The sequence below is a fragment of the Anolis sagrei genome, chromosome 5 (genome assembly GCF_037176765.1).
Source record: "Anolis sagrei isolate rAnoSag1 chromosome 5, rAnoSag1.mat, whole genome shotgun sequence".
NCBI lineage: Eukaryota > Metazoa > Chordata > Lepidosauria > Squamata > Dactyloidae > Anolis > Anolis sagrei.
The window spans coordinates 155425985-155481965 of record NC_090025.1 but is presented as its reverse complement, the minus strand read 5'-3'; the positions used below and the strand labels follow the sequence as shown (position 1 = coordinate 155481965).

Below are 55981 nucleotides of genomic sequence, written 5' to 3'. Positions count from 1 at the left end.
AGAGAAAGAAGGAAGGAAGGGATGAAGGAAGGCAAGGATAAAGGAAAGAGAAGGAAGGAAAGACAAAAGGGAAGGAAGGAAGGATGAAAGGATGGGAGAAGGGAAGGGAAGGAGGAAGAAAAAAGAAGGAAGGAAGGGAGAAAGAGAAGGAAGGATGGGAAGGATGAAGGGAGGGGAGGATGAAGGAAGGAAGACAAGGATAAAGGAAGGAGAGAAGGAAGGAAAGACAAAAGGGAAGGAAGGGAGGGTGGAAGGGAAGGATGGGAAGAGGGAAGAAAAAAGAGAAGGAAGGGAGAAGGAGAAGGATTTTTTAAAATCATGTCAGGAGTGACTTGAGAAACTGCAAGTCGCAAGGATGAAGGAAGGGGACGATGAAGGAAGGAAGACAAGGATAAAGGAAAGAGAAGGAAGGAAATACAAAATGGAAGGAAGGAAGGGAGAAAGAGAAGTATGGAAGGAAGGCAAGGATAAAGGAAAGAGAGAAGGAATAAAATACAAAAGGGAAGGAAGGAGTGGAAAGAGGGAGGAATGAAGAAAAGATGAAAGGGTGGAAGGGAAAGATAGAAAAGGTAAAGAGGAAGGAAAGAGAGAAGAAAAGACAAAAGGGATGGAAGGAAGGAGGAAAGGGTGAAAGGGGAGGAAGGAGAAAGAAGGAGGGAGGGAAGGAAGGAAGAAAGAAAGTGAGAAAGAAGGGATGTGTGAGAGAGGAGGACCTGAGAAAAGAGCCCAAGGGGCCACATCCGCCCCTCGGACCTGGGTTTACCCATAACTGTCCTAAGACATGTGTAGCCATTGACCAATTTTGAAAAAGAAGCCTGTGTGTTGGTGCTCACTTTCCTCTGTAAACTACACCAGTGACTCCCAAACATCCACCCTCTAGTTATTTTGAACTTCAATTCCACAACGCCCCAGTCACTTTGTCCAATGGTGAGGCCCAAAACACCTGGAGGACCAGCACAGATCTACACTATAGAATGAATGCCGTTTGGCACCACTTATAAACTTCCAGGACTGTGCTATGGAATTCCTGGAGTTGTTTGGGAGGCACTTTGGTAGAGAAGGCTCAAGACCTTGTTAAACTACAATTCCTCTGCATCCATGCCATTGAGCCAAGTTAGTTCAAGTGATGTCAAACTACATGAAGATGCACTCCCAGATAAGTGGAAATCTGTGGCTTGCTCTTATCCTGGGCATAGCAACCACTCCTGTGGCATTAATGGTTCTCTAGAAGGGGGATTTTCAGTATTTTCTGCATGTCATGGAAGCTACATGTATCAAAATGCCTTCTTCTATACAAGCATTAATACTCTCCAGCTCAGGCCTGGGCAAACTTGGGCCTGCCAGGTGTTTTGGATTTCAACTCCTACTATTCCTCAGGCCCCTTTATTTTCCCTCTCAGCCATGGCTTTCCTCTGTGAAATATGTAGGCAGAAGCCCAGCCCCGGGAGATACGTACTTTGCATATAAAGTGAACTTTCTGTATTTGTATTTTATGTATTCTAGGTACTGCTTCTTTATGCAGAAATATTGAAGTCCTTCTCCAGCTGCTCTGAATGTGGATTGTTTTGCTACTCATTCCCATAAACAAATCTTGTAAGTGATGAACTGCATTATTCTGAGATCCAAAACAAATTATCTTTGATACTGTAAAACCATTCCAGTATAAAATAATGGCAATTGCTCAGTTGTGGGTTTTGCTTTGCTCCCCTAAGACCATAAATAAACTTTTAAAAATTCACAAGTATGAGTACAAAACAGCAGCCAAATTGGAAAATACGTTCTGAGTTTAAAACCAAAGATGATTACTGATTTAAAGCCAGGATAACAACATTCCTGTTTTGTTTACCCTATGGAATTAAGATGTCTGCAAAGAATAATACTTCCTTAAACCAGCACTGAAGCAATGCAGGACCTTGGGCAAAGCATACTCTCTCAGACTCAAAGGAGGGCAATGACAAGCTCCCTCTAAGACAAGAAAACCAATTACCATATATACTCAAGTATCAGCTGACTCAAATATAAGCCGAGGCACCTAATCTTACCACAAAAAAACGGGAAAACATATTGACTCGAGTATAAGCCGAGGGTGGGAAATGCAGCAGCTACTTATAAATTTCAAAACAAAAATAGATATCAATAAAATTACACTCATTGAAGCATCAGACTGCAAAGACTCTGGCACAAGCCAGTAAAGGTGGTCCCAGTGGTGACTGGCACACTGGGTGCAGTGCCTAAAGACCTTGGCCTGCACTTAAACACAATCAGCGCTGACAAAATTACCACCTGCCAGCTGCAGAAGGCCACCTTACTGGGATCTGCACGCATTATTCGCTGATACATCACACAGTCCTAAGCACTTGGGAAGTGTCCGACCTGTGATCCAATACAACAGCCAACAGAGTGATCTTGTCTGCTGTGCACTCATCTTGTTGTGTTTCAAATAATAACAATAATAATAATAATAATAATAATAATAATAATAATAGAGATAATAATACATCACACAGTCCTAGACGTTTGGGAAGTGTTCGACTTGTGATTTTTTGATACGAAATCCAGAGTAAAATAATAAATAATCTTGACTTGAGTATAAGCCGAGGGGGACTTTTCTTCATCCTAAAAAAGGAGTGAAAAACTCGATTTATATTCAAGTATATACAGTAAGTCAGAGTCATCTTGAAAGCACATAACAACAAAACCTGGTGCAGATGTCACCAAATGTTATTTTCTGTTGACATTCAGCCAATCAGTGACAACTATAGTACAGAGAGAAAGAAACCTGGAAATCTTTTTTCCTGGTCCAAAATGTCTTTTTGCAAATATTAAAGCGTTAAATGCTGTAGGGTCTTGTGCTGCTCATTAATGTCACAGTGTTATTATGTAACACTACGATACCAAAACACACCTTGGATCATGCTGCATGTTGATTGCTGAAATTGTTAAAAATGAAACATGATTTTAATTTCTTTTGTTGTCTTGTTTCTTTTCCTGTTTGACTTAGATCCAAGGAGCTTTTTCGCAGATTGCAATGGCAGCAACAATTATATCACTTACACCATGTCTAGGAACTGGCTCTAGTCTCGGTAACAAAAATTAAAATTAATCACATGGCATTAGCAACGGGACCATGAAATGCTATGGTCCTGCCAAATATGGATGTGGGGGTGGGGTGCTGCTTTGGAAGAGTGTTTAGAAGCTAGTTCAAAGAACTGCAGCCAGCGCGTTAATAGGTTACTAAGCCCTGTTGAAACAGCTGCATTGGCTGCCAGCTTCTTTTCCGGGCATAGTTCAAAGTGCTGGCTGTGACCTGCGCAGCCCTACATGGCTTGGGTCCAGACTATACGGCACACTATATCTCCCTGTATGAATCTGCTAGGGCTTTTGAGATATCAGGCAAAGTCCTTTTCTCAGTCCTACCAACATCACAAGCACTGGGTTTCTGTAAGTTTCAACAACACATCACAAACATTGTTAGTGTGGACACGAAAGAGGGCTTTCTTGGTGGCTTCCCCTCAAATCTTGAATGTCTTTCCAAGGCCAGAATGGCCTCTCCTTGTTGTCCTTTCATCATCTGGCAAACAAATCCCTTTTAAACAGAAAGTTTTTTTTAAATGGGTGCAGTGTTGTTTTAAATTGAACTGCTTTCATTAGCTTTTAATCTTTTTATAACATTTTATTATTTTAAGTCTGAATTTTTTTTATAACATGATTAATTTTATTCTATTTTAATGCCGACTTTTTGTATATTTTTAGCTGTATTGAATTTTTAAATTGTGAACTGTTTTGAGTCCCAATTTTGAGAGAAAGGCAGGTTGTAAACAATAACAATATTAGAGTCAGGTTTGGAATAGTGGATTTTGTGTTTTTCTGAATATGGATTGAATCCAACACTGGTGAAATGTGCAAGTATGAAAAGAGTCTAATTTATCATGGGGCCAGAGACTTTTCTACCTCTCCCGGCATCTGGAGCAGGAATGACCAGATGTTTTGGACTGTATCTTTCTAATCCATGGACGTTGTTCATGTTGGCTGGGTTTCACAGGAACCCAAAACACCAATGTGAAGAGTAATACAATCTGTAGTTTTCATAAGTAGCTTGACTTTAGGTGAGATGTTTTTGTGGAGTAGATAGGAGTAAAAGGTTATCATGAACATTTTCTTGAGCTTTATTATACCTTCAAGACAATACTCTTTGTTTGCCTTATGTCACTTTGAGATCTGGAGTACAGTGGGTTAAACCCTTGTGCCAGCAGGACTGCTGAACAAAAGATTGACGGTTTGAATCCGGGGAGCAGGGTGAGCTCCCATCTGTCCGCTCCAGCTTCTCATGCGGGGACATGCTAGAAGCCTCCCACAGGATAGTAAAATATCTAGGTGTCTCCTGAGAAAAATCCTTGCAGAAAGCCAATTCTCTCACACAAGAAGTAACTTGCAATTTCTCAAGTTGCTCCTGACAGACACACACACACACACACACACAAACCCAAAACTTTGAGATTTGCATTGTTATTATGGATAGTAACTATTGTAGAAAAAACAAAACTGCTTTTGTTTTAGTTGACTATTCTTACATGGTTTGGGAAAATAACATTATTTATCTTTCCTAATCTGTAGAGGCAACTGGCAAACCAAGAAGCCCCTTCAGATGCGCAGACAATGAAATCTATCTTTATAGAAATATAGAATGTGTCGAGAAAGAGAAGGTATGTCTTTCCAGAGTTCAGAGATAACACATTGTGCAGTAATGTGTCCTTTGGTAATAAGATACCATGACTTATGGGATGGGAACAACACTCATCTTGGCAACAAGAAGAGGGAAATCTCTATTTATTCATTAAGAGGATGGCTATCTCCTTTGAGATTCTTTATAGTTCTTCTTAAATAAAACCAAGTCTGGCTATCCTATCTTTTATTTAAGCAAAAGTGGTGTGACTAAGGCCCCTTCCCTTCTATATTATCCTAAATCCCAGGATTTGGTCCCAGATTCTGCTTTAAACTGGATTACATAAATCTCCACTGCCAGATAATCTGGGGTAAGATGATAATCTAGGATCAGATCCTGGGATATAGGGGCAGTGTGGAAGGGGCCTAAGACTGGATCTACACTGCCATATAATCCAGATTATTTGTTTTGAACTGGATTATATGAGTCTACACTGCCATATAATCCAGTTCAAAGATGATAATCTGGATTTTATATGGCACTGTAGCCAGGATTTCGATTCGGGGGGGGGGGGGGGCTGAGTTTGTTTCAGGGGGGGCTGAGTCTGAGTGAAAGAGGGAGAGGGTCTACCCTAGCAAACCTTTTGTATCGTTACCCCAGTACCCCCATGCAGATGGGATATATTGAGCATGGTGATCAGATCATGATATGAATAAACATAACAGTTTAAATAATGCACCAGTAAGGCCTTTTTGCGAACCACCATGAGAATTTCGGGGGGGGGGCTGAAGCCCCTCAAGCCCCCCCCCCCCCCCCCCCCCCGCCGGCTACATGCCTGACAGGGCCTAACAGCGTGGAAAGTAATGAATGGGAGTGACTACAGCAGAGTCTCAATTAAGCAACAGAAGTGAGAATTAGTAGATGCTCTGGCTTCTTGTTGCATGGGAACTACTGTTATTAGCTTCTTGTTGCATGGGAACTACTATTAAAAATAAGTCTAACCAATGCTATACCCTGTACTATACCATACTGCAAACTCTGTATTGATTTGATGCTAATATTTAAGTGCAGTAGTTAAAAGCAAATCAATACAATTAAAGACAAATTTTACATAAGACCACCCTATTGGGATCTGCATGCATTATTTGCCGATACACTTGGGAAGTGTCTGGCATGTGATCCAATACAACAACCAACATAGTGATCTTGTTTGCTGTGTACTAATCTTGTTGTGTTTCAAATAATAATAACAACAACTTAATTTATAACCCGTCCTCTCTTCCCAAAGGTAGAACATAGTTTTACCGTATTATAAAATTTATTTTAATTCAATTTTTATTGCAAATATTATTTCTTCAGTGTTTTTTGACACTCGCTTGAGAATTAAATTTGCTTGAGTTCATTCCAGTTACTGTATCTGCTAGGATGGACATAGGATTATCATGGCAGTGTAGAAGGGACCATAGAGGAGCTTTGCAAATAGAGGTTTTTAGCAATGAAGAATGACTGAAGTCGGGTGGCCCATGGAACGCATATGGGCTGCCAAACCCTAAAATGTCTCTGTGGCCAACAAAATTATGCAAATCTCCCATCCCTCTCCTTCCATCTCCCTCATTTCAGTCCAATCTTAAACTCTCACCCCCTTTTTGCAAATGCTGACATCCACTCCTTCCATTTCCTTGACTCCAGTCCACGCTTTAACAAAACTATTCCATAGATGACCAAATTGTTTTTGAAGATTTTTTTAAATGTAAAAGACATTCCTCTGTGCAAGAAGTTCCAGATATCTGGATGTGGCCACCTGGTTCTGCCATAGTTGCCCACCACTACCTCAAAGGTAATATATTTTACTCAAGAATAGTACATAGCAGTAATTGTTGTCATGGCAAGAAATATTTATTTTTCTATTTATTTCCTAAATTTTGTACCCCACTCTTCTCACCCCCAAGGGGGGTCTCAGGGCAGACTCACAAAAGCATCATAGGATGCTGACATCATAAAAACAATCAACAATCAGCAATACATTAAAATATTAAAAACAGTAATCAAACAATTGATTGAAAACACACCTGTTAAAATCAGAATCCAAAATCCAGAGTCCAAGCTCCAATCCTGGGTCAATTCGTTGTCTTAAAAATTCTTTTACTTGCTGTTATTACTGGTCGAACGCTTGGTCCCATAGCCAGGTCTTAAGTTTCCTTCTGAAAGACAGGAAGGAGGTGGCCAATCTGATGTCCCTGGGGAGGGAGTTCTCCAGATGGGGGGGCACTGCAGAGAAGGTCCTGTCCCTCGTCCCCACCAGTCACGTTTGCAATGGTGGTGGGATTGAGAGCAGGGCCTCTCCAGATGATCTTAAATTTCGTGATGGTTTCTAATAACATTCCAGGTTCTGTGAGTTTCTCATTGCAGAGAAGCTACGATTCATATCTACTATATAAATGTTCTATCATGGGCAACTGCTGTATGTTTGTTTCTTGTGTATCTTCTCCAAATCTAGATTGTGAAAATGAGTTTTGATTTCAGTTTAGGCAACTTCAACAGGACCTGAAGGTGTTTCAAAAGACCACTGTTGCATCAAGAGCTCGGACGCTAAAGTCTTTTAAAAAGTTAGAACAAGCCATTGAAAGAGAGTCAGAAGATGATATAGAAGAGGACTCTCCTGCTGTGAGCTGGGCTCTTGCTTTTGCGAAATGTGAGCAAAAAGGGTTACAAAAACATAACTTTGGATGACTTAGTGCTCACCAGTCATTTATTTTGATGTCTATAATTCCCAATCATCTATTCATAAGTTTGGTATATATATGCTGGCTGTGTTAAATTTAAAAGAAGGCATGTGACTTGTGATAATACATTATCTTTTTCTATTTATTTATTTAATGTGTCAGAAGCGAATTGAGGGTACTTTTATAATGTATTTAAAAACACAAACAAATTTATACTAAATGTCCTTTGACCAGAAGCTGGCCACTTCAAGTGCTTCTGGTGTCGCTGTAAGGAGATCCTCATTCTACATGTGGCAAGGCATAGACTGCCTTGTAGTAAGTGGTCTGTGGTTTCCTCTTCTCCATACTCGCATGTCTTGAATTCCACTTTGTAGCCCCATTTCTTAAGGTTAACTCTGCACCTCCTGGTGCCAGAGCGCAGTCTGTTCAGCGTCTTACAAGTCGCAAAGTCTTCTGTGTGTCCAGGAGGGAGATTCTCATCTGGTATCAGCCATGGATTGAGGTTCTGGGTTTTAACCTGCCACTTTTGGACTCTTGCTTGCTGAGGTGTTCCTGCGAATATCTCTGAGGAACTTAGAAAGTTATTTCTTGATTTAAGATGTTGGCATACTGGCTGATATCCAAACAGAGGATGGATCAGAGATGTCACTGCCTTGGTTCTCTCATTCAGATTCTCTTTCTGATTCTAGCTGTAATGAGAAGCATTTAATTATTAAACATTTCAAGATTCAAAAGTCATGAAGAAGTTACTTTTTTCAGTGGACACATAGAATTTCCCATTTGATTTGCTGTGGCCATACTGGTTGGGGGACTCTGGGATTTTTTAAAAAAGCAATTCATCTGAGTGCAGATGAACCATGATTTTCACCAACCCTAATCATGATCTGATATCTGACAAACCATGTTTGAGCACAGCTTATTTATTACTGTTCACTGGGCATTTAGTGGCTCTTTTTATAAAAACGTTTCTGAGATAGGATAACATGGTTTAACATGTCTAATAAACAATAAATTGTTAATAGAACAAAATATAGTTTGTAAACCTGCTTCACACTTGGTTTCTGAATCTGATTATGGTTGATTTCCAAGTGTTGGTTGACAATCAACTAGGCGTCACCATTTATAGTTTGTTATTATTGTATTAAAACTCACAAATAAAGAAAATGTACAGTCAAGTAATTTCTAGAAAAGAATAATTTGAAAGACTTGTCCATATTTGGCTATTTGCACAACTCCTTGAATACACAAAGTGCAGTGCATGTTCTATAAATAACCATTTACAATATGCCAGTGGTTCCCAACCTGTGGTCTGTGGACCACCAGTGGTCTGCAAGAACTAAAACATGGTCCACGGCTTTACCATTACTACATCATTGCAATGAGAGCAACTGGTCTTGCGAAACCCTCTTATAATGCCAAGGCTTATTAAATATGGTTTTCTGTGGGTGAGCAGATGGTGATTATCGGGTGGTATATGTTCTGTATCAGAAACTAGAGCTGATGTGATCTATCCAATGCAATTTTCTGAATCGGTACTCCAAATAACCAAACCAAATCTAAAGTTGACCAAAAACTGATTTGTAGCCCTTTTGGTACTAATGTTGGAGAGTGGTCCCTGGTCAATTGGTCCCTGGTCAAAAAAAGTTGAGAACCACGGCAATATGTAAAGATATAAGGGGGAGAAATCTAATAACAGTGTTTTTCTTCTCCAAGCCTGTCAAAGTGATACGCAGTCCATAACAGATTACATCAATGAGCAGAAGGAACTGTTTTTGCTGGAGGTAAATGCTTTCATTTTTGTAGTTAAAGAGTGAGTGTAAATCAAAACAAAAGACATCTAAGCCTCATGAAGCAACATAGACTAGATCAGTGGTTCTCAACCTGGGGTCCCCAGATGTTTTTGGCCTTCAATTCCCAGAAACCCTAACAGCTAATAAACTGGCTGGGATTTCTGGGAGTTGTAGGCCAAAAACATCTGGGGACCCCAGGTTGAGAACCACTGGACTAGATTATTCAACACTTATCCAATCTTTACAGAGAAATTTCATTTTGAGAGGTGGGCTGGGAGGCCTAAATTGCTCTTCAATAAAAATGCTCATTTTTTGTATATTGTGTGACATGCATAGATTATATGGCATAGCTTCATCTTTATAAGATGAATCAATTTAATGTATCCCATATGCTGCACATGTGCTTTTTGACAACCAGTAGAAAAACTGGTTCTAGTTATGATGTGTGCATGAGACCTACAATATGATATAAATAGTGGGTACTGGAGAAGAATCAAAGAGGCATTTCTTTAAGTCTGAGCTTTCCCTCCTTCCCTCCAAATGATGGGGTGGCAAGCTACATATTTAGAACTTTAAATTTGATCTGGAAACTTATGGCCAGCCAGAGCAACTGATGGTAGAATTTAATTTTATAGTTGCCATCAGTAGCTGAGTGGCTACATTTTCTATCAGCTTCAACTTCTGGATAATCATCCCTGGCATCCCCACAGCTCTTACCATGAGAAAGTTCTTCCTAACATTTAGGTAGAATCTTTTTTCCTGCAATTTGAATCCATTGCTCTGTATCTGACGACTTCATCATATGGGTGCCTGAAAGTGTCTTAGGATGCTTTTGCAACACAGCGAATCTATGGAGCCCCATGCTGGACATTACATAATGCAGGCTCACTTCTGATGGGGCTCCATCAACCAACTGTGTTGCAAGCATCCTACAATGCTTCACTCAGAATACAGGAGGCTTCCTATGTTCTGTTGGTATCAACGCAGGGGGAAGTTGTAGGCTGTGACACTTCCCCTTGCGCATTCTAGTAGTCCAGTTTGATAGTAAGCTAACTGAGACTTGCTTTTACTGCTCCTAAGTGGGGTTACAGCTGGCATACAAACTGAACACTATGAAAAGCAGTTTTGGGACACATCACCAGGCCACAGGGAGCCGAAGAGCACCCCAGACATTGACCTTATTCCTTCACAGAGATTGCAACCCAACTCAGAACCAGATTACTGTTTAGCTCTGCCACCTTCCCAGTCTACAGAACTCTTTGCCTTGACTAGATCAAGCTTCAGATTGCTCTCCCTCATCAATGGATGGTAAAACTGTAGCATTTAAGAAAATAGGATTTTAGCTGACTGCATTTAGGTTACAATGGTGTTTATTGAAAAGTAACTGTAACCTCAAAAATTGTTATAGCCCAATTATGGTTCTCAAGGTGCTATATAAAAAGAGAAGGAAAACAAGAAAACAAGTCAGGAGAGCAGGCCATATTAACCATTTATGTTTCATTAAAAGCTCATAGAACTGAATCATCTACATGTTAAAAATCATTTAGCCAAAAAGAATACAAATAAGCTTGATTTGCCACATAGGTCCCATCTACACTGCCATATAATACAGTCAGTGTAGACCAGGCATTGGCAAAGTTCGGCCCTCCAGGTGTTTTGGACTGCAACTCCCACAATTCCTAATATCTTCAGGCCCCTTCCTTTTCCCCCTCAGCTGCTTAAACTAAAGGGGAAAGGACCTGAGGCTGTTAGAAATTGTGGGAGTTGAAGTCCAAAACACTTGGAGGGCCGAACTTTGCCCATGCCTGGTGTAGACTCATATCATGTAATCTAACTGCATTGAACTGCATGATATGAATCTACATTGACTATATAATGGAGTTTCAAACTGTATTACATGGTACTGTAGATGGGGGTCATACTCTCACTTTATATTCAGCTTGTTGAAATAACAGTCAGTTTCACAAAATATTGAATCTTAAATTACTTTTGTAGAATACATTTTGTAATTTTCTCTCTCAATTGCAGTATGCAGTTAAAACAAAGCAACGTGCTATATCAAAGATGGAGGAAATGGCAGCAATGGAGGAGAGAAAGGCCAAAAACGCCGAAACGAAACTAGAAGATGATACACTGGCATTTGAGGAGTTTCTCAAGGAAAACGATAAAAGTTCTGTAGATGCCCTTAAAATGTGAGGGACTTTGTTACAATGTCTATTATTAACAGTGGAACAGATTGGCATTTTGTTGCTCTTCTCACACCCACAAATTTATCCTTTCCATCTTCCCCTCCAAAAATATCTAAAAACGGCGCAAGGAATCATGCCACTGAGAGGACCATGTATATGTGTATCTCTCACTACCCTCTTATTATGCCTTTGACGTGCAGTGAAATATATAGAGGTATAGCCATATAATTGTTGCTTTGACGGTTTAATAAACGAAATGTTGTCACAGAATTCCCATGAGTGAGAAAGCAAAGCTTTCCAGCTCATTGGGGATATATAGTAGTTACAAAACCCTCTTCATAGCTTCGTGCTCAACCCTGAAAGGTGTGCAATATTTCTGGAGGTTGAAACATAGAGTTAGGTCAGGTTCACATGCAGAGATATAGGGTAAATCTTCATATACATATCCCCCTTATAGCAGCCCTTACATCAACAACCCCAAGAGAGACAAAAAATGATGACTTCAGCAGTTTATTAAGAAATGCATGTACAAAGGGGAAAAGGGTATTTTCCAAAAGAGCATCAGAGTAGGAAATACAAAATAACAGTGGTCCGTTTACAAAATAGCAGCAGTCAAAAAATGGGAAAGTCTATGAAGTCAAGAGAATCAAAAATCACAGGCATAAATCCATTGGCATGAAAACAGGAACTTTTTCCAAGGACAACCCTTCCAGGAATATAGGCAAACACAAGAAACTTGAATCATGAACTTGAGAGCTGAGACAGGAACCCAAACCTTATGGCAGCGTTTTCTCCTCTGAGACACCAAGTAAACACCACTTAATTTAAGCCCAAGCCTGACCAAGATGCCATGACATCATAAGGAATGCACCTGGGCTTCAAGGATTTCTCACGGAGTCTCTCAGAACCCTTAATTAATCTATCTTTCACTCCTTCCATCCCAAAGACCTAATTTGACTTTGGGGAAAACTCCCCATTGGCTGAAGGCCGTTTCCCAAGAGAAATGGACCTTTCACCGGTTTCCCTTTCCCCTGTTGCTAAGGAATAAACATTGGAATCCAAAACATCCTCGGCCTCATCTTCATCTGCCTGCAATTCTCTCCCATCTAATACCTGCATTTCTCCCTGATCATATACAGACTCCTCATTTTGAAACCCATTATCCCCCTCATCCTCTGAGAAATTCCCAGTCACTTGCTGAGCCACAACAAAAGTGATGATATATAGATTCTCTATTTTAAAAGTTGTTGGGCTTTAACCCTTCAAGTTCTACAGACTGAACTTTGCACTCAACTGCTTCTTGCTTTTCTGTAAAAATCTGAGAGCAGGAGAGTTTACTTAGTGGTGTGCCAATTATTTAATGAGCAATGTATTTTGATCCTCCAAAGATTAATTGTGTTAACACATTACAGCAGAGCTTTCCAAACTGTGTGTCACAACACCTGAATGTGTCAGCTGTAGTGTGTAGGTGTGTCGCACAAACGTAACAACAACTCTGAGTCTATGTGAAATAAGCTATAAATAATATATATTTGAAAATATAAATGAAAGCTTTTCATTAGGTATGTTGTGTACATTTCATTATCAAAACTTATGTTTGCGTCCGTATGTCTTATAAACCCCTTATAAGACATAGAGACACAAACATATGTTGTAGTAATGAAATTAACCTCTGGTTTGCTAGTAAAACTGAATTACTGTGTCGCGAAATGCCGTATGTCTAAAAAGGTGTCACCAACATGAAATGTTTATACAGCTCTACTTTATGAACATTTCTGGGCTTTTTTCTGACTGTAAATTTCGGAGTTTGTATGTTATAGCAATAGCGTGATCTAAGTAGTTTATCATTGTCAGCATATCAGTTCATTGACATAATTATAATACCCAAATATTATGGTGTTGAACAGAAACTGATCATATATGTCAGTTGAGGATAAAATCCTCATATGCTTTGTTTTCAATTGACTTAAGAGGAAAAAACTTAGTTAGGTTAAGATTTGCCTGTACATACATACTGTACATAGTTGATAAAATCCATATTATTTTTAGGGCAAGCCAGGAAGCAAAAGCGAAAAATGAAGTGATGACAGAAGTCAGGTTAGCAATGAATGAAGTGTTCTCTCTTAAAAGGTGAGCTCTTTGTTTTATTTCTTGGCAAAGCATTGTTTGTTTATAAGAAATGAGGAAATTTCTCTTTTAATGTTGATAGTTTTACTTATGATTTAAAAGAAGTGCTTGAGAAGCAGCATCTACAATTCTTTCAATGGGTATAACTCAGCAATATTTTGAAAAATATTAAACTTTTGCAAAAATATAAATATATGGAAAGTCAGCATAAGATTAAATGTCAAATTCAGTCAAAGTCAGTTAATGAAAAAATGTATTGGTTCATTATTAGTTATTCTGTTGGGGAGGAAGCCATACAGAAACCTGCAGTTACACCAAACCTGTTTGTTTACTAAATCACACCTTGTGTGAGGCAGATGCTTGGGTATCTTTAAATTTAACACCAATTTAAGATATGATAACTAAAAACCCCATTTTAAATTGTTTAGTGCTTTCTATGTTTAGCATTAGAGTTCACATGACAATATAAAACAAACATGACTCTGGAATCATTGGGTTGCTGTGAGTTTTCTGGGTAGTATGGCCATATTCCAGAAGCATTCTCTCCTGACGTTTCACCTACATCTATGGCAGGCATTCTCAGAGGTTGAGGGTTGAGGATGCCTGCCATAGATGTGGTTGGAACATCAGGAGAGAATGCTTCTGGAACATGGCCTTACAGCCCAGAAAACTCACAGTAACCTAAACATTACTCTGTAATTAAACATTTTTGACTCATTAACTTTTCCATTACAGTAACTCCAATTTATTTGCCTTACATCACATAGCGATGCTACTTCAATAACATATTAGTACTTGTATTGTCGAAGGCTTTCATGGCTGGAATCACTAGGTTCTTGTGGGTTTTTTCGGGCTATAGAGCCATGTTCTAGAGGCATTTCTCCTGACGTTTCGCCTGCATCTATGGCAAGCATCCTCAGAGGTGTGAGGTCTGTTGGAATTAGGACAATGGGTTTATATATCTGTGGAATGGCTGGGGTGGGGCAAGGAGCTCTTCCCTGCTGCAGTTAGGTGTGAATGTTTAGCTGATCACCTTCATTAGCATTTGAAGGCCTGCCTGAGCCTGGGAAAATCTGTTGCTGGGAGGTGTTAATCTGTGCCTGGTTTTTTCCTCTCTGTTGTTTAGCCGTTATAATTTTAGAGTTTTTTAATACTGGTAGACAGATTTTGTTCATTTTCATGGTCTATTCCTTTCTGTTGAAATTGTCCACATGCTTGTGGATTTCAATGGCTTCTCTGTGTAGTCTGACATGGTGGTTGTTGGTGTGGTCCAGCATTTCTGTGTTCTCAAATAATATGCTTATCTTTAACCTTCACTACAACATCAGTCGATGAGCTACTGATGACGCGCACTGCTCATTTGCTTCTGCTGGCTTCTTGCTACACGGCAGTGATACCAACTTCCTCCACAAAAATTCCCTGCGAGAGCTATGTGCCTTGTCACCTTATTTTCCAGATAACCCAAGTAGTATGCTTTGTGTCCCTGTATTAGTACTTGTTGGAATCTCAGTTTTCGTCTTTTGATGTCTGCAGTGAAATTACAAATACTGAAGACCTCCTGAGACTTTATTTATCCTATGAAGCTTTTTTACTGAGCATTTCTCCTAAAGAGTGGCAAGACCAGCAGATGGCAAAGAAGAAGAAGAAGAGAGACAGGAAAAGCTTGCTTTCAAAATCTTTTATGTCGGTGCCCAGTCGTGATAAAACCAGACTAGTATCAACCTCATTTTTATTACATCACAGAATACGTAAGCACGAACTTTTCAAAACTATATTCTGGGAATTTAAACCATGTGAACCTATGTGGTTGCGGTATATTCAGTTGCACCCCACCCCACCCCTGATTCTCCCAGAGCAAGAATCTGAAAGAATGGTGAAAATCAAAACTATACTATATAGTAACAGCCATATGACTTCTATGAACTATAATATCTCTTGCCTTACATTGCTGTAAATAATTCTTTTTTCTCCCACTACTCAATCCACTAGGGCTCCCAAAGTGATGCATAATATATAAAAGCATTAATTAGAAACAGATTTTTAAAGCGCATTTTAAAAAGAAGTACTGTAAGTGAACATTCTTTGAAAACAGATCGAAACAATACCAAAAGCCAATACTAAGATGGGTTTAAAAACCCAAAAACCATGCAGAACTGTGCAATTTTGGTTACCTGCTTAAGGGAAGCTCAGAAACTATAGAACCAGCCTATCTTTGACTGGGAAGGAGTGCCACAATTGTGGTGCTGCTACAAACAGAGACAATCTTGACTTCAACAGTTCTGGCCCAGTTTACCTGTCCAAATGGATCTCCCTCTATGAGCCAGTTAGGAGGTTAAGATCTTCTGGGGAGGCCCTGCTCTCAGTCCCACCTTTTTGCAGGCACGGTTGGTGGGGACAAGGGACAGGGCCTTCTCACTGGTGATCCCTCATCTATGGAGCTCCCTCCCTAGTGAAATTAGATCAGCACTCTCCCTCCTGCCCTTCAGGAAGGAGCTAAACATGTGGATGTGGGACCAAGTGTTCACTTAGTAATCTACTATTGCAATAATTGAACATGGAATAGGGCAATGATAATCTGGAATGGCCGCAGACTATGATATTGGATTGTGTAATTTTAAATAAGTGGTTTTTAATGTTTGATATGTTTTTAATGATTGTTTTAATGTATATGTTTATTTTATTGGTGTGTGTTCTTATGGCTTTGAATCGCTGTCTATATATGTGAGCCACTCTGAGTCCCCTACAGGGTGAAAAGGTATTTATTTATGGTAAATAAACAAATAAATAAATTCAAGGGGCTGGCCTTGAAGATGTTTGGAAGATTTAGCTAGTGCAAAATGAAACAACTGGGTTGTTGGAGAGTATATGTCACTGATTTTGAATCAGATGCACTTACGACCAGTTTGTGGTTCTGTCAGCTGTGGGTGCATCTGTACCATTGAATTAGTTTATGTAGTTTGATTCCACCATGGTTCAATGCGGTGGAATCATGGGAATTGTCACTTACCAGCCCTATTTGCCAGAGAAGGCTAATGGCTTTAATAATAATAATAATAATAATAATAATAATAATAATAATAATAATAACTTTTGTAACCTGCCTCCATCTCCCCGAAGGGACTCAAGGCAGCTTACATATAGAACAAAGTGCCTAAAACAACGCATAAAATAAACACACAGAATGATACTGAACTAAAACCAATAGCATATAAAATAATAATTTTAAATCAGAACAGCGCCCAATAACTCATGGTGAGAACTGTCATAAAACAGTTATGTAAACAAGAACAAGAAAATGGGATGGTGCAAGATTGTAGCTAATGAACAAGAGTATGGGACAAAAGTGCAATGCTCTGTCATAAATTGCAGGCCATTGGGGCTAGACATTCTCAAAGGCTTTTCCAAACATCCATGTCTTCAATTCCCTCCTGAAGGAGGACAGTGTGGGGGCCTGCCTAACCTCTCTGTGGAGGGCGTTCCAAAACTGGGGGGCCACTACCAAGAAGGCCCTCTCCCTCTCCCTCATCCCCACCAACCACACTTGTAATGGTGGCGGGACTGTGAGGAGGGCCTCCCCAACATCTTAAGCTCATACAGTTACATAGGTGGATATGGTCATGAAGATAGCCCTTGTAAAACTTCCATTTCCCCCATAGAATTGAACCATGGCAGTTAAAGTGGTGTCAAACTGTATTAATTCTACAATAGAGATGCACCCTATGACCCTGCCTTCTCCTATGAACAGTCTGGCGTAAATTTTAGACTCATAATGGAAGTCCTGTTGGGTGTCCCACCACTTTGTAGGGCTAGGTTGGTGGCTACATACAGCAGGGTTTTCTCTGTGTTTACAAGTATGTGATGCTGTGTTGTTTGAACTCGAGAGCAGTACGTGTGAAAAAGATCTTGGAGTCCTCGTGGACAACAAGTTAAACATGAGCCAACAATGTGATGTGGCAGCAAAAAAAGCCAATGGGATCTTGGCCTGCATCAATAGGAGCATAGTGTCTAGATCTAAGGAAGTGATGCTACCCTTCTATTCTGCTTTGGTTAGACCACATCTGGAATATTGTGTCCAATTCTGGGCACCACAATTCAAGAGAGATATTGACAAGCTGGAATGTGTCCAGAGGAGGGGGACTAAAATGATCAAGGGTCTAGAGAACAAGCCCTATGAGGAGCGGCTTAGGGAACTGGGCATGTTTAGCCTGAAGAAGAGAAGGCTGAGAGGAGATATGATAGCCATGTACAAATATGTGAGAGGAAGCCACAGGGAGGAGGGAGCAGGCTTGTTTTCTGCTTCCTTGGAGACTAGGAACAATGGCTTCAAACTACAAGAGAGGAGATTCCACCTGAACATTAGGAAGAACTTCCTGACTGTGAGAGCCGTTCAGCAGTGGAACTCTCTACCCCGGAGTGTGGTGGAGGCTCCTTCATTGGAAGCTTATAAGCAAAGGCTGGATGGCCATTTGTCGGGGGTGATTTGAATGCAATGTTCCTGCTTCTTGGCAGGGGGTTGGACTGGATGGCCCAGGAGGTCTCTTCCAACTCTTTGATTCTATGATTCTATGATTCTATCTTTAGACAAATGGGCACATGCCAGAGGGCAACCACAGACCAAAGGGCTGCCACCTGGCAAGAAGTTGGCAGCTGGGAGATCCGCCTCTTTACTTGTTCCTCGTGAGGAAGAGAAGAAGAAAAGTACACAGGGGACAGGTAGGGGAGAGCCCCCAAGTGGTGGAAGGGCTACTCCAGAGGTTCGTGCAGAAACTTGCAGTGACATCTATGATGTGTCTGTGTGTGTTTTGTGCCTGAATATTAACTAACTCCCTGCCAGTATGTATGCCAGTTATGTTCCTTCCCTGTAATGTGAATACTTTGAACAGTTATGTTCCTTTCTTGTAATGTGAATACTTTGTTGACCACCCTGGAGCAGCCAAGGACAGATTTGCTCCATTTTCTACCTAGCAACCTTCAAAACACTTTAGACAATGCATAAGTGGCCTCCTGTGCTCAGATGTTATAGGTTTTTACCTTCTTCAACAGAAGAATCTTATATCAAAAAACTGTTCTTGAAATCCCATCCTTCAAAAGTACTTTGCTATGTTGTGATGCTGTTCCAAAAATGTTACCCCCAGCCCCCAGCTAGTCACAAACACCTTTTTGTGTGTTTGTTTGGTTTTTTCTATTGACATCAAAGTAAAAAATGTTCAGCTTGCTGATTTTAATAGTGCATGAAAGATGCCACTAGGCAAAATTGCTTTCTTGGCACAGCACCATTCATAATTGCACTCCCAATGCAATTATGTTATATTTAATTCTACTGAATTGGAAAAATAAGATACTATAGCTCCACAAATATATAATAGAGATCTAATAAATCTCTTGTTATGTGTTGTCAATGTTCAAAGGAGGTGATTACCGCTTTTTTAGAAAGTCATCAAGATCAGTGAGCATTAGATCATCCCTTGGAGGCAAAAGTAATCAAGTATCAAGGTAAAGTAATAACACTTTGAAAGTTTCTTACTATTCAAGTTTCATACATTGAGAAACATAGATGTTATATTTTGCAATAATGTGTGCTTGTAATATATACCAGCAGCATTTATGTTCAACTAACTTATGGAAGACAAAAAAATCACTGCAGCTTTTAGAAAGAAAAGTAAGCTATATCCAGTCCTTCAATTTCTTGTCTTCAGAGGTTTATTTCTGTAGTGCCTTCTTGCCAAAGTCATAGCCATCACAAAGGGGCTTATATTTTCCATCTTAGTATTAGGCAATGAGCTAACAAGCCGACAGATATAAACACAAAGTTAAATTAATGTTTCCTTTTTAACAACTGTCAAAGTGAAAGAAGTGGATCCCTGTCTTCAGAAGACGAGTTTTCCTTGGATGATATACCAAGCGATGAGGTAAGGATTTCCTATTTCATAAATGCAGTACTCATGTCATACAAAAATAAGGGCCTTCTTGCTTTTAATTTCAATTGTGTACTATCATCAGAACCTCTGGACCAAATCTTTTGCTATGATGCTGCAGTTGTTGGACCCTGATGTTTACAGAGCTCAATTTTTGATATACACAACTTTCACTTTCTGAATCTATTTCCTTCTCCCATTTAATGAATTCGGGGGGGGGGGGGGGGGAATCTCCCCATCACATCTGGAAAGAATTTGTGTGGATCACAGTCCTTAGATCATCTTAATTATCTTCATTTTTGCCATACTAATCCAATGTCCTGCAAACTGGTGAAATCACCAGTTGTAGATTCTTAAAAATGGCCACAAACTGATCATAGCATAAAGACCACGTGCCTTTTAATAAATGTGGTGACTCCATGAATTTTCGGTTGTACCATAAAGGTGAATACTGGCTCCTGTTTTAATGGAGAAATGAACCCTTGGCCTAATTCACAACAGGTTTCAAACTAGTACGATTTTGATAAATTAGGATTTAATTTGTGATAAGGAACCTATAGTGTTTAAAATATGTAGAACCCAAGCATCATCTGTCAATAGCTTAAGGACCAGTGTAGGAGGTCTTCAGCTAGGATGAATATTCCAGAATACTCCAATACAAACAGTATTAAGTCTACCAGGAATTTATAAGGATTCAGAAAAACCTAAGAATAAAGCATTTAAATTAAAATACATACAGGGACACAAAGCATACTACTTGGGTTTTCTGGAAAATAAGGTGACAAGGCACATAGCTCTCGCAGGGAATTTTTGTGGAGGAAGTTGGTATCACTGCCGTGTAGCAAGAAGCCAGCAGAAGCAAATGAGCAGTGCGCGTCATCAGTAGCTCATAGACTGATGTTGTAGTGAAGGCTAAAGATAAGCATCCTCATTCTGTTTCCCTCCAAGTGTGAAGTTCGCACTGTAATACGCTACCTAAATGCTAAGGGCATGAACACTGCTGCGATGCATTGCAAAATCGTTTCAGCTTATGGAGAGGATGTAATGTCAAGACAGCATGTGACAAAATGGGTACGAAATATATTGTGAGACCATGAAGAAACTTCGCAGAATCATCCAAAACAAACGTCGTGAGATGCTGATGGCAGGAGTCTGTCTCCTACATGACAATGTGCACCCGCACACCACTCATGCAGCCCAAGAGTTGTTGACTTCATTTGGTTGTTTTAAGCCACCCCTCTCACAGTCCCAATCTCACACCCAGTGACTATAATCTGTTCACGAAACTGAAGGAACACCTTGGTGAAAAAACGCTTTTCTGAGGACAATGACGAGAAGAAAACTGAAGTGACGAACTGGCTGAAAAAGGCAGAAACTTCTATGACACAGGCATCAAAAACCCGTCGCACAGATGACAAAATATATTGAACTGAATGGTGATTATGTGGAAAAATAATGTAATGCCGATGCTATAATTCAAGTTTTATTAAAATATATTAATTTTTTGTATTTTTTAAAATCTTGTAACCTTACTTTCCAGATAATAATAATTATTATTATTATTATTAACTTTATTTGTACCCCGCTAGCATCTCCCGAAGGACTCGATGCGGCTTACACAGGCCGAAGCCTCAAAACAACAATACAATAGAGAGCATAACATCACAATAGCAAGCAAATCAGCAATAAACAAAATAGCATAACACCACAATAGCTAAGCAAATCAAACAATAAGCAAAATAACAACAATAGCAGTACATCAAGACATTATTAAAACTGGTTCGGCCGGCGCACTGGGGTACAAGGGTTAAAAGTGCTGAAATGGCAGGAGGCACGTGGGATTAAAAGTGCAGTGTGCAGCGACAATTAGTAATGCTAAGGTGCTACTAGGACTTGGGGTGGGGATTCCTAGTCTGAGAAGGCACAACGGAACAGCCAAGTTTTTAAATTCCTTCTGAAAACGGCTAGAGTAGGGGCCTGTCTGAGATCTTTTGGGAGGGCGTTCCAAAGTCGGGGGGGCGCCACAGAAAAGGCCCTGTCTCGTGTCCCCACCAAGCGCGCTTGCGACGTGGGTGGGATCACGAGCAGGGCCTCTCCAGATGACCGAAGCGAGCGTGTGGGTTCGTAGATGGTGATGCGGTCACGCAGGTAGGGTGGTCCCAAACCGTTTAGGGCTTTGTAGGTAAGCACCTGCACCTTGAATTGGGCTCGGAAAATAAATGGCAGCCAGTGGAGCTCCTTGAACAGAGGGGTAGACCTCTCTTGATAATGAGCCCCGGTTAGCATCCTGGCTGCTGCCCGCTGGACCAATTGAAGTTTCCGAGCCGTCTTCAAGGGCAGCCCCACGTAGAGCGCATTGCAGTAATCCATTCTAGAGGTGACCAAGGCATGGACCACCCCGGCCAGATCAGCCTTCACGAGGTATGGTCGCAGTTGGCGCGCAAGTCTCAGTTGCGCAAAGGCCCTCCCGGATACCGCCGACACCTGAGCCTCAAGTGTAAGCGAAGAATCCAAGAGGACGCCCAAACTGCGGACCTGTGGCTTTAGGGGGAGTGTAACCCCGTCCAACACAGGTGACCACCCTATACCCCGATCCGGTTTACGATCGACCAGGAGGACCTCTGTCTTGTCGGGATTGATCTTCAGCTTGTTCTTCCTCATCCAGATCGACACAGCGGCCAGGCACTCGTCTAGCACCTGAGAAGCCTCCTTGGAATTAGGTGGAAAAGAGTAGTAGAGTTGTGCGTCATCCGCGTAGAGATGGCACCCAACTCCAAAACTCCGGATGACCTCTCCCAGCCGTTTCATGTAGATGTTAAAAAGCATGGGAGACAGAATAGAGCCTTGCGGGACCCCACAGGTCAAAGGCCAGGGGTCCGAGCAGGCGTCTCCCAGCTTCACCATCTGAGTTCGTCCCTCCAGGAAGGACTGGAGCCACGACAAAACCGTGCCCCCAAGGCCCATCCCGGAGAGACGACCCAGAAGGATACCATGATCGATGGTATCGAAAGCCGCTGAGATGTCCAAGAGAACCAGCAGGGTCACACTCCCCCTGTCCAGCTCTCTGCGGAGGTCATCCACCAAGGCGACCAAGGCTGTCTCGGTGCCATGACCAGGCCTGAAACCAGACTGTGACTGATCTAGGTAGTTGGTGTCGTCTAGGAAACCCTGGAGCTGAGAGGCGACCACCCTCTCCAGCACCTTACCCAAAAAGGGGAGGTTGGAGATCGGCCTGTAATTATTCAGCACCGTGGAGTCAAGGGAAGCTTTTTTGATAAGTGGGCGAACCACGGCCTGCTTCAAATTAGATGGAAAAATTCCTTGCTCCAACGATGCATTGATAATCGGTACAAACCAGTCAAGCAACCCCCCTCTGGCTGATTTAATGAGCCAAGATGGGCATGGGTCCAGAGATGAGGTGGTCGCTCTCACAGCCCCAATAATCTCCTCCACGGTTTCAGGAAGAACAAGCCTAAAAGAATCCCACAAAATTGGACAAGCAGGTGCCTCCGTCACCTCTCCTGGCACTGCGATGGAATTGGAGTCGAGCTCGAGACGTATCTGGGCGACTTTATCTGCAAAATGGTGCGCGAAATCGCGACACCGAGCTGCGGGGTCGTCAGGGACCTCCTCCACCACAGGTGGGTGGAGGAGTTCTCCCACGACCCGAAACAGCTCCGATGATCTATTTGCTGCAGATGCTATACGAGCGGTCGTGAATGACTTCCTGGCCACCCGTATGGCCACGGAGTATGCCTTAAGAGAGGCTCTAGCCCGTGTTCGATCAGACACATCTCGAGATTTCCTCCATTTGCGCTCTAGCCCCCTTCTCGTATGCTTCATCACAGCCAGCTCCTCGGTGAACCAAGGGGATGGCCTGTCACGACGCAACGAGATGGGGCGTTCGGGTGCGATCATATCTAACGCCCTGGCCATCTCCCCGTTATAGAGAGTTACCAAGGCGTCGATGGAATCGCCAGGCTCCAAGGCAGGAAGAACCCTAAGATTCCTCAGGAATCCGTCCGGATCCATCAGTCTCCTAGGGCGGACCATCTTAATTTGTCCTCCACCCCTGCGGAGGTTTAGGGTCGCAGTAAGTCTAAATGTGATCAGATGATGGTCAGACCATGACACTGGAAGGATGTTTTGATCTTCCACTCTGATCAATTCGTCGTCCGCCACAAAGACAAGGTCGAGAGTGTGCCCAGCTTGATGCGTGGGGCCGGATATTATCTGTGACAGTCCTATGGCCGTCATGGTGGCCATAAAGTCCTGAGCTGCGCCAGATAAGGTGGTCTCGGCATGAATGTTAAAGTCTCCCAGCACCACCAGGCGCTGGTAGACCAAGGCCGAATTAGAGACCACCTCTGCTAACTCAGACAGGGAAGCTGCTGGATCTCGGGGTGGGCGATACACCAGCAGGAACCCCACACTGTCACGGCTCCCCACCTTCAAGTGGACGCACTCAAACCCAGAAGCTTGCGGGACAACGCATCTGGTCACAGCGATGGATTGCCGGAAGACCACTGCGACCCCTCCTCCCCGCCCCCCTTGTCTGGCCTGTTGATGCACTCCAAAACCTGGAGGGCACAGCTGGGAAAGGTTTACACCCCCCACCTCGTCCAACCAGGTCTCGGTAATGCATGCCAGATCCGCCCTCTCATCCAGGATCAAGTCCTGGATGGCCGCGGTCTTACCATTAACGGATCTGGCATTAATCAACAGGACCTTGAGACCAAGGGGGCTGCCAAGGAGCCTACCACTACCCACCTTTTCCAGGGTCGCAAAGACTCTGTTGCGCTTCTCCCTGGAATGTTTGTGATCCGCTAATCTCCTTCCCCACACAACTCGGATAGCACCCCCTTTCTCTGGAACCTTCCCCCCCCCCCCCCCGCCCGACCAGAATCTAGTCAGCTCTCAGGGGAGGAAGTTGGGCTGGGGAATAATCTCCCTTGGGCATTTGGTAGGGATGACTCTGATGTTGAGGTGGATAGAGAGGTATCAAGGGAGCTAAGTGGGCTGAATAAAGGGAGCGTTCTCGAGCGGAGAAGTGTGACTGGCTGAGTGGAGGCGACCGGGGCAGATGGGGTCTCAAAATTATACGAACCAGGAGGGGGGGCCGTAACTGGTGAGCTAGTTGTGGAGTTCGCCTGGGGACCAGGTGGAGTGTGGTGGAACAAAGCCCCAGGATCAAACAAGGGGCGAATGTGAGGGTCCACAACTACCCTCCTAATAGTGATGCCCCATTTCTTTAGGCCAGGTTGTTTAGCCATTAGCTCACCAAGCCAAGTGCTGTCTTCAGGTGAAATTTGAAGACGGGTGGAGCGGTCAGAAGATTGGTAATCCCTCCACAACCACACTATGGCTTTTAGTCTTATATCCTGTGATCTTTTGCCTAGGATTTGGGCCAAGGAATTACAGATAACTCTCATAGTTCTCCCACTATATCTTTTATTAGTCTTCATGGACCTACTGAGGCATTTAGCTGCTTAAGAATTTTTTCTTCAAAGATAAACAGATGTTCTCTATCACCACTGAAAACATCATTGCCTCCTACCCAGTTAAAATGCAAACAAAATCCCATAGGTAGTATGATGGGATCTGCTTTATCAAGTAAAACACTATTGTCTTTTAGCAAACATAATTGTTTTTTTAAATACATCAGATATAAATAAACAAAGGAACTCATATTCCAATTCAAACGTTCATTTATTTGCTAATTATAGAGATTGATTTTAAAATTCAGTATTAGCATCCATCTGATACTTAGCACAGCCACTTTTCAGATTGTGCAAACATGATGGTTTTAGTTGCTTTTGAAGAAAGGCAAGAGGTAAATCAGACTGCTGCTTATATGTTAGCTAATCTTTCCCAGAGCAAATCCCCTAAAATATAAATGGGAAGGAAGTACTTACAGTGAAACCTCTATTTAAGAGCATGCTACCTTAAGAGCATTGTGAATTAAGAGCTGTTGCTTGGCCTGAGTTTTGCTTTGACATAAGAGCAGCGTTTTGCATTAAGAGCTAGCACCAGAGGGAGCGCCAGCACTAGAGGGAGTGCTAGCGTGAGAGTACAGGGCTTTAGGACTTCAAGAGAGCCACCTCCATGCCTCGTGCCTCCATGCTTTGTGCCTCGTGCTCTTGTCCACTTTGGGAGATTGCTGTCCGCTTTGCTCTTCTCCACTTTGAGGAACTTTGGGTTAGTTGATTTTTTGTGGTTTTATTCCTGGTATGTTTGGCTTCATGTAGAAAGAGAGGGAGAGAGGGCAAGGGAGGGAGGGAGACTGGAATGAGTACAGTATGACGAAAATGGTGCTTCTGCCTCTTCACTTTGTATTTTGTGCTTCCTTGCCACAACTTTATGCTTCTATATTTTAAAGTTGATTTTTCTTTTGTAAATGTTCCATGTGAATGTGCATTTATACATTATTTGTTATTTATAAATACATTTTCTTATTTTAAAACATGTTACCAAAATTGAGGAGTTGGGGACAGGATGCATTAATAACATTTCAGTGCACTTCAATGGGAAAATTCACGCTGAGATAAGAGCATTTTGAGTTAAGAGCTCAGTCACAGAACAAATTAAACTCTTAAGTCAAGGTATCACTATATTTGAAAACATGATGCAGAGTACTGCTAGGATAGCCAAGTCTATTGTTTTTTCCCCAGCACATGTCACACACTTAAATATGAAAATGTTTCCACGAAATACCCAGTATACAAGCAGCAGACATTTCTTCTGCATAATGTATGACTCTTGAATATTTCTGCTTACTATTAATTTAACAGCAAGGAAAGCACAACTTATTGTAAGTAATACAGTATCAGACATAGGCAGTATCAGACATAGGCATCTTCCTCCTTCACTTTAGAATGGTTGTTTTCAATTTTATATATATATAAATATGTGCAGTCTATCTATAACTTCACTGATGTAACTAATCTTCCAGGAAATATGTAACACCCTGTCTTTGATATTAGGAGCCAGAAATATATTTCAAACACCCAGATGAATTACTGCAGATGTTCAGACATCTTGAAGAACAAAACCTTTCACTGTTTCAAAATATTCAAGAAATCAGTGGAACCCTGGAAGATAGACAGCTGAATGGTCAAGCTCTTCAGGAGCGCATGTAAATATATTTTTTATGTAATCACTTCTTAAGTTGCCTTGTACTGAGTAACTGGCTGGTAAAATCGCATAGATATAACATGTACATGAAGCCGTTGGGTGAGATCATCAGGAATTACCATTACTCCTTTCCACCAGATGCTAAGGAGGCTGTAAAGGTTGTGAACCAGTGCCTGGCCGCTGTGACTGTCTGGATGAGGGCAAACAAATTGAAGTTGAATCCAGACAAGACAGAGGTCCTCCTGGTCAGTCTCAAGGCTGAACAGGGTATAGGATTATAGCCTGTGCTGGATGGGGCTACACTCCCCTTGAAGGTGCAGGTTCGCAGCTTGGGAGTCCTCCTGGACTCATCACTGAGCCTGGAACTTCAGGTTGCGGTGGTGGCTAGGGGGGCTTTCACACAATTAAAACTTGTGCGCCAGTTGCACTCGTACCTTGGGAAGTCAGACTTGGCCACGGTGATCCATGCTCTCATTACACCCAGGATAGACTACTGCAACATGGGGTTGCCTTTGAAGACTCTTCAGAAGTTTCAAATAGTCCAACAAGAGGCAGGCAAATTAGTAACTGGGGTGGCATACAGGGAGCACACAACTCCCATGTTGTGTCAGCCTGTTTGCTACTGGGCACAATTCAAAGTGCTGGCTTTGACCTATAAAGCCCTAAATAGCCCCAGTTTGGTTTACCTGTCTGAACGCATCTCCCTTTACCAAACACCACAAAAACTAAGATCTTCTAGGGAGGCCCTGCTCTCAGTCCGGCTACCATCACAGGCGCGTTTGGCAAGGACTAGAGAGAGGGCCTTCTCAGTGATTTCCTCCTGGCTATGGAACTCTCTTCCTGGTGAGATTAGATCAGCCCCTCCCTCCTGTCCTTCAGAAAGATGGTAAAGACCTGGCTATGGGACCAAGCCTTTGGGGCAGTGCAATGAGGCAGTAACAGGAAACCTACTCTGCTGACTGGAGCCAGCACGTTGTCATGAGATGTTTTTAAACAGCTGTAGATTTTAATGTTTATCTATATTTATAGTTATTTATTTATTTAGAACTTTTATATACCGGTCTTCTCACCTCCGCAGAGGGACTCAGGCCGGTTCACAACAACAGTATCACAGACAATGGTTTAAAAACATCACATCCCATAATACACTAAAACATTAAAATACTAAAATACAGTCACATAATTACATTGGCCAAGTCGTCAAAATAAAATCGTAGTTCATCACCATCCATCCGTGTAGTCACGAGTTATTGACTCACTCATCAAATGCCAGTTTCCAGAGCCAAGTTTTCACCTGTTTTCTAAAAGTCAGGAGAAAAGGGGCAGTTCTAATCTCCAGTGGGGGAGAGTTCCAGAGCCGAGGGGCCACCACCGAGAAGGCCCTGTCCCTCGTCCCCACCAGACGCGCTTGCGAGGATGGTGGGACCGAGAGCAGGGCCCCTCCAGAAGATCTTAACAATCTTGACCACTTAACATATATCCTGTCAGCTTCACGTAATATGCCTGTAACTGCAACAAATTGGACCCCGGTTATGGAATGGCTTAGGGAAAAGAAGATAAAGATGTTAATAGATTAATACCATAACATAAGAAGTTAAGGAATAGTATCCAGGGGGAAGGCTAAGATATGTAGGATGGTTTAGGAATGATAATAGGAACAGCAAAAATAATTGGAAGAACGTGTAGGAATGTAAGAAATAGACTGTCCAATAGAGTGGAAAAGTTAGATTATATGATGTACAGATAACTGAGGATATAAAGACTTAACTTTGTATGTATGAGCAAATAGAAATGTACTATTTAGCAAGAAATTGTATATTTATAAGATAGGGTACTACAGGAAGAAGAAAGAAAATAAACATCATGGAAGTATAGAAGAGCGGAAAACGACATAGAAATACTGCAGTAGGGAGAGGGGAGGTCTGCTGCCGATGTGGGCTCTTTTTCCTTTGTTTTTAAATATTTATAGTTGATGTGCTATGTTAGTCTATTGATGTTAGTTTGGGATGTCCATTGGTGTGTTTATGCATGTCAATGTCTGTCGTTCTTGTCTTGTCCCTTCTTTTTTACTATTGTAATAATAAAATTCAATAATAATAATAAAAAAAACAATCTTGATGGTTCATAGGGGAGAATCCGTTCGGCCAGGTAAACTGGGCCAGAGTCGTTTAGTTACTTATGTCCCAGCATGGAATGCTTGCCATATATATGTTGTGCTCCGCCCTAAGTCCCCTTCAGGGTGAGAAGGGCGGAATATAAATGTTTCAATTAAATAAATAATAAATATAGCAATTTCAAATCAGGTCCATCTTTTTGAAACACTCTATTATTTTCTGCTTTTTTGGATGGCCTAAAGCTAGAAGCTAGCTGGGCTTTTTCTGTTCTGTTTTTGTTTTGTGTGCAACACTTTAACCCTTATAGATATATACAGAATAATTTTCAACAACAGTATTAAAGTAGCGATTTTTAAATATAGGGAAGAAAGAATAAAGAACCTAATAGATGGGAAAGAAGCTCTTAAAGTTGCTTGCGCCAAAGAAGAGGCAAAAACTGCACAACTAGCACTAAAAATCCAATTGTTTTCTGCAACAGACAATAATGCAGCATCCATGGTAAGCTACAGTATATGAATAGTCTTTATCATAATGACATCACTTGCATGGGGATATGCTGCTTGGGGAAATCGCACAAATACATCCTCTCTGAAATTGAATACAGAAATGATGCTGTAGCGAGTAGATATTGGGAAGTCCAAAGATGGCATCCTAAGAGGCCATGGTAAATAAGTGGGTTTATTCCACTTATCCAAATGTTACCACTCAGAAACAATAACCATGGCACCAGGATCCTACCAAATCCAGAAGAGCTACTAAAAAGTGCAGTTCTATTGCTAAGCAATGCTCCATTCGTTTTGTTATATTCAAAACATTAACAGATACATTCATGATTTCTACTATCCGAACCTGTAAGCTAAATGTAGTACTAAGCCCACACTGGACAGACTTGTTCAAATGGGTGGAAGTTGCTAGTCACAAATAACCCAAGTGGGTTGGCTTCAGTGGGCCTATTTTAGGCAACACTGATAACAGATTTCACTTTGTTTGTATTAATTCAAAATTGTACTGATTTGCCTGGTCCAATCAATGAATACTATCACTGCATTTTCATTTTTTCATCTTTTAGCAGTTTTTTTTTTAAAAAAAATAAAAATTTCTATTTAAGTTTGAAAAATGGTTACATCTGTGTCTTTAGTTTATCTTACTTTAATATTTAACAGTTTTTGACCATAATGTATGTACTATAGATGCTATATAAATGTAATGCATCTTCTGATGTCCCTTACTAAGGATAAATTGCTGAATTCACTTACTAAAAAAGTAGCAGAAGTGTACAAAATTTGCTCTGAAGGAGATGAAGTGTCCAGCTTGAGCCCGTTTCAAATGCTGAAAGCGATAGAAATTCGGGTCTCAGAGCTCTGCGAAATGTTTGAAACACTTCCAAAAGAGTACCTTGAAATTGTTGAAGCCAATGAAAAACTCAGGACGAAAGAAAGAAGACAGAGGTAATTTTCTTACCAATGTGAATAACAAAGCCTGTCAAATATATATTTTTATATTAACATAGGTAAAGGTTTTCCCCGATACTAAATCTGGGGGGGGGGGGGGGGGGAGAGTAAAGTTCATCTCCATTTCTAAGCTGAAGAGCCAGCGTTGTCTGTAGACACCAAGGTCATGTGACCAGCATGGCTGCATGGAGCACCATTACCTTCCCGCTGAAGCGGTATCTATTGATCTACTCACATTTGCATGATTTACTCACATTTGCATGCAAGCAGATCAATCCAGGGAGCTCACCCCGGTCCCTGGATTCAAACTAGCAACCTTTCGGTCAGCAAGTTCAGCAGCTCAGCGGTTTCACCCGCTGTGCTACTAAGTGGCATATACTGTATGTGATGTATTAATGTTTTCCTCTAACAGAATACAAATACTCTTTCAATTATTAAAATATTTGTTTCTTTAATCCATGAAGAATCCGTGAAGATAAACGGAAAGAATTGAAAAGGATTCAGGATGAGAGGTTGAAACATGCTCTTGAAAGAGCAATTGCGGCACCAAAGAAAAGGGTGAGTAGTGGTTTTCAGGTGTTTTCTTTTACATTCCTTGAACAGTTCACACCTAACAGCAAACATATTTTTATGTAGAGTAACAGACAGTTACAAATATCCGACTTACAAGTGATTTGATTAAGAACGGGGGTGAGACAACAGCAAGTGAAAGAAATCTACCCCTCGGAAGGGAAATTCAGTCCTGAAAGTTATCACGGGGGAAAAAGTGTTTCCGCTGAAGCTTTATCACCAATTTTGTTACCACAAGCCAACATTTTCAAAATCCAGTTATCACAGGGATGGCAAATGAGGTGAAATCTTATGAACAGGGGCTCAGATAGCAAAACAAACACCACAGAGGTGTTGTCCCTTCTTTATGCTATACAAAGCTAAAACCATATATATATTTGGCTGGAGTTAAACTTAAAAAATGTATTTGTTCCAACTTACATACAAATTCAGCTTCAGAACAAACCTACAGAACCTCTTCTACATCTTATTGAGGACTGCCTGCATATAAATCATCTTAATTGTAATGTAATACCAGACTATGCAGTTGTTTCCATAATCACAGCCAATGCTGCCTACTAATGGCCAAAATAATTGGTGTTCAATGTGTTGGCTTCAAGACAGTATAAAAGAAGCCATGTATCATGCTAAAATAACTAACAAAATACTTCAGCGTTGCTGTTATGTACCTTCAAGCCATCCTGATTTATGGTGGCCCCAAGGCAAACCTATCTGGATTTTCTTGGAGATATATGTTCAAATTCTTCTAAGGCTGAGAGAATGTGACTTACGCAAAGTCACCCAATAGGTTTCCATGGCAGAATAAGGATTGGAAATCACAGCCCAGTACTCAAAACTACTACACCACATTGGGTCTCCATGGGCAGAAATATATACAGTAATTATGTGCATAAATACAGTATATACTGCATTTCACCACACAATAGTTGCACTTTCTCCACCTTTTCCCTTTAAAAAAGGAGTGTGTGACTTATGTGGGGAAATGGAAAAAACAGCCAATCTTTGGGGATCTCAAAAAAAGGGGTGTGTGACTATTATTATGCCATGGTGACTATTATTGGATTAAATACAGTAATTATCGAAAATACGAGAGTTGGAACTATAATAGTGGCAACTATTTATTTACATATAATACAAAAGTGATACATGTCACCAAGTTTTACAGTCCTTCAATATAGTCGCCAGCATTGTGTACAACCAGTTTCTAATTATGTGGAAGTCGTAGGACACCTGTTGCAGTGCCTGTTCTGTTGATAGTTCGAATAGAGCGGTCTACTGCCGCCAGAATCTCTAGAACAGTTCTAAAGCAAATGTCACGAAGTGGTTCCTTCATCTTAGGAATTAAGTCAGTCACAAGGGCTTAAGTCTGGGGAGTATGGTGGATGGTACAGCACTTCCCAGCCCCATCAATCAAGCAAATCAGCCACAGCTTGTGCTGCAGGTGGCTGATCATTGTCAGGCAAAATGATAAGGGCATTCTGCAGAAAGTGTCGCTGTTTTTCCCCTCAAAGTTGGTCTGAGATGGTGTTCCAAAAATGAGCAATAATACTGTGCATTGACAGTCTGATGTGGGGGAACGGTATGTGTTAGGATGACACCATCTCAGCTGTACATGAGAATCACCATAACTTTCACATTGCTGGGGTTCTGATGAAATTTCAAACTTTGTGGTGACCCATAATTACACATTTGTTTGATTGGCATTTCAATTCTGGCTGGTACAATCTGGCCCAAGTCTCATCCAGTGTAATGATGTGGCATAAGAAAGCTTCTCCTTCACGTTCATAGTGCTCCAAGTGGGTACAAGCAGCATCGTATGTAGCCATTTCTGCATTTCGATCAAATTATGTGGAACCCATCATGAAGTAATTTTTCTCATGCCCAGGCGCTCCTTCAAAATGTGGAGCACAGTTGTATGCGCAAATCCTGTGTTTTGGACCAGCTCACAAATTGTATGGCATCATAGAATCATAGAATCAAAGAGTTGGAAGAGACCTCATGGGCCATCCAGTCCAACCCCCTGCCAAGAAGCAGGAATATTGCATTCAAATCACCCCTGATAGATGGTCATCCAGCCTCTGTTTAAAAGCTTCCAAAGAAGGAGTCTCCACCACACTCCGGGGCAGAGAGTTCCACTGCTGAACGGCTCTCACAGTCAGGAAGTTCTTCCTCATGTTCAGATGGAATCTCCTCTCTTGTAGTTTGAAGCCATTGTTCCGCGTCCTAGTCTCCAGGGAAGCAGAAAACAAGCTTGCTCCCTCCTCCCTGTGGCTTCCTCTCACATATTTATACATGGCTATCATATCCCCTCTCAGCCTTCTCTTCTTCAGGCTAAACATGCCCAGCTCCTTAAGCCGCTCCTCATAAGGCTTGTTCTCCAGACCCTTGATCATTTTAGTCGCCCTCCTCTGGACACATTCTAGGTTGTCAATCTCTCTCTTGAATTGTGGTGCCCAGAATTGGACACAATATTCCAGGTGTGGTCTAACCAAGGCAGAATAGAGTATTCACTATTTCTACAGTAATCAGTATTTATAGAGGGGTAGCATTACTTCCCTGGACCTAGACACTATGCTCCTATTGATGCAGGCTAAAATCCCATTGGCTTTTTTTGCCGCCACATCACATTGTTGGCTCATGTTTAACTTGTTGTCCACGAGGACTCCAAGATCTTTTTCACACGTTCTGCTCTCAAGCCAAGCGTCCCCCAATTTGTATCATTGCATTTCGTTTTTCCTGCCAAAGTGGAGTATCTTGCATTTGTCACCGTTGAACTTCATTTTGTTAGCTTTGGCCCATCTCTCTAATCTGTCAAGATCGTTTTGAATCCTGCTCCTGTCCTCTGGAGTATTGGCTATCCCTCCCAATTTGGTGTCGTCTGCAAACTTGATGATCATGCCTTCTAACCCTTCATCTAAGTCAGGGGTCCTCAAACTTTTTAAACAGAGGGCCAGGTCACAGTCCCTCAAAGTGTTGGAGGGTCGGATTATAATTTGAAAAAAAAAATGAATGAATTCCTATGCACACTGCACATATCTTATTTGTAGTGCAAAAACACTTTAAAACATTACAATAATTAACATGAAGAACAAGTTTAAAAATATAAATTTACTAGCTGTGCCCTGCCACGCATTGCTGTGGCCTATAGTAAAACTTATCAAAGTTGAGGTAGATATCTGGACTATTATGAAAGAGAGGTACCTACCTATTCCTTCCCCCTTTTCCTCCCCCTTTCTCTACTTTCTTCCTTCTCTCCCTCTTTCTTTCTTTCCTTCTTTCACTACTTGGTTTCATCCTTCTCTCTTTCCTTCATTCCCTCCCCCTTTCTTCCTTTGCCTTTCTTCCCTCCCTGTTTGCTTCCTTCTTTCACTTTTTATTTCCTTTTATTTCACCACCATCATAACAATAACAATAATGCAATGCATTGCCTCTGGGACCTGACACCTCTCCCATTCCCCCTAAAAGGGTCTCATAGGAACAATAGCATCATCATCATAATAATAGAAATAACAACCTTTACCCGCCAGGTGTTGCTGTGGCCAATCTTCCCTCTTTCTCTCCTTCTTTCCCTCCCTCCCTCCCTCCTTCCTTCCCATCTTTCCTTCTCCTCTTCTTTCTCTATCTCTTTTCTTCCTTCCCACTTTTTCTTTCTCTTCTGCTGTCTCTCTTTTCTTTCCTTCCATCTTTCCTTTTCTTTCCTTTTCTTCTTCCTCTAACTTTCCTTCCTTCCCCCTGTTTCTTTACCTCCCTTTCTCTTTCTTCCTTCTTTCCTTCCTTCCTGTCTTTCCTAGATTTTGACAGGGCGGGAAGGGGCGGGGTGGGGTTTGGAGGTGGCCTGAAGTAAAAGGAGGTAAGATTGGGGCAGGGGAGTGATGGAGTGTGGGGTTGTGTGTGTGTGTGTGTGCGGCGGCGGGGGGAGTGATGGAGCCTGAGGTTGCGTGTGTGTGTGCGGCAGCGGGGGGAGTGGGGTTGCGTGTGTGTGCGGCGGTGGGGGGAGTGATGGAGCGTGGGGTTGCGTGTGTGTGTGCGGCGGCGGGGGGAGTGATGGAGCGTGGGGTTGCGTGTGTGTGTGCGGCAGGGGGTGTGTGTGTGCGGGAAGCGGCGCGGCGGGGCTTGGAGTAGGCATGGTTTCCGCAGAGGGAACGTTGGCTGGAAGGCCATGTGCGCGCGCGATGGAACTTGCGGCTGGGCGCCAATGCGCATGCTCAGTTGTTTTGCCGTTTTGTGAGTGTGTTGTGTTGTTTTTCATTTTGAGTAGATATGTTTGTACCTTGTGGGTTGTGTTATGGGCACGGGAATTTTGGTTAAGTTTCGTTGGGGGATTTTTGAGTTTTGTTCTTTTGCCGTTTTGTGAGTGTGTTGTTGTGTTGTTTTTCATTTTGAGTATATATGTTTGTACCTTGTGGGTTGTGTTATGGGCACGGGGATTTTGGTTAAGTTTCGTTGGGGGATTTTTGAGTTTTGTTGTTTTGCCGTTTTGTGAGTGTGTTGTTGTGTTGTTTTTCATTTTGAGTAGATACGTTTATACCTTGTGGGTTGTGTTATGGGCACAGGGATTTTGGTTAAGTTTCGTTGGGGGATTTTTGAGTTTTGTTGTTTTGCTGTTTTGTGAGTGTGTTGCTGTGTTGTTTTTCATTTTGAGTAGGTATGTTTGTTTCTTGTGGGTTATGTTATGGGCACGGGGATTTTAGTTAAGTTTTGTTGGGGGATTTTTGAGTTTTGTTGTTTTGCCGTTTTGTGAGTGTGTTGTGTTGTTTTTCATTTTGAGTAGGTATGTTTGTACCTTGTGGGTTGTGTTATGGGCACGGGGATTTTGGTTAAGTTTCATTGGGGCTTTTTGAGTTTTGTTGTTTTGCCGTTTTGTGAGTGTGTTGTTGTGTTGTTTTTCATTTTGAGTAGATATGTTTGTACCTTGTGGGTTGTGTTATGGGCACAGGGATTTTGGTTAAGTTTCGTTGGGGGGTTTTTGAGTTTTGTTTCCTCGTTGGATGCCCCTAACAAATTTATATATATAGATTAGTATTTCAATGGGAAGTGTGGGCCTGCTTTTGGCTGATGAGATAGGATTGTTGTTGTTGTTGTGTGCTTTCAAGTCGTTACAGACTTAGGTTGACCCTAAGCAAGGGCCGGGTAAATGACCTTGGAGGGCCGCATTCGGCCCCCGGGCCTTAGTTTGAGGACCCCTGATCTAAGTCATTAATAAAGATGTTGAACAGGACTGGGCCCAGGACAGAACCCTGCGGCACTCTGCTTGTCACTTCTTTCCAGGATGAAGAGGAAGCATTGGTGGGCACCCTCTGGGTTTGTCCATTTAACCAATTACAGATCCACCTCACCTAGCCCACATTGGACTAGTTTCCTTGCCAGAAGGTCATGGGGGACCTTGTTGAAGGCCTTACTGAAATCCAGGTACGCTACATCCACAGCATTCCCCGCATCTACCCAGCTTGTAACTCTATTGAAAAAAGAGATCAGATTAGTCTGGCATGACTTGTTTTTGATAAATCCATGTTGACTATTAGCGATGACCGCATTTGTTTCTAAGTGTTTGCAGACCACTTCCTTAACAATCTTTTCCAGAATCTTGCCTGGTATCGACATGAGGCTGACTGGACGGTAGTTGTTTGGGTCGTCCTTTTTTCCCTTCTTGAAGATTGGGACCACATTGGCCCTCCTCCAATCTGCTGAAACTTCTCCTGTTCTCCAAGAACTCTCAAAGATGATTGCTAATGGTTCCAAAATGACTTCCGCTAGTTCCTTCAATACTCTTAGGTGTAGTTGATCTGGCCCTGGGGACTTGAACGCATCAATCACTGTCTACGAGTGCGGCAACAGCATTCACTTCTGCTTTGCTGACACAAGGACGACCTGGCCGATACATGTCTTCCACATTTTGGCGTCCTTCGTTGAAGGCTTTTACCCACCTTCCACTGTTCTGTAAGGCAATGCAGATTCCCCGCAAGCCTCTTGAAGACCTTGATGACATTGTCGTGCTGTACGACCTCTGGCACATTCAATCTTTATCAAACTCCGCTGTTCTTGTTTCAAAAACACCGTGACAACACTTACTTTAGACTGCAACAAGGCTCAGTTCTTCGCATCACTCCGCATGCACACGATATAGGATGAGCATGTCTTTTTGCTCAGAGGTAAGGTAGGCATGTAACTAACGTGTGGTATACGCAACATTCTTTGGTTTCATTGCATGGCATCTTTACAGCAGTGCTGCCACTATTAAAGTTCCAACCCTCATAACTTCTTACGTAGCAGTGTGCTTAGATGTCTCATATGATAAACAGATATATATTTAAAATATTTTAAAATATGCATTCTTGCAAAGAAATTACTGCATTTTCTTGAAAAATGGCAAAGCGTCACAGTAGATGGAGTTTGTTGCTTTAAGCTTGAGGTATTCTATAGGAAATCAGGGACAGGGCAGCATTGGAGAGAACAAACTGCTGCAGTATACAGAATGGTGTAGCAGTCAGTCAGACTCCAGACAAAATTGTCTTGTTCTTTTATGTTGACCACAGTCTCAAATGAGATTCAGATTTTCGTGTGTGTGCAAGATTTGCTAACTTTTTATTGGTCTAAAAAATCAGACTGGAAGTGCTCTATTTGTAGTACTTTTTCTCCAAACCATTGAATAAATCCAATTTCCAAAAAAACAACAACTCCCAAACAAACTATTAAATCAGTGGTACTTTAGCCACGATTAATTGGTCTTTCTGATATTACCTGGTTTTCTCAAAGCATAATTGAGCTTACATTCAAATCATAATTGACAAATTTCAGACATGTTCCAATTTGGGAAAGCAAGCAGAAGAACTGTCAGAATTCTTTCCTGCAAAACGAAACCCTCAATTTACACATCCAGATACAGAGGCAGGCAATTTAAATGGCAATGCCTTCTTAAAATGCTACCTAGGGATTTCCAAGTGAACAGAAAGGCTGACCTTGGATCGAAGCACCACCAGCAAGAGCCTGCTATCTGAACATCTATTGGAAAGTAGATCCCATTACACCTGTAATGGGATCTACTTCTCAGTAGACATGGTCAAATAGAGGAGTTTTCAAAGTTTTTTAAAGAAAAAGGAATAAATATTAAAATAATTTGTGTATTGAAGTTTTTTAAAAGTGTCAAATGAATATTAAAATTTAGCAAAAAAAACTAATGGTATTTTCACAAGCTTTTGTTTACATTTTTTGTTCTAATTTTAGATGGGAAGAAAACTGGTGTACCGCTCAGAGCCTCCACAAACTAGCCAGGGAAAGGAAAAGGTTGTAGATTTAACTACAAAAAGTGAAGATGATTACTATTTTACATGAATTTGTGTGTGTGTTTCTGGAATAGATCTGGGGACATGGAAAGGGTGGCTTCCAAATATTTTGAACTACAGCTCTCATAACTCTAGACCAGTGTTTCTCAACCTTTGGTTCCCCAGGAGTTTTGGCCTACAACCCCCAGAAATCCCAGCCAGTTTACCAGCTGTTAGGATTTCTGGGAGTTGAAGGCCAAAACATCTGGGGACCCACAGGTTGAGAAACACTGGTCTAGACCATGATGGCTGGGGCTTATGGGAGCTGCAGTTCAAAGTATCTACGAAGTCCCTGGTTACAGTTATTTCTAGTTTATTTTAGCAGTTGTATTAAATAAAATGTGACACAATTAATTTGATCCAGTACATTTTCAAAAACAAAACTCTTAAGACTGTGATCAAATAACTATCAAATTTAAGAACCATCAAAAGTAGCATCTTTATTTTTTTCATAGCAATACTCTACTTTGCTAATGGTATTTTTCCTCCAGAAATGTTGTTACCAAAACAAACAAAAAAAAAACTTTTATCAAAACCTTAAAAAATTGACAATGAAAGATCTTTAACTTAAAAAAAAAAACAATTCCAAAAATAGTTATTCTCTCATTTCCCCGTCTTCTTCTTCCTCCTCCACACCTCTTATGTAAAGGACATTATTGCATCTGAAATGAAACCAAAAGTTATGTTATAATTCATATGGATTTTAAATAAAAGTTTGGGAAATTAGCTTAGATACCCCCATTATTGCATAAACCACGTTATTGTGAAGCATTGTATGTTTGTTGTTGTGTTAATTATTAATAAAAATTACTGTTGTTCATAGTATATGACATATCATTTTAGTACAGTTTCCAACTTCTATCATAGCTTTATTATTCAAATGTGAAAATTACTCATTCAACTGAATACAAAATGAAGAAATTATTTCTTACACTTAAAAGAGCATTTATAATCAATGTTTTCTAACCCCAAAATATTCTCTCTAAATTCTGTTATATGTTCATGTCAATTACCTTATCAGAACTTCACCAAGGTGTCCAGACAGCGCTCCATCAATGTACTCTTCTGTATTTGCAAGCTTTAAAAATATATAACACAAATGTATAAGGAAGGGAAACTATACAGAAACACATGACCCTGCAATTATAGCATTTTTACTATAAAACATCCTTAAAATCTGTACCTAAATTTACATAATATGTTGCCTTTAGTTTACATGTTGATTAAAATAGCTACTTTTCTTCTAAATTGGTTCCACAGATGAATTGTGTATATTTTGACTTATTTAGTAACACTGGTGCTGTCTCTCTTATGGTTTAGATCAGGGCTTCTTAAACTGTGGGTCACTACTCCAGATGGGATCCCCTTAGCTCAATGTTGGGGTCTCAAAAATTTGGCAAGAATAAAAGGCTTCTGAATACCACCCATTTACAGCAATCTGTTAGCAACAGCATGCCGTGTTTACAATAAACTCTGCAGAAGATGCTTCAGCTGCTCCCCCAAAAGCAAAATTAGCCTGTGCAACAAGCCTTGGAGCCGCTGATTTATTATCAGTAAATGTTTGGTCTTTATACCTGTTTTATATACCTATATATATATATGGGGTCATGCAAAAAATTATTGGATGGAAAGGGTCATTGCTGGAAAAGGTTTAAGAAACTCTGGTTTAGTACAAGTTAAAATAACTATAATAAAAATAATAATCATAAAATTTGTCTCAAAATCTAAAGACACTATTAATAGATCCTACTAATTGAAAACTATGCAATAAAAGGTAGACACAGCCTGAAAGGCTGCTTGCTGCATCTTATCTCCTGCTAGGGGCCACACATATATGCACGCACATGCACACACACACCATCCCATGAGATTTAAATCTCCATTCCTTGCCTATTAATATCTACAGATGGCCAGGAGAGGTGGTAATGAAAGTATCTCCTATCCCTCAGCATTTGCCACTGAAATTACTTGCAATTCCACTTCCATGACAAAAGTCTTGGAATTGGGATTGCTGTAGGTTGGGAAAGACTTTCACCTCTCTCACCAGATTTGTCTTAACATTACAAAGAACAATGGTAAAACAACATTCCCCCTTAACTCCTGATAGATCACCTGAATGCAAGACAAATAGGTTGAGTGTTTCCTCCAAAATTTGCAAGCTGTTCCAAGAGCATCCAGGGACCCATTATATTAAATTAAACTGTTTCACTTTCATCCCATGTTCATGAAACCTTGTATTTGCTTTTTATTAACAAGTTGATTTTTTTTAAAAAAATACAGAAGCCAGTAGAAATCAGATAAAATTGGAGTACTATGCAAGTAAATTCACAAATAAATTTGGCCGTCATGTTTAGTACTACTTGAATGTTTCCAAATAACTTTAAAAGAAAACATCACGTAGAGTGTATTAAGGTAAAGGTTTCCCCTTGACATTAAGTCTAGTCATGTCAGACTCTAGGGGGTGGTGCTCATCACCATTTCTAAGTCGAAGAGCCTGCGTTGCCCGCAAACACCTCCAAGGTCATGTGCCAGACTGTATGGAGTGCCGTTACCTTCCTGTAGAAGCAGGGGCTAACAGTGGGAGTTCACCCATTCCCCGGTTGCGAAGTGCCAACCTTTTGGTCAGCAAGTTCTGATGAGGGCATGAATAACATTGACTATTTGATTTATCTAGCATGTCTAGCACATTATCAAAAACTGTGCAAAAGACTTCCTGGCCATTACTGCCATCTAAACATTTAGCATGAAAGCAGACCACAAAGGTATTCTTAAACTATGTGCCTGATATTTCAAGGGGATGCAATCCCATTACTGAACAGAGTTAAGCTCTCTGACTGAGCAACACCTTTAAATCTTATTTACTCACATCCAAATTATTGCTGCATCTAAACAGTAAAGCACCGTAAACATTTTGTCCCTACAATATAGGATGCTTGGATACTTGTCCCTGTACTAAGAAGTTATTTCCATTGGGTTTTCTCCTGCAACCGTTTACCTGCATGTTCATGTAGCCATCAACAGACACGAGGTAGCCCTTATATTCCATTCCCCACTTCAATTTCACCATCACTGGCTTCCCAGTCAGCCCATTTAGGAAGGGCTTTGGATTGAGAGGCAAACTCTGCATGGGACAAAGTGGAATGTAAGAAATCTGATAAATCAGAAAAAAGGCATTCTACTCACACGCTGAATACTAGATGCATAAAGAAAGCAATGCATGAGGACATCACTTGTGTTCTTTCACAGAAATATACTGCTTCTCATATGGTAATGTATGTTCCTGATCAGTTGTTAAAGCTTTATGCCTCACAATTTTCAATAGCCTCAGTTTAAAGTCAAAGCAGAACTTTAAGAACTACATTGGATCAAAAAAAAAATGTAGCCCACTGTTTGAAATTACAACCTCTTATTATTTATTTATTTATTTATTTCGGGCTTTTATATCCCACCCTATCTCAACCTCAGCAGAGGGACTCAGGATGGCTAACAAATCGGCACACCATGGCGCCCACATCAAAAACATAAATACACAATTTAACGGCAATATAATAACAATAACAGTAATAACAGTATAAAAACGATCAATCAATCAGTCAGTGGTCACCGGTTTAAATCATCATCCAAGGGGAGTCCATCAGTTCTGTATAAGTCAACACGTCAGCAAGTCAGCCTAATCTACAAAGGCCTGATCGCATTGCCAAGATTTTACTTGTTTCTGGAAGGTGAAGAGGGATGCAGGGGATCTAATTTCACTCGGGAGGGAGTTCCATAGCCGGCGGTCACCACAGAAAAGGCCCTGCCCCTGGTCCCCGCCAGATGCGATTGTGACAATGGGGGAACAACGAGCAGGATCTCCCCAGATGATCTTCGGGCCCTAGGTGGATCGTAGCGGGAGATACGTTTGAACAAGTAAACTAGGCCAGAACCGTTCAGGGCTTTATAGGCCAAAGCCAGGATTTTGAATTGTGCTCAGATGCTGATAGGTAGCCAGTGGAGCTGGCGTAACAAGGGCGCTGTGAGCTCCCTGTACCCAGCCCCAGTGAGCAATCTGGCTGCCGAACGTTGGACTAGTTGAAGCTTCCGGGCAGTCTTCAGAGGCAACCCCATGTAGAGTGCATTGCAGTAGTCTATTTGGGATGTAACAAGAGCGTGGACCACCATGGCCAATTCAGGCTTCCCAAGGTACGGGTGCAGCTGGTGCACAAGTTTTAACTGTGCAAAAGCTCTCCTGGCCACCGCCAAAACCTGGGGTTCCAGGCTCAGCGATGAGTCCAGGATCACACCTGCACCTTCAGGGGGAATGTAACCCTGTCAAGCACAGGCTGTAACCCTACCGGCTGTTAGGAATTGAAGTCCAAAACACCGGAAGGGTTGAAGTTTGCCTGTGCCTGATCTACAGTGTGATCCAAACCTGACATTCCTCTATACACTGCGTCATCAGTTGGGGACCCCTCCCCCAAGTACCAACTGCTGCTCTGGGCCAGAGTGAAGACAGAGGGGAGTAGAAGACAGTTCCACCTTGTCTCCTGTGCTATTCTAATTTATATATATATATAATGTAATGCAATATAATACTAATATATTATAATTATACTAGCTGTCCCCTGCCACGCATTGCTGTGGCCCAGTCTGGTGATCTGAAAAATAAAGTAATGGTTTCTAATCTATGTAATTTCTTTCTGCTTGTGGGTAAACAGTATTTCTTGTTGTTTCTTTGTCAGTGTTGATGTGGAGAGTGTATGGTTTGCCCACCCTGGAACATGCAACATAACATTGTCCTACTTTAGGGGTCCCTTTCAAATCTATAATATTATATTTGTGTGTGTGTGAATCATATATATCTATCTATATCTATGGCTGGATGGCTCTTTGTCAGGAGGGTTTTGATTACGTTTTCTTGCCCTGGTGAAGGGAGTTGGACTGGATGGCCTTACATATTTTCTGTTGGTCATGGGGGTTCATTTGCCCCAATTCTGTCGTTGGTGGGGTTCAGAATGCTCTTTGATTGCAGGAGAACTATAAATCCCAGTAACTACAACTCGCAAATGTCAAGGTCTATTTCCCCAAAACTCCATCTGTGTTCATATTTGGGCGTATTGAGTATTCATGCCAAGTTTGGTCTAGATCCATCATTGTTTGAGTCCACAGTGCTCTCTGGATGTAGGTGAACTACAATTCCCAAACTCAAGGTCAATGCCCACCAAACCTGTGTGCCAAGTTTGGTTCAATTCCACTGTTGGTGGAGTTCAGAATGCTCTTTGATTATAGGTGAACTACAAATCCCAACAACTACAACTCCCAAATGACGAAATCATAGTTTTTTTGAGTGATGGTCACTCCTTGTGTAGTGAGACATTTTGTTGCCAAATTTGGTGGGATTTCGTTCATTGGTTCTTTTGTTTTTAAGGTACTCATTATGCACAGAGCATTTTATATAGATAGATATACATATAATATTTATAATATTATAATGCATTGCAATATAATACTAATATATTATAATTATATATTTATATTACTAATAATATTAAAATATAATGGTATAATACAATATAGTAATATTTAATACTGATATTGTACTGTACTATTAATATCATATATTGTATGTATGTATGTGTGTGTGTATATATATACCTTGTAAGCCGCTCTGAGTCCCCTTCGGGGTGAGAAGAGAGGCATATAAATGTCGTAAATAAATAAAAAATAAATACTACAACTCCCATCACCCACTGCTCCCTGCCATGAGGATAAGGGGCCTTGTAGTCCAATGTATTCGAGGGAGACAAGCAGGTGGACGCTTGTATCCAAGGGCTGGCTTCCCAGCCCACTATATCCGAGGCTGTGGGGCCTCCCAGCCGCCCTTTCCTTCCTTCCTCCCGCCTGAACCTCACTATGATCCGGCTCCCGAGGGCCTAAGGCCCGCAGCAAAGCCCCTCTTTCCTCCCAAAGACAAAGGCACTCACCATAGCAACCCGGCCAAGGAAGGGGAGGCTGCAAGCACACAAAAATTACTCTCAGGCAGCACGTGTGCCCGCCAGAGCTCTAAATGAAATACTCGGAAGTGACGTCCAGCTAGTTCCGTCTTCCTAATGACCTTTCACCCGCGCATTTTTCCCTCCTTCTGCTATTTATTTTATCCCCTCTTTCTATGGCGTTCTGTCTGTTGGGGGGAAAGCCACGCTCTGATTGGCTCGTTTCGCACAATAGAGGCGGGGCTACAGCTGCCAATGTTCGATGGAATTTAGAGACTAGGATTATCAGTGAGGCACTTCCGGGCTTTTTTTTTACTTCAACTCCCAGAAGCCTCTGCTGCTTTGGCCAATGATCAGGGATTCTGGGAGTTGAAGTCCAAAACGCCTAGGGGGCCAGCCTTTGGGAAACACGACTCAAGGAATATGAAAGGCTACTTCAACAGAGAAGTCAGCCAAAGCAGAGCACCAAACTGGGCACAGCAAATTATTTGAGAACACAGAAATGCTAGACCACTCTAGCAACCACCATGTCAGACTACACAGAGAAGCCATTGAAATCCATAAGCATGTGGACAATTAAAACAGAAAGGAGGAAACCATGAAAATGAACAAAATATGGCTACCAGTATTTTAAAAAATCTCTAAAATCAGGACAGTAAATAAAGAACAACACCAAGAAAACAGGGGAATTTATTTATTTACTTTATTTGTATACCGCTCTTCTCAGCCCTTAGGAGACTCAGAGCGGTTTACAACAATTTAGGTATACACAATATTTATTTACTTTGCTTATATACCGCTGTATCTCAAGCCCGAAGGCGACTCACGGCGGTTCACAAACAGTAAAAACAGTAGAAACAGCAGTGGTTCCATACAACATAAAACAATTGACTTAACACATTATCCATAAATTACCAATAAGCAATTACAATGCACAATTATTACAAAAAACAACCGTATCCAATCTTCTCATCATCCAAGCGTAGTCCATCATTAAGCATTTAAAAGCAATAGCATCACAAATCATTAAACATCAGTATCAATACATCACTACATCAATATAACAAATCCATCAGGCCTCAGCAATGAAATCAGAATCCAACTCGTTATCCAATATTCCGTGTTCCGATAGTCAGTCAATCAATCACACTGCTTAGTCGAATGCCTGTTCAAACAGCCAGGTCTTTACTTTCCTCCGGAATGCCAGCAAGGAGGGGGTCGATCTAATATCTACAGGAAGGGCGTTGCACAGCCAAGGGGCCACCACTGAGAAGGCCCTGTCTCTCGTCCCCGCCAGGCGTGCTTGTGAAGCCGGCGGGATCGAGAGCAGGGCCTCCCCAGATGATCTTAATGTCCTAACTGGTTCATAGGAGGAGACGCGTTCGGACAGGTAGGTCGGGCCTGAACCGTTTAGGGCTTTAAAGGCTAAAACCAGCACTTTGAATTGTGCCCGGTAGCAAATTGGCAGCCAGTGGAGCTGGCGCAGCAGTGGAGTGGTGTGCTCCCTGAGTGCCGCTCCTGTTAGCATCCTGGCTGCCGAATTGCAGGCAGGAAACAATCAGGATCAGCTACCATCCCAACAAAGGATTCCCCCAGGCAGCAACCAGCCAGGCATTGAAGCTGCAAGGCAATTCAATGCTAATCAAGGTGGCCATTTGCAACATTCACACTTGCCTCAAGCAGACAAGAGTTCTTTCTTCCACCCTGGACTATCCACAGATATATGAACCTCACTTGCCTAGTTTCCAACAGACCTCACAACCTCTGAGGATTCCTGCCATAGATGTGGGTGAAACGTCAGGAGAGATGTCCATTTTCTGGCTATACAGCCCAGAAAACTCACAGCAACCCACTGATAGTATTCTCAATGGAAAGGAAAGCAGTTACGATGGAACTGCCAATTGATCCACTGCAAAGCACCTCTATCATCATCATCATCATCATCATCATCATCATCTTTATCCTTATCATTATTACCACCTATTACAATGCATCCTGAGCCCTGCCGCATGCACAATGGAGGACGTTCTTATAGCAACACCAGAGGCACTCCAAGTGGCCAGCTACTGGTCAAAGGGCATGTAACATGGGTTGTTGTAGGCTTTTCAGGCTATATGGCCATATTCTAGAGGCATTCTCTCCTGACGTTTCGCTGCATCTATGGCAAGCATCCTCAGAGGTGGAGCCCCCGGTGGCACAGTGGGTTAAATCCCTGTGCTGGCAGGATTGAAGACCGACAGGTTGCAGGTTCGAATCAGGGGAGAGGCGGATGAGCTCCCTCTATCAACTCCCGCTCCTCATGCGGGGATATGAGAGAAGCTTCCCACAAGGATGATAAAAACATCAAATCATCCGGGCGTCCCCTGGGCAACATCCTTGCAGACGGCCAATTCTCTCACACCAGAAGCGACTTGCAGTTTCTCAAGTCGCTCCTGACACGACAAAAAAATAATAATCCTCAGAGGTTGTGAGGATGCTTGCCATAGATGCAGCGAAACATCAGGAGAGAATGCCTCTAGAACATGGCCATAGAGCCCGAAAAGCCTACAACAACCCAGTGATTCCAGCCATGAAAGCCTTCGACAAGACATGTAATATAATGCTAAGTTTTCAAACTTTATGTTGTTGTTTTTTTAAAAAAAATGCAATACAATTGTACCCTTGGTTCGCTCCTGGTACGATAAATAAATATAACTTTTTTTTTTACCAAAAGGAAAGCTATTACAATGATGTCAAACTGCATTAATTCTATAGTGTAGAAGCAACTTCCTCCCGTCTTCACAAGACTTTACAGTGAAGAGCCTTTGACTGCATTGAAGACTCTCCATGCCATCTGTTAGAATAAAGGCCTGAGACTCTAATAGCATCACTCTTTTACTTGTGCATGCTTTTTAACATCTTTGTCTGATGAAGAAGCCAATGTCTCAGAATTACAATCAGAATGCTGTTAATGGTCAATGTATTGTTATTAGGTACTTGAACATTTTTAGTATCTCTTTCCATCAGATGTATTGGGTCCTATGAATTGCTATATTTATATTGACCAGCAGGTGTCAGCAAATAGTTTTGGTTTGACTATAATCCTATTCATATCAGGAGTGGCCAGGACAACTGTTGCAGGCTGGTGACCCAAAATGACATTCTAGAGGACTAAGGCCCCTACTACACTGCCATATAAAATCCAGATTATCTGCTCTGAACTGGATTATACAGCAGTGCAAATCCAGCCTGAATTGAACTGCATTACATGAGTCTACACCAGGCATGGACAAACCTTAGCCCTCCAGATGTTGTGGACTGCAATTTCCATAATTCCTAACAGCCTACCTACCGGTGGTGCAAAACACCTGGAGGGTCAAAGTTTGCCCATTCCTGGTCTTCACTGTACATACAATGCAGCTTCAAACTGCATTATATGGCAGTGTAGATGAGGCCAAAGTGATATCTCCCTCAAAAACTACAACTGTCAGTCTTCCTTAATTTGTGGCGGTGTTTAGTGATAGACACATGAAATAATAGAATGTCAAACTGGGAGCTAGGTGGAAGGACAAGCAGAGTAATAACCAGGAACAATGAAATGGCAGTTATTTATTTATTATTTATTTATTTACTATATTTATATACTGCCCCTCTCAGCCCAGAGGTGGCTCGGAGCGGTTCACAAATTAGCAACAATTCCATGCCATATCAATTAAACAGTAAAAACAGTCAATAAATTCTATTAAATACAATAACATATAGTATAAAAATATAAAAATATATAAAAACCGTACAAAGCCTTAAAGCATTGTCATGAGCGTCTCCATGCCAAATCATTATTCCATTGTGTTGTTCCATAATTTCCTTTAGCTATGCTGTGTTTGGGAAGGCCTGCTCAAAAAGCCAGGTTTTCACCTTCTTTCAAAAAGTCAGAAGGGAGGGAACCGATCTTATATCTCTAGGCAGGGCATTCCACAGTTGAGGGGTCACCGCTGAGAAGGCCGTGTCTCTCGTCTCCGCCAGACACAACTGCGAAGTAGGCAGGAGCGAGAACAGGGCTTCCCCAGAAGATCTTAACATCCTAGAAGGTTCATAAGGGGAAATACGTTCAGATAGGTAAGCCGGGTTATATTATTTCATTTGTGTACTCGCTTTGTGTATTCCTTGACATCATGTGACACTTATGAAATATTGAAGTCTGTAAGATAATTCATGGTCAGCACTTTCTGTGAGCCCTTCCACACAGCCGTATAATCCAGAATATCATGGCAGAAAATCCCCCAATATCTGCTTTGAACTGAGCCCACACTGCCATATATTCCAGTTCAAAGCAGAAAATGTGGGATTTTATTCAGCTGTGTGAGAGGTAGTACACTCCGATCTAACTTATTTTAACCCCAATCAAAGGATAATCTACACTGTAGAATTAATGCAGTTTGATACCACTTTAACTGCCATGGCTCAAAGCTTATGAAAACTTGGGGCGATAGTTTAATGAGATACCAACCTATGGCAGAGAAGGCTAGACCTCATAAAATTACAGCTCCCACGACCCCAAAGCATTGGGCCACAGCAGTTAAAGTGGTATCAAATTGCATTAATACTCGAATGTAGATGCACCCTAGTTTTAGGAGAAAATCCAGAATATAAATGAAATAAGTAATATTCCCAATATTTCTATCATTATGAAAGACAGTATGAATATCATTTGTATTGATCTTACCAACCTCATTTGTCCACAAGGCATGAAATGTTTATGTGGAAATGAAGGCAATTTTTGAGCAAACGAAATAGAATAAATGGTTGCACATTTATAAGGCTGAAAATCTGCCCTTCTTTGTATTGGCATTGTGTAACAGCAATGCATTTTTTCTTTGGATTTGTCACAGTTCTTCCGCACACAGATTAAACAGCCATCCTATTGGGAGAGTATTTAAAAACAGTACAGTTTGCTGGTGGGATTTCATAAGCAGTTTCTGAGAAAATTGTATTTATTTCTGTGTTATTGTTTTCTTCCACATATTTTACATTCATTATTTGGACTAAAGTATATGTGCAGAATAGAACAAAAGTGTTTGTATTTAGGGTTGTTGTCAGGGAAGAGGGAGAACATCAGTCCTGGAGGAATCTGGAAGCTCCTCTTTCACATCAATGCTTTCTCAACCGAAACTCAACGCTGGCTTCAAATCACAGAAACCGTTCAAAAGCCAGGTTCCTGCCAAGAGAGATTACAGGCCTGGATGCAAAAACAGCATCCTTGGGGAAAATGTGTTGAGAGTAAGCCCAAACCTAATGCTCATCTTGCTGGAATAATATTTGAGAATATAATTATTTAAGGCAGCTTTAAAATCTGACAGTCTGTGGAATATACAACCCACAATCACTAGGCTTGTTCTGATTTTTAAAATATTTTTGTTTGGGGGGGGGGTTGACAGAATAATCGCTATTGGCAAGAAACATTAAGAGTTATGTGTTGTCAAAGGCTCTCACAGCGGGAATCACTGGGTTGCTCTGACTTTTTCAGGCTATATAGCCATGTTCTAGAAGCATTCTCTCCTGAGGTTTTGCCCACAGCTATCGCAGGCATCCTCAGAGATTGTGAGGTCTCACAACCTCTGAGAATGCCTGCCATAGATGTGGGCAAAACATCAGGAGAGAATGCTTCTGGAACATGGTCATACAGCCCAGAAACTCATAGCAACCCATTAAGAGTTACGCTGTCATTAAGGTTTTTAAATAAATTTTATAAATTCATAACGTTTGGGATTGACGATGAAGAAATCATTCTTGATAGTTCTACCTAAATGTCATGCAAAACTATTGGTTTCAGTTAACTTAAAGTTAGCATACTGTCCACAATGATACATTTCAGGATCACATAATTCTATATTTATGAAGGGCTCACAACCCCACATATGGAATTTATTGGTCAATCTCTATAAAAGAAAAAGCTTCCCGTATCTTAACACAATATGAACTGAAATAGCTTGCAAAAGCAATCACCGAGAAGGTTCTGTCTCTTGTCCCCACCAATCGCACCTGTGACGATGGTGGGACGGAGAGCAGGGCCTCCCTGGAGGATCTTAATCTCCACGATGGTTCATAGGGAGAGATGCATTTGGACAGGTAATTTGGGCTGGGGCTGTTTAGGGCTTTGTAGGCCAAAGCCAGCACTTTGAATTGTGCCTGGTAGCAAACTGGCAGCCAGTGGTGCTGGCATAACATGGGAGTGGTATGCTCCCTGTATGCCGCCCCAGTTATTAACCTGGCTGCCTCTTGTTGGACTATTTGAAGCTTCCGAGCAGTCTTCAAAGGCAACCTCATGTAGAGTGTGTTGCAGTAGTCTATCCTGGATGTAACGAGAGCGTGGACTACCATGGACCACTGCTCCGCCTTTCTCCATCCTGGGGGGACTCAATGTGGTTCACCAGAAATTGAACCAAAATATAAATTGTGTGTTAAAGAAAGGCTTGATTGCAATTCTTTAAAGAAGAGGAAAATAGGAGACTGATCTAGATAATGAACCTACATCTTTAGTGCTTCTCAATTATCTTTGCTTCATACTCTTTCTCGAAAACAGTGGTTCCCAACCTTCTTTTGTCCAGGGACCTCTTGACCAGGAACCACTCCCCAATATTAGTACCAAAAGGGTTATGAATCAGTTTCTGGTCAACTTTAGATTTGATTTCATTATTTGGGATGCTGATTCAGAAAATTGCACTGGATAGACCCATGAGTTCTAGTTTCTGATACAGAGCATAAGCCATCCAGTAGTCGCCATCTGCTTGCCAACAGAAAACCATATTTAATAATCTAGAGTTGATGTGGTCTATCCAGTGCCATTTTCTGAACCAGCACCCCAAATAACCCCAGGAACTGGCCTAAAAATGAAGACACCAAGGTGCCTACGCTTCCAGGTGTCACATGAAATGGCTCCGCTCAGGGGGAGGGAGGAAGAAGAGGAAGAGGTTTGTTGTCGCGTCTTTTGTGGGTGGTCAGCCTCTCCCCTCCCGACATCCCCATTGTCTCGGCACTATAAAAGGGTTTTGCAAGACCTGTTGCTGTCATTGCAACTGTGTAATGATGGTGAGGCCATGAACTATATTTTAGTTCCTGGAGACCACTGTTGGCCCACGACCACAGGATGGGAACCATTGCCCTAAAATGGTAGGTATTTAATGTATGTGAGCCTCTCACAATGGAGAAGCAGAAAGCTTGCACAAAACAATTAATTAAGCTGAACTTAACTTTGCCAACATTAAGCTCAGAAACACTTATACAGCATAACAGGCACATGCTAACCTACTGCCAGATGCAAATCTTCTGACTAGCAGCTAATTATTGATTATTGATCAAATAGTATAAAATGGTGGGCAGCTTATGGGTCTCCAGTTGTTGAAGCAATTCTCGTTGTGCTTCAGCCAGGCCTGTAGCCAGGATTTTGTCTCGGGGGGGGGGGGGGGGGGGGGCTGAGTCTGAGTGAAAGAGGGTCTAGCCTAGCAAACCTTTTGTATCATTACCCCAATACCCCCATGCATATGGGATATATTGAGTATGGTGATCAGACCATGATATGAATAAACATAACAGTTTAAATAATGCACCAGTAAGGCCTTTTCGCGAACCACCATGAGAATTTCGGAGGGGGGGGGGTGAAGCCCCTCAAGCCCCCCCCCCCCCCCCCCCCCCGGCTACATGCCTGGCTTCAGCATTGACTGTGTCAGCTAAGACTAATGAGAGTTTCACAAGATATAAAACATCCTATTTCCTTGTTGTCTATAGCTGTCTTAACCAACTTTTTTCTTCTACATGAGGCTGCTCTATCTGCAGTCTCATACTTGCTTCTTCTCTGGATACAATTAATTCCTTGTTGTAAATCTTGGCTTCCTTCTGTATTTGCCTCAAGGGTTTTCTTCTGGTGTCAGTGAGATCCTTTTAAGATCTTTTCTGAACCTAAACCTTAAATATATTCAGACCTCTTCTAGTTGCTGACGAAATTACAGCTTTTTATTTGTGGGCTGCTGAGCATGATCACCTCATGATATATAAATGTACCTTAAGCACACACACTTTAATCTGATATTATATAACTTTCGCTTTGAAAGCTTGGCACATTATTATATCCTCAGAACAAACCTGTGTTGTAGATTAGACAGTATATGACCACCAGAAATTTTGATGGCCAAGCAAAGATTGCAACTTGCATCTCGAACACACTGCACCATGTTTTGCTCCTAAATAAGCATCTTCAATCTTCATAAATCTTCATATTGTCAGTAGTCCAAATCTAAGAGTCAAGCTAAGTAAAAGTGTGAGGAGTACTATATATTTCTGGGCTCAAATGGAAATATTGAACAATGAGTCACAGCATTTCACTTGGGTCTGATGAAGGCCCGTAGCCAGGATTTTGATTTGGGGAATGCTGAGTTTGATTCGGGGAGGGGGGGGGGGGAGGGGGCTGAGGATCTATCCTAGCAAACCTTTTGTATCATTATCTCAATAGCCCCATGCATATAGGATATACTGAGCATGGTGATCAGATCATGATATGAATAAACATAACAGTTTAAATAATGTACCAGTAAGGCCTTCTCGCGGACCACCCTGAGAATTTGGGGGGGGGGGGAGCTGAAGCCCCTCAAGCCCCCCCCCCCCCCCCCCCGGCTACATCCCTGGTCTGATGGAAAGTGTTTTGATGGAATTTTCAACATTGAATATGTATCCTAAATACTCTAAAGGTACCAGATCCCATTTGATCTTGGAAGCTACTCAAGGTCAGGCCTGCTTGGGGAACCACTAAGGAATGACAGGTGCTGCATGCAATATTTCATAGGAAGGAACTGGCATATCCACCCTCTAGCATAAGAAAACTCTATGAAATTGATGGGGTTGCCATAAGTTGACAAATGACTTGTAGTCACACGCACACACAGGTTGAGAACATACACTTTAGGCCATTTTTGCTTGCATTGTTTTATTCTGTGATCTCTTTAATGCACATTTCCCTCCCTTAAATTGTCACAAATCTAGAAGTGGATAACTAACACATTGATCTTCAAGCTAGGCTTCTGACCACAGAGTATTGCCATATATGGGTAGAAGACAGCTTTAAGAACTCATCACCACTGTTGTCACATCTGTACTATATAACACAATGGAAATCAGGTTATTTCATTGGCTGTGTGTTGATCCTCCTGCTGTTACATTTTGTTCTTTCTTCCATGATTCCCAAGCAGTCTATCTTCTAGGCACAGAACATATTTAGACCAGCTTAGCTTCAATAAGTTTGTTTTAGCATGTACCTTCAAATCACTCGTAGATCCTGAAATTTCAAAACAAACTGTGTTTTCTTCAACAGGACATAACATCCCAAAATTAATCTCCACCCAATTAACGTTCAAGAAAACTAACAGAATATGACAATAAGCATGGAAAACCCATGTTGTTTTGTAACTCAAAAAAGCATGTGGAGCCCACTCTTTGGATCTGCCATAGGCTGCACCACCATGTCACTGAAATGTGATAGCAAATTGTACCGCTAAATTTCAGCAACAACACTACTGAAATCCTTAAAACTAAAATTAATTTTCTGTTTTCAAGGGGTTTCTCTCATGTGCTGCCAAAATTCTGTTTGTTTGTTTTTTAAGGTGAGGGGGATAAAAAGGACCCAGCACAGCTAGTTAGTAGCCAGCTGCATTAAATCACTACTGACTAAGAGGTCATGAATTTGAAGCCAGCCCGGGTCAGAGTGAGCTTCCAACCATTAATAGTCTAGCTTGCTGTTGAACTATGAAGCCTGAAAGACAGTTGCATCTGTCAAGTAGGAAATGTAAGTACCTCTTTATGCGGGGAAGCTAATTTAACTAATTTATGACACCATAAAACCTTCCAGCAGCATGCAGAAGAATGACAGTAACCTGGAGGTGTCAATTTATGACTGGTTCATATTCACAATATTTCCTAGTTTAGAGGATATATAGGAACTGTAAATGTCCCATAGTTCTCACTTACTAGGCAGCATCTGCTGCAATCAACTCTGGTTGGTTCCCTGTGGAAACAGCTACGTGATGTCCCCTTCCCTGCCGCATATGAGTGATGGGAGGATTGCAACAGGGACTCTGTTTCTGTTTATTGAACTGAAAGATGTGGGAAATGAAATCTACAAAAGAGCAGCATATTGATTGGTCAACCAAAATGCATAAAATACATCATTTTATATTTTGACACATTCTAGTTTTGGAAGAACTTTAAGATCATCTGAGGAGGCCCTGCTCATTGTCCCCTCACCATCTTAATCACAGTTGGTGGGGACAAGAGACAGGGCCTTCTCTGTGGTGGCCCCTTGGCTTTGGAATTCCCTCCCAAGTGAAATCAGATCCGCTCCATCCCTCCTAACTTTCTGGAAAAAGTGAAATCCTGGCTGTGGGATCAGGCCTTTGCAGACTAGACAGATTTGATGTCAAAGATATGGGTTTAATGGACTCTGATGGACTGTTCTTAAGACAACGACTTAAAATTGGTGACTGTTTTAATGTGTTTAATATTTTTGATGTTTTTATGATGTTTTTATACTGTTTTTATTTAATATGTTGTTGTTAGCCATCCTGAGTCCCTCTGTGGAGGTTGAGATAAGACGGGATATAAATGTCCTAAATAAATAAATAAATAAATAAGGGCAGAATATAAATACTGTAAATAAATAAATAAATAAATACAACTGTAGCAGGTGCTGGCTTGGTGCATTTTCCTTAGAATACTAAGATGAACATTGGATGCTTATCCGAGTCAACATGTGTCGTACTTAAAGCCAATCACGTTATTTTAGCACAAGAGGCAGGAAATCCTCCAAGTATATCTCCCCATCTCTTGCTGTCAAAAAACGGAAGGCAACATAGCAAATGCCTAAGGATTTGCAGTTTTTTCATGACATCTCAGTGACTCTGCCCAGTGTTAGGGCCAGCCATGTGAAATGAGGATTGCAGAGGCATGGGGCATTTCCTTTCAAGGCCATGAAGATTGTGGGTTACCTCCTGGGTATTTCTCAGTCTAACTAGGGTTGTTGTAAGGATAGTTATGTGCATGTAGGAGGAAAAAGAGAAATATGCATTCCACCCTGAGTTCCCTTGAGGAAGAACGAGATCACAAACAAAATAAATAAGAAGGAATTACTGGAAGCTAAGCAAAGATAGCATCACTTAGTACTTGGAGGGGAGACTGCCAAGAAATACCAGGCTATACTTTAGAGGAAGAAACTGGCAAGACCACCTCTGAATAGTCCTTGCCTAAAAAAATAAGAAAAGTACTGAGTTGCCATTGATAGGCCACCTGAAGACACACACATACAAACACACACACATACTGGATAAACAAGCCCAGCTTGTATCAAAAGCTATATCCAGCTAGCTTCAAGGATGATGGAACAATCTGCTTCCATTCATCAGTCTTCTTTATTGGCTTTACTTTGGAATTGGTCTGCTAATGGATTACAAGGCATCATTGTTTCTCTCAAGCAAGTATAAATATTGTCATCTAGACTGGGGGGAAAAAGAAGGGGCTTATTAAACTGGGTGTGGTGCTACAAAGCTGGCAATTGTATAGATTTGATGAAAAGACTAATTCCCTTATTCTAAAGCAGTGGTTCTCAACCTGTGGGTCTCCAGATGTTTTGGCCTTCAGTTCCCAGAAATCCAAACAGCTGGTAAACTAGCTGGGATTTCTGGGACTTGTAGGCCAAAACACCTGGGGACTCACAGGTTGAGAACCACTGTAAAAGTTTAAAATTTATGGAGATTCCTATCCTCAAAAATGGAAATAAAAGGGGAGCAGTTACTTCCTTGTTTCCTTGCCATTGTCTTCAACTAGAATTCCCCTCTCATTTTCTTATATTTTGGAAAGATTGCATATTCTTAGTTTACATGAGAGCATAATAACACCACTATTTTTTATTTTAAAAAACCTCAATGGATTAAAAGGGGAAATGGAAATGAAATATGTTGGATTCTGTTGACAGCCTGAGTCTAAAGGTTCCTTTTGGG

The 55981-nt window shown here is 41.5% G+C and overlaps 2 protein-coding genes across 2 annotated transcripts; one reads left to right on the top strand and one right to left on the bottom strand.

Moving 5' to 3' along the window:
* The first annotated feature begins 1484 nt into the window (after positions 1-1484).
* CCDC38 (coiled-coil domain containing 38) lies at positions 1485-38113 on the top strand. The gene is made up of 16 exons (XM_060777292.2): positions 1485-1593; positions 3002-3083; positions 4615-4703; positions 7187-7355; positions 9100-9167; positions 11205-11368; positions 13415-13495; positions 15026-15240; positions 18074-18205; positions 18901-18985; positions 19338-19401; positions 26391-26542; positions 29018-29153; positions 29889-30103; positions 30571-30664; positions 37898-38113. The coding sequence occupies exons 2-16, from the start codon at positions 3029-3031 to the stop codon at positions 38003-38005; spliced, it is 1827 nt and encodes a 608-aa protein (XP_060633275.2). The 5' UTR covers positions 1485-1593; positions 3002-3028; the 3' UTR covers positions 38006-38113.
* Positions 38114-38409: 296 nt separating this feature from the next.
* Positions 38410-44106, bottom strand: SNRPF (small nuclear ribonucleoprotein polypeptide F). Its single transcript, XM_060777293.2, has 4 exons — positions 43959-44106; positions 40991-41116; positions 39009-39073; positions 38410-38657 (listed from the first exon to the last, which is right to left on the bottom strand). The coding sequence occupies exons 1-4, from the start codon at positions 43959-43961 to the stop codon at positions 38591-38593; spliced, it is 261 nt and encodes an 86-aa protein (XP_060633276.1). The 5' UTR covers positions 43962-44106; the 3' UTR covers positions 38410-38590.
* Positions 44107-55981: the final 11875 nt, after the last annotated feature.

What these genes read in the sequence shown, in the direction of transcription:
- SNRPF (XM_060777293.2), bottom strand. An exon ending in ATGGCTACATGAACATGCAG is followed by an intron (nt 39,074 to 40,990) that starts GTAAACGGTTGC and finishes ATATTTTTAAAG; the next exon opens with CTTGCAAATACAGAAGAGTA. An exon ending in CTTGGTGAAGTTCTGATAAG is followed by an intron (nt 38,658 to 39,008) that starts GTAATTGACATG and finishes GTTTCATTTCAG; the next exon opens with ATGCAATAATGTCCTTTACA.
- CCDC38 (XM_060777292.2), top strand. Translation starts at nt 3,029, where the DNA reads ATGGCAGCAACAATTATATCACTTACACCATGTCTAGGAACTGGCTCT. An exon ending in TCTGTAGATGCCCTTAAAAT is followed by an intron (nt 11,369 to 13,414) that starts GTGAGGGACTTT and finishes TATTATTTTTAG; the next exon opens with GGCAAGCCAGGAAGCAAAAG. An exon ending in ACAATAATGCAGCATCCATG is followed by an intron (nt 29,154 to 29,888) that starts GTAAGCTACAGT and finishes TCCCTTACTAAG; the next exon opens with GATAAATTGCTGAATTCACT.